The sequence below is a fragment of the Perissodus microlepis genome, chromosome 19 (assembly GCF_051167445.1).
Source record: "Perissodus microlepis isolate ML-2025 ecotype Zambia chromosome 19, ASM5116744v1, whole genome shotgun sequence".
NCBI lineage: Eukaryota > Metazoa > Chordata > Actinopteri > Cichliformes > Cichlidae > Perissodus > Perissodus microlepis.
In genome coordinates this window covers 4,328,730-4,392,780 of record NC_140479.1, presented here as the reverse complement: position 1 = coordinate 4,392,780, position 64,051 = coordinate 4,328,730, and the positions used below count along the sequence as shown (strand labels likewise).

General features: G+C 37.4%; 2 protein-coding genes across 3 annotated transcripts; one reads left to right on the top strand and one right to left on the bottom strand.

Annotated features, from left to right (window-relative positions):
* Nucleotides 1-27,512: 27,512 nt before the first annotated feature.
* LOC146365214 (uncharacterized) lies at nt 27,513-29,689 on the bottom strand. Its single transcript, XM_084915432.1, has 3 exons — nt 29,122-29,689; nt 28,041-28,139; nt 27,513-27,908 (listed from the first exon to the last, which is right to left on the bottom strand). Exons 1-3 carry the CDS (start codon nt 29,500-29,502, stop codon nt 27,585-27,587), a joined length of 804 nt encoding a protein of 267 aa, XP_084771558.1. The 5' UTR covers nt 29,503-29,689; the 3' UTR covers nt 27,513-27,584.
* LOC146365213 (uncharacterized) lies at nt 29,579-34,408 on the top strand. 2 transcript variants are annotated; one of them, XM_084915430.1, is made up of 10 exons: nt 29,579-29,859; nt 29,992-30,098; nt 30,455-30,573; nt 30,676-31,092; nt 31,176-31,401; nt 31,581-31,730; nt 32,431-32,648; nt 32,737-32,890; nt 32,972-33,081; nt 33,667-34,408. In XM_084915430.1, exons 1-10 carry the CDS (start codon nt 29,753-29,755, stop codon nt 33,976-33,978), a joined length of 1,920 nt encoding a protein of 639 aa, XP_084771556.1. In that variant the 5' UTR covers nt 29,579-29,752; the 3' UTR covers nt 33,979-34,408. The 2 variants fall into 2 exon arrangements, with proteins under 2 accessions (XP_084771556.1, XP_084771557.1); XM_084915431.1 differs by lacking the exon at nt 29,579-29,859 and having other exon boundaries at nt 29,899-30,098.
* Nucleotides 34,409-64,051: the final 29,643 nt, after the last annotated feature.

Here is a 64,051-nt window from a genome sequence, read left to right as displayed (position 1 = left end):
TTGATACTAATTACAGAGCAGTTATGCATTTCACTACCTTGAAGAAATACACAAAAGAAATATAAAAATACTTCTGTGACTGAGCCAAGAACCTCTGAATAACACACCCCAGGGAAACACAGGATCTGCAAAATAACTTGTTGGAATAAAGTTAATAATAAATACTTCAAATATATTTCTAAATGCTAACAAAAACTAAAAAGCAACCACCTAAAGCATCTTTATGTTTTTTTTTTCTCATTCCATGACCAAATAATGGGCCCCACTCTACAATTAGCTACATGCAGCATTAAATATAGGAGCAACACTAGACCGAGACCAGTATGCACTGCAGCTGTTTGTGGCTAAAAATGAAGCCTGAAGTGGCCTTAACTTCCTCTCTGTGTGATCCAGTGGATGTTAGAACATTTCTTTTTTGCTTCACGTTTTTTCTTCAGTCCAAGCTATCCCTCAGCACATTATTTGTGCTTTCTACAAAAAATTCCTGAGTCAGACTGACATGTGGCCTCTCACTCTCAGCCAGACTCTTTCATGTTCTGTCAGCCGGATCGATTTTGTGTCAGTGCTGTTGTTATGCTCCCAGGGGAGGTTTAGAAAGGAGTTTGCTAGTTTTGAATACACACCAGCTGACCGTTTACAGTGTTTGCTGGCCACAACAACTGAAAACCTAAAGATCTGTGTTTGTAAGAATATGTGTGTGTGTGAGAGAGAGAGAGGGAAGACAGCGAAACACAACAATGATGGCAAAACAACAGCCTGATAAAGTAATAAAATGAGCAAAATCGTTAGTGGTTAAGGATGAATGTGGCTCATCTCAATCACAACAACCTCGAGTATTTCTGGATAAAAAAATTACAGCGACTGACATGAATTATTGTTGCACTCTATCTAAGAAGCTGGGTTACTGTTGCCATCGTTATGCTTTGTTTATAGTTTGAGTTCAAAGTGAAACTTTTCATTGTTCTACATTGGATTTGCAGACATTAACTAACTCTTTACTCTCTCAGATTCACTGCTTGGAATGGCAATGTAAGTAGATTCTGACCAACTCTATTTTAATTGCATTATCACAAACAAGTTTGGCTGGAAAAAACAAATGTCACATCCATAACTGTCATCTGCTTTTTACAACTTAATTTGTAAACTCATCACAAAATGCGTTGTTTGTTTGGCATCATCATTATTAAACTAGTTAAATGAAGATGCCTAAATATAATCAAACAATGGATAAAAATGAAATGATAGACAGAGACACAAACTCATGATCACCTTAAAGACCAAACCAAACAAATACTTTTAGGAGTTATATTGAACTGTGCCTCACAAACCTTATTAACCTTGTAAATTAATGTTTTAAATATGCAGCATTTTGTGTAATGTTTTCATGCTTGGCTAACCTTAGCTAGCAACAGTTGACTTGTTTACTTCAGTGTTAGCATTCACATTTTCCAATTATTTTTATGACACAGCTGACATACAGCCGCTCATTTTTTTTAGTAAAGTGTATAAGACCTATGCTAGTTAGCATGGATATCAGCTGTTTATTTTTTTCCACTTACAACTCATCACAGAAGAGGTCAGCTCCAAAATAACAGACTGTATATCAACGATGTACTACCTTTTGTTATCTATTTATAATTCCTGATTAAAGGGCTAGCAGGTAAATTTTGCGCTACACATTTAGTTTATCTAGGCATAACCCATAACCAATGAATAGCTTGAAAGGTAAGTACAAATTTCAGTCATCCAAAATTATCTTAGATGAAAAAGGATAAAACACATATTGAACTCAACAAATTTTCCATAGAGATCACAAAAAGTATCATTATTATTGAGTGTATAAAGTACACATTTGATGCACATTGGCTGATATATTAATGCAGCAACATCTCTATCTGTCTATTATGTGTTGTTGAAAGGTAACTCCACATACTTGTTCACTGAACACTTTAAACTTCCTTTAAACCTTACAATATAAAGCATTTTGAGGGGGCTGTTGTTATGATTTGGTCTCGTATAAATAAATATTGAATTGAACTGAACCAGAAATAGTCATTTATAAAAACCAATGGGAACTGCATCTGAGACTGATTTGGGGAGATGACCAGCAGGAAAAGCAGAATGCAAAATTGTGCTTTATGAATTAAAATGTCACTTTTGTTTATTCTTAAGGAAGTATCCATATAGGGAGAAATCAAATAGAAAAAGTCTTGTTCAGTGGGAGAATAATGTTTCCGATCTTGGCCTTTTCTCTCCTCTCTCGCTCAGTTTAAAACAAAGCATTGGCTACTGTCAATCACATGGTAATAGCCAGCGAGGAGAGGCAGCAAGGTCCTTATGACTTCATGAGGCGTCTGCTCACGAGCTGATTGGATGAATTAGTGACCGTAATCGTTAGCGGCCATGCTTCAGACAGACTCTTAATGTCTTTGTATTAGCACTAATGGAATGCAATTTCAGTTCTCCCTCTGCTCTCTATCACCCTGCCCGGCCATGATCCCAGGAGCACTGCTGGACTGTCGTCTAGGTAACTGTAATCACCGTGCCGACGCCCGGTCCCCATTCCTCCTCCTCCTCACATGAACCCCTCAGTGAGACAGAGAGAAAATTAGAGATGGCTCTTAATAAGGATCCTGGTGCTAAAAGAAAATGACCAATACTCTTCGTCAGGCAGGGAAATGATTTGAGCTGCAGCCAGTTTTGTGAAAGAGCAGCAGGGGAGATTAGCTCGATTAAGGCCAAATCAGACCTGCTTCCAATTTGATGAGCGAAGGGAAGATAATAGCTCTCAGATTGGTTTCTCATGCAGCTCCGGCGTTCACTAAGGGAATTAAACCAGTCTTTGTCTCTCTGGCTCTCAGGGTGACTCCGCTCCCCCTACCAGTCAGATGTGAATTAGAAGGCTAATGTAACCTTTTCTCCCGAGAATTACCTTCATATGCAACTAGTTTTCATTAGCGAAATAATTTTTGTGGATTATTTTTTTCGACTTGTACTTATGGCTGCAGAAAATAGTTATTTCCGACTTTGGCTGACAGGCTTCTGTTATCTTCAGAACTCCTGAAGTACAGTTCTGTTTAATTTACATCATTCTAGACGAGTGATATATACAGTGTCACCCTGCAGGTACATAATACAACAGTACTAATGCTTCACTTTCTGTTATCCCTGCCACACATAGATTGTAGGTTTGTATATGCTGACTTTGTATTCTGTCACTTTGGTTGAAAAATAATTTCCACTGTTGTGCCTATAAGGTTACTGTTGCTGTCTGCTCACCTTAAATGGCAGATGGATATCCTTCATGGACTTTCTAGCAAGGTAATGTTTGTGTACAGCTCTCATCCTCCTATCAATTAGAAATGAAACTGAAGGATAAAAAACTTGCTGTGACAGAGACACAAAGTGATGACCACTTGGTCTGCAGATACTGACTTCTACTGAGTTAACAGATCAACAGTGTGATCACTGATAATACTCATAATTAATAACTGTCATGAATGTTTGTGTTTTTTAAAGCATATGGTGATGGTAGTTTTATATATAATGTGGCTGATAACTTATATCATTTGCTAATGAAAAATCAAATTATGTATCATTTGCTTACTTTATTTTAAGGTCCATTCACTGACGGGACCACTGTGGTACGTGAAAAGAGTGTTACCAGTTTTTGCCATTGTACTGCAACCAGATTTCACTGGCATTAAAATGTTACTTTTTCAACTTTGTTGGCTGGGACATGTTCACTTGGAATCATTCTATTAAAAACTTGATTCAACTCTCAGTTCTATATCGTATAAGTACTTGAAGATGATATGAAATCATCTATCAAAAAGGTAAAGCAAAACTGAAAATGAACCTTTCAACATCACAATACTCCTTAACATAATAACAAATGAAAAATGCACTAGGAAATGAGGGACTATTAAAACACAGTCAAACACCATATACAGTGGCTTGCAAAAGTATTCGGCCCCCTTGAACTTTTCCACATTTTGTCACATTACAGCCACAAACATGAATCAGTTTTATTGGAATTCCACGTGAAAGACCAACACAAAGTGGTGTACACGTGAGAAGTGGAGCGAAAATCATACATGATTCCAAACATTTTTTACAAATAAATAACTGAAAAGTGGGGTGTGCGGAATTATTCAGCCCCCTGAGTCAATACTTTGTAGAACCACCTTTTGCTGCAATTAAAGCTGCCAGTCTTTTAGGGTCTGTCTCTACCAGCTTTGTCCTGCTGGAAGGTGAACCTCCGCCCCAGTCTCAAGTCTTTTGCAGACTCCAAGAGGTTTTCTTCCATTGCCCAAGATTGCCCTGTATTTGGCTCCATCCATCTTCCCATCAACTCTGACCAGCTTCCCTGTCCCTGCTGAAGAGAAGCACCCCCAGAGCATGATGCTGCCACCACCATATTTGACAGTGGGGATGGTGTGTTCAGAGTGATGTGCAGTGTTAGTTTTCTGCCACACATAGCATTTTGCATTTTGGCCAAAAAGTTCCATTTTGGTCTCATCTGACCAGAGCACCTTCTTCCACATGTTTGCTGTGTCCCCCACATGGTTTGTGGCAAACTGCAAACAGGACTTCTTATGGTTTTCTGTTAACAATGGCTTTCTTCTTGCCAGTCTTCCATAAAGGCCAACTTTGTGCAGTGCACGACTAATAGTTGTCCTATGGACAGATTCCCCCACCTGAGCTGTAGATCTCTGCAGCTCGTCCAGAGTCACCATGGGCCTCTTGGCTGCATTTCTGATCAGCGCTCTCCTTGTTCGGCCTGTGAGTTTAGGTGGACGGCCTTGTCTTGGTAGGTTTACAGTTGTGCCATACTCCTTCCATTTCAGAATGATCGCTTGAACAGTGCTCTGTGGGATGTTCAAGGCTTGGGAAATCTTTTTGTAGCCTAAGCCTGCTTTAAATTTCTCAATAACTTTATCCCTGGCAATGTCTATGGGCAACTGACTGCACTCAGACCAAAGGGGGCTGAATAATTACGCACACCCCACTTTTCAGTTATTTATTTGTAAAAAATGTTTGGAATCATGTATGATTTTCATACCACTTCTCAAGTGTACACCACTTTGTGTTGGTCTTTCACGTGGAATTCCAATAAAATTGATTCATGTTTGTGGCTGTAATGTGACAAAATGTGGGAAAGTTCAAGGGGGCCGAATACTTTTGCAAGCCACTGTATGAATCCATGACATGTGATTAGAGGCTTTGAAAGAAAACCTTCAAGCATCTTCCTGCTGAAGAAAATTGACATTGAACAGTGGTCAAGAATCTCAGCTAAGTCGATGATGAGGAAAAGTCAATACGTTCTCGATAGAGCAATATCACCTTTGTGTTGATTTTTGTTTCACTTGTGCAAAATTGTATGTATAGATTTATTCATTATACAGATGGAATGTATTTATTATTTGGATAGAAAAGGAGTAAAATATGGACATTGTTTAAAGCACGCATGTACTTCTTAGGGAGCTTGTGTAAAAAAATAATAATTTAGGAGAGGGTGAAACTTCTAGATGTGACTTTTGCAGAGATAATCAGAAAATGGAGATGAGGATGTGATCTGAGAGAACTGCCAACCGAGTGGAGGAGAATAAACAAGATCATCTGTCTACAGCCACGACGCACTTGGCTGCTCTTTTGTATACATCATAGTGTGTGTGTTGAAAATGACTGCAGAGTATTTGATCCCTGCTGTATATAGAGCAGTGATTTCTTTTGCCAGTAAGATATCGTGCAGGGTCAGCTCATATCTTTGTTTCTGTAGCTATCTGGAATGTATGTAATCTGTGGAGGGAAAGAATCTTATAAACCATCTTAACACTAAATGTTGACATTTAAATACCACTGTGTTTGTGACATTGAAATATTAAGATTCATATAAATGGTTTCTGAAGAATGCACTTTAGATCCTCATCTTCTGACTCAACTCATGGAGAGATTGTGGGACGATAAAGACCTGAACTTTCTGGTGACTTTTCTGAGATGAGTTAGTAAGATCTCCTACCTCAATACATACCTTCACACATCAATATACTGTGAGACTATAGGCCCTGGATATGTTATATATAGCAATGATGAGAAAAGGGACCACAAATAAGTGTGTGGTACGTATCCCGTGTCTTATATTGGACACTTTGTTTTTTGTTTGTTTGTTTGTTTTTGTTTTTTGAGCTACCACGCAAATTAATTGTATTATTAACGATCAAGCTACTGAGCAATATATACGGTGGAGGAAATAATTATTTGATCCTTTACAAAGAAATGAACAGTCTCTATTTTTATGGTAAATCCATTTTAATGGAGACTTTCAACAAAAAAAATTACATAAAAGTTTTAAATTGATTTGCATGTCATAAAGTGACATAAGTATTTGTTCCATAAGCAAAGCACGACTTAGTCATCGTGGAGAAACCCAGTTTGGCAAGCACAGCGGTAAGATGCTTTTTGTAGTTAGTCACCCGGTTTCCACACGTCTCAGGAGTGATTTTACCCTCTTCTCTTTACAGAAACTCTAAATCCTTTAGGTTTCTTGCTGCTGCTTGGCAACTAATAGCTTCATCTCACTCCACATATTTTCTATATGCTTTAGGTCTGCAGACTGGCTTGGCCACTCCATAACCGTAATGTATTTTTCTTTAGCCACTCCTTAGTTGTCTTGGCAGTATGTTTTGGGTTATTGTCATCCAAGAAGACCCATCCATGATCCATCTTTAGCGTTCTGGCTAAGGGGAGGAAGGTCTCAACCAAGATTTTAGGGTACTTGGCCCCATCCATTGGCCCTTCAATGCAGTAAAGTCCTCCTGTAGCATTAGGAAAAACAGCTCCAAAACACAATGTTTCCACCTCCGTGCTCGGCTATAGAGATGCTGTCCTTTGGGTTATACTCACCATTTCTCTTCCTCCAGACTCAGCAGAGGAATACAAGTTGATGCAGGTGAACTCTGTTTTAGTTTGTCTGACCACATTTTTCACTCCTTCTCATCAAGCTTCTTGCATATGTCTTAATGCATGCTCAATTGTGCAGGTAAGTAAATCCCAAAAGGGTGAACAGAATCAACCTTTTGGGGCTTCTTGCTCACAGACTTGAAGCCCATTCCAGCCTTGTCCCTCTTTGGTCTTGCCCATGGTGGTGGAAAGGTTGGAATGAAAGAAATAAATTTTATATACAGGTGTGCTTTATATACGAGTTGAGATCGGAAGTATCTATAATTAAGATTGTAATCTGTTTGCCATATGGTCATTGTCAGATTATAATATTATTTTATGCCATGTTAGACCCTTAATTAAAGATGGTGAATTATTATGTAGTTTTAGTTTGCATTATTCTCCTGAATTAGAATAAGGTGATAACTATTGCATTTGTTAAGCTGATTTGCATTACATTAGACTTGAATCCGTAACATCATACAGCCAATCTGTGGGAGCTAGAATTATTGCTGAGTTTTAGGGGATCGAATACTCACTTCACTTAGTGGCATGCAAATAAATTTATAGCTTTCCAATCCATTGTGTGTGTGTGTGTGTGTGTGTGTGTTTGTGTGTGTGTGTGTGTGTGTGTGTGTGTGTGTGTGTGTGCGTGGGTGTGTGTGTTTTTACTTGATACTTGATTGACCCTCTGTGACAAAATGGCTTCCCTTGCAGATAATAGTTCTGCTATTCTCTTACATGCTGTAGATACATCTTGGATTGATTATTGTAACTCTGTCTTTTCTGGATTACCACACAAACTTCTCCATAGACTTCAACTGGTTCAAAATGCAGCTGATTGTGTCATTACCAGAACTCCTTACACAGAACATGTTACTCCTGTTCTTCAACAACTTCTTTGGCACCCAGTAAAAAAGTGCATTAATTAAAGGGTCCTGCTTCTTCCTTGTTATACTTCTTAATTCAAGTCTCTCCGTAGTCTCAGACTTCCATATCCCTTTAATCTTCCCATACCCAGAGATCCTCCTTCTCTGTCTCATAGGTTTTAGAGCTTGCAGCCTAAAACCTGAGCTGAACCCTCAACTTTGGAACTCTCCCTATCTTTAAAGCTGTTCATAAAGCACATCTTTTTAATTGTACAATTTTTCAAACTGTTATTTATTTTCGGAATACAGCGGTTTTGGTATTTAATGACTTGTAAATGTCCTTGAGTGTCCTAAAAGACGCATGGAAATTAAATGTATTTTTATTGTTTTTTTTTTTTGTCAACTTCATTAAAACTACAATAAAAATTTGCAACATTTTCATTTCATTTCATCATTCCTTTGTAATTTAGAAAACTTAGAATTTCAGCAGGGGATCAAATTATTATTTTCCCAACAGAAATACATATATATATATATATATATATATATATATATATATATATATATATATATATATATATATAAGGTCAAACATAAACTAGGCGAAAAGCATCAGATGTGTTGCATCAAAAGCCCAGGAAGAAAGGTGGCAAAAAAAAAAGATAATCATTTTATGAACATCACTGCTCCATCACTGAAGTGTGAGTAGATCTGATATAAATGTAAGTTCATAGTCCTCAAAATTAAAACCACATTACGATGTGCTTTACACATGGCAACAACTTCCTGGCAAGAATAGGTATAATGTTTTGAATTTGATGAATGTTTATAACATGTTTTTCTTTGTTTGTTGTTTTTTTTAATCAATTTATGGCATAAGATGGACCACTTTTAAATTCTTTTAAATATTATATATGATGGTTTAGTGTATCCTCTACTGCAGGAGATAAAAAAGGAAACACTAAAGCCCATTGTCTTAGTTCTTAGAGAATGTGACCAGCTTCTTGTGCCTTCCATGCCGATACTTCACTCAGGAAACTGCACATTGTGTATGCTATATTGTGGTACTTTGTTTTTGTTTTCACATTACAAATAACAGTAAACTTAGAGCCATGTGACAGCAGGGTAAAATCTGAACAAATTCTAAAGTCTGAACAAAGCAAACAGATGCAGAACAAACAAAATAAGGGCATATAATGTGTCAATATTGTTACACGTAGCCAATATATCTGTTTTTATTTAGTTTGGTTCCTGCAGTTGTAATTAGAAAAACACACTGTTGTACCGTTGCAACAGTAAAAAAATAAAAACACAGAGGTTTAAAGTGCCAAATCTCTTCCCTCTTAGAATAATTTAAATGCATATGCACTGAGTTCAGTGAAAATGTGTTGTCGAGATGTTTTTCAAGTTTTTGTTCTATTTTAGGGAGAAGCTGATGAGACAATGATCTCTGGGGGAGCTGGAATCAAAGCTGATGTCAGGGTGTTTCAGTGTTTCTCGGTTTAATTGAAAGTTATGTTAGAAAAAGTAATTTCAGCAGCAAATTTAGACTTTGAAAAGTGTCTGAAGAAAAACAAGTCATTAAAACTCCACCAGCCTCCTATTCTCACTCAATTAGAATGTGTTTGGTGGAAATAAGAATGTAATTACACCAAGAATCCGCTGCCATCAATATTTTCTAAATCCCAGAAGCAATAGTATACATTTATTTGTTACCATTTTTATGTACTACGGAGTATCAGTCATTCTGAAAATAATTAAACGTGAAGTTGGCAATGCGTTTTACAGGAGCTTGGAAAGAAAAGCGTCTGGACTTCTTTAGGTTGCTTGAAGACGTTTCACCTCTCCTCCGAGAAGCTTCTTCAGTTCTAGGGTCAAATGGTGGAGAGTCCCAGATTTAAACCCACGGGAGTATCCCCCCAAAGAGGGACAAAAGGACCCCCTGATGATCCTCTACCTAATCACCAGAGCCAAGGTGTGAAAACGGGTGTGGGTCACAATCAGCCAGGGTTTAGGGTGAGCTCATTGTGCAACCTAGCCCCACCCTATCATGTGATTTCCTGAGGTCAAAGCAAATTGCTTCCCTGAGCAAAGACCATAACATCACTATATTACCAGCTGACAAGGGACGGTGCACCGTGGTCCTAAACACTACGGATTACCACACAAAGACCACTACTCTCCTCAGTGACAACAATACCTACGAAGCCTTAAAGCGAGACCCCACAAGCAGCTACAAAAAGAAAGTTATAGTTTGCCTTCAAGACCTTGAAAAGGACAAAATCACTGACCGCCTTACATATCATCGCCTTTAGCCAGGGGATGCCATACCCTGCATTTACGGACTTCCTAAGATCCACAAAGAAGGTGTTCCACTCAGACCCATTGTCAGTAGCATAAACTCAGCTACCTACAACATTTCGAAACACCTTGCTACCATCCTTGCACCACTTGTGGGGAACACCCCACATCACATCACATCAAGAACTCCACCGACTTCACCGACAAGGCCCAGAAACTTACCCTGGATCCAGATGAAACCATGGTGTCCTTTGATGTAGTCTCTCTCTTCACTTGCATACCCACCACAGAGGCAGTGGAGACTGTCAGAAAACGACTACAAGAAGACAGCCCCTTGGAAGACAGGACCAACTTCACACCCGATCAGATTTGCACACTGTTAGACCTCTGCCTCACCACTACATATTTCAAATACAACGAGGGTTTCTACAGACAAAAACATGGCTGTGCCATGGGCTCCCCCGTGTCACCTATTGTAGCCAACCTTTACATGGAAGAAGTGGAAAGAAAGGCTCTTGGCTCTTTTAAAGGGAGAGTACCCAGCCACCGGTACAGATATGTAGACGACACCTGGGTCAAAATCAAAACACAAGAAGGAGAATCCTTCACTGCGCACATTAACGCCGTGGATAAGAACATCAAGTTCACCAGGGAAGACACAAAGGACGACTGTTTGCCTTTCCTGGACTGCGCTGTGCACATTGAAGAGAATGGCAACCTCAACATTGAAGTTTACCGGAAGCCCACACACACGGACCAGTACCAGTATCAGACCCAGCAACACACTCAGACAAAAACTGGTTCACCCAAAGGACAAAGCTCCAAAACACAAATTTAACAATGTAGTGTATGCTATACAGTGTAGCGAGGAATGCCCAGACCTCTACATTGGAGAGACCAAACAGCCACTTCACAAGCGCATGGCACAACATAGAAGAGCCACCTTCACGGGACAAGACTCAGCAGTTCATCTGCATCTAAAGGACAAAGGTTACTCTTTCGAGGACACCAACGTTCACATTTTGGACAGAGAAGACAGATGGTTTGAAAGAGGAGTGAAAGATATATATAAAGAAACAAATCATAGACAAATCATACATGAAAATGAATGCAAATGAGCTTAAATGCCATTTATGCTTCAAATCAATGGCTGTTTAGTGTCTGGCTCCTGTCAGTAAAGATGAAGCATCAATACAGAACAACAAATTACGTTAATTTATTCATATTTTGACTGGCAGTTTAACGGTTAGCCAGTAGCTTAAAGAAAACACACATACGCACACACACACACACACACACACACACACACACACACACACACACACACACATTTTCTGTATTTGGTACAAAAGAACCAATAAAAGTCTAAAGCTAAATATAGTAGTGTTCCAGCCACATTTGAGTATTAGTATTTACATTATTAGTAATAGTATTAGTAGTAGTATTTTTTTTTTTGTCATTTAGTGCCAAATGAGGTGTAGCATGGTGGTGCAGTTGTTTAAACTATTGCTCTGAGTTTGAACCTTTTGGTCAGCTGCAGTCTTTCTGTGTGGAATTTTCATGTGGGTACTCCCACAGTCCAGAGGCATGAGTGCTGCATTAGTTGGTGAATCTCAGTTATCTGAGTCTGAAGGATTTTCTGTCTCTCTGTGTTAAGCCTGTGATGTACTGGTGACTCGTCTAGGGTGTACCCACTTCTCCCCAAGAGTCTGCTGGGATGCATATCCAGACAAACAGAAACTGAACCTTGACCATGAGCTTGAAGCTTGTTTTGTTCCAGCCTGAGCCTCAGTTTTTTGCTGTATTTATTTCTTTTAAACCATTTTCACTCCTGGGGAAACAGTTTTCTAAAGGCTTTTAAGCTTCCTCTTTGAAAATCTTGAGCAATTGTTTCAGTTTCTTGGATTTGGTTCTACTTTTGTGGTTTAGTGATGCAGGCTTCTCAGTCAGCTTCGCCAGTTTTTTACAACACCTCAAGACAATTGTGTTTTCTTATATGGAGGTCTGCAGACTGCCAATAGTGAGTTGAGACATGTAATTTAGAATTATTAAGATTCACTAGCTTCTTCTGTAAGGTAAGAACGTCTTTGGACCAGGGAAGGGGGAAGGAAGGAAATGTAAACAAAATGAAAACAGAACTCTGGAACTAGACCTGACCTCTACTTTTTCTCCGCCCTGTTCACATGAAACATTCCTTTTCCCGTCTCATGCTGTCTGCTTCTTTCCAGTCTTTTTTTCTCTCTCTTTTTTTCCCTCTTGGTCAGATTAAACAGTCTTGTGACACTTAGATAGGCCTCTGGTTGCAGCAGGTGGAGCTATAAGCGCTGTCACATGTCAGTGGTGGGAGCAGCAGCTGATTGGTCAGTGCAGTAAGCCAAGGCAGCTTTACTGTCATGTTTCCCCACTTCAAACACCTTTTGAACCAGCTGCTTTGACAACCATCAGGCAGCAGCTGATTGGAGCTGACTGAGGCAGGTTCAGACTGGGCCTCCACTCGTCCTCACACTGGACTGCTTTGGTCTAAACAGTAAACATGCTGATGAGGTGATTTGACTTTCTCCATTTCTAAAAATACTAACTGTAGAAAACGTTTTATGTTAAGTTCACTGGAATTAAAACAAATCAAATTAAAGCAACTTTAATATGGAAGTGGCTCTCACATCTTGAGCCTAAACCCTCTCACCATTAGTTACTGTAACTAAATGCCCATTCAGATGGTCTTAATATTACAGGGAAGTGCTAGATGGAATGTTCCCTGGGGTCCTTTGAAATTCAGTGGAACAAGTCAAAGTAACATCAATAAACATGATGTTTTCACTGTTTAAAAAGTTCAGAAGTTCACTGACAATAATTATATTTTATTTTTACTTTTTGCAACATCAAATTAATCTGGCAAAATGTATTTGTGTATTCACAGATATAATTAAAACAGGACCTAATACTAGCCTTTTCGACTGCTCTCAGAATGACATATACATGGGGAGAAATATAAATAAATAAATAAATAAATAAATAATAAATTTTTATTTATATAGCACCTTTCAAGACAGAATCACAAAGTGCTGCACATAAGATTACAAGTCATAAAAAGATTTAAAAAGAGAAAATAAAACAGGCAAAAAATTAACCAAAAGCAGTTTTAAAAAGGTGAGTTTTGAGTTGTTTTTTAAAAACAGCTACTGAGTCCACAGTTCTTAATGCTTGGGGGAGAGAGTTCCACAGTCTCGGGGCCACAGTGACAAAAGCTCTATCCCCCTTAGTCCTCCTCTTAGTATTTTTTATAGCATGTAAGCCCTGCTCAGATGACCTCAAAGACCTGCTAGGGACATAGGGCTGTAGCAGATCAAAGATGTAGGCAGGTGCCAGTCCGTGCACAGCTCTGTAGGTCAAGACAGGATCTTAAAATCAACTCTAAATTTAACAGGAAGCCAGTGTAACTGAGATAATAACGGTGTCACATGTGAGTACTTGGAGGATTTTGTCAAAAGCCTAGCTGCAGCGTTTTGCACAACCTGCAGACGATCCAGAGAACCTTTGCTTAGACACATAAACAGCGAATTACAATAATCCAAGCGTGACGAAATAAATGCATGTATAGCAATCTCGAGTTCAGAGCGAGATAAAACCGGGCTTAGCCTAGCCACATTTCTCAAATGATAAAAATTTCACATGCCCATCCAATGTGAGACTCGAGTCAAAGGTGACACCTAAATTCCTGATAGAGGATTTAACATAAAGTGAGAGAGGACCAAGGGCTTTCACTATCTGCAATAGAAACCTATCAGGGGCGCATACGAGGACTTCGGTTTTCCCCTCGTTGAGTTGGAGGAAATTTGCAGCCATCCAACGTTTGATCAAATCTAAGCAATCATTCAGACGCTGAAGCTTAGATAAATCCTCGGGCATAAAAGAAACGTACAACTGAATGTCATCAGCATAACAGTGATAAGAAATGTCCTCAAAAGAGCCCATTATATGCTGGAGGGGGAGAAGATAAATTAAAAACAATAAAGGCCCCAAAAGAACTAAAGGCTAAAGAACTGATTCTTCTGGTTAAGAAATTAACAACACGAGTGACTAAAATTCATATATTTAGATTAAGATACAAAGATTCATTTTAAAGGGAACTTAAACTTGTTTTTCCCCAAAAGTGGGGAAAAAAATATTACATTCATATTGTGATGGACTTGAAATTTGAAATGTTTAATCATTCCTTGCAGATCTCTTTAAAAAAGTCTTTAAAACACTAAAGTACGGTAGGTAGTAGGTACAATATATTTAGTTAGTTATTATATGCATCACAATAAAGTGGTCACAGAGCAGATGTAGCAGATATCCATTTTGGCCTACATTTGTAAGGTATCTCTGGAAGGAAATGGATCAATAAAATGCATACACTACATGTACAGTTCTTGTACATGTAAATTAATTAACGTAAATTAATTTTAGTATGTAGGCTACACCCACTTGTTTGGATGTTGTTCTGACATCCAAACAATTGTACAAATGTGAAATTACCATGTAGGGATCCACATTATCCACAGCAAGTTTCTGACAAAAACATTGGTTTCCTGGAACAATGTGATTTTAAATTGTTTAATATAATTTGTATCTGCTTATTGATAGCAGGTGACTGCTTCGACAAGGAGTAAGGTTGCTGTAGCACAAAAGAAACTAACTACGCTTAACTAGAACTAAAACAGCACTTGATTTTTATTCTCAGTTGTGTTTGGCTATCCATCACTACCATTTCTTTCCCTCTGCACCTGTGGGCCAACCAGCAAGTGAGATTTCATAGTTTATTTTTTTATTGGTTTTATTTTTTATGACATTCTTTGGAACCAGTTTGTCAACATTTGCTTGTTTACATTTTTTTCAGTGATAGCAAACTAAAATAATAATAATAATAAAAATAATAATAATATGTGTTTTATATGTTAGGTTTCACAGAATAATGGCATATTTTAACATCATTGTACTTTTCCTATTTTAAAAAAAATAAAATAAAGTACAACTTTACTTTATAATCAATTTTGACCTTTTGGCTAATGCATTTTTCCATCATTCTGACATGCTCATGGAGTTTGATAATTCAGCAAAACAGAAGCATGCAAGCAAACATAAAGAAGTGTCATTAAATTAGTTTTTCATGTAAATTATTAAAATAATTTATTATATTATTATTTATTTTTAACTGATCAGTAAGTTTAGTAAATGAGAAGATAGGGATTTGTAATGATATCCGTTTCTAGGTTAAATACTTATGCTATGTGATTACAGTAATTGCATAAAATCAGTAAATTACTTAAAATAGAGAAAACAGTCTAAGGAATTTAAGAAGAAAAACAGAAAAACTGTATAAAAACAGTGATGAAAAATATATTTTCTTAACGTTAAAAATGTTGTAAAAAAAAAAATATATATATATATATATATATATATATATATATATTTTATTAATCCTTTATTTATCCAGGTAAAAAATCTCATTGAGATTAAAAATCTCATTTCCAAGAGAGACCTGGCATCATGGCAACAAAAGTCACATACCACATAGGTATATAACATATCTAAATTTTAGATTTTTTTGTGCCAAACAAAAGTAACACTGTGTCTGTATTGCAAGTATTGCTTGTCAGTGACAATAAGAAAAAACATCTGACACATTTCTGGCTCCTTTCAAATACGTTTCTTAGACTGAAAAAAAGCAAAAAGACTAGTTGCTAATTAAAATGAAAACTTACCATTTCATATTCCTCCACCACGACCACCCTTAACAGTAACCTCACCTCCACCTCCTTGGTCTTCTTCATGAATAAAAAAGATCATTAATCAGTATCTACGGGAGTCAAAATAATGGCAAGATAAATGTTTTAATTTATTTTTCATTTTGTTGTTAAAGTTGCTGAAATAATCTCAACGGGCAGAACTAAACGAGGGACAAGAAGAAGTGCCCATTTTTTTTAGAAGGTATTTAAAATCAATTGCATGTCTGTCATGTAACACTGATGGAGGCTTTCTGCCAAAACATGCAGATTATTCTGCACCAAAAAAGTATTTTTAGATCATCATCATCAGGCTACAGGAGCCAGGATAAATTGATTCTCCCCCTCCTGAGAGGTGAGGCAGCCACACTTTGATTTTTCTTGATCAGATGTCTTTTCCATCATCTCCATCACCGACCTGCAGCCAGCTCTCAGTGTCCCTGATTTGCACTTTGATTCAAGCACCACTGGGTAAAGCAAATTTCATCAAAGTTGTTTCCTGAATAAAAAATGAAGGCGTTTATTTCGCTCTGCAGAGCGTGGCGCCCACAGCTGATGGAGAGGCTCAGGCTGAACCCATGTGAGCAGAAAATGTCACAAACACCAACAAAACCAGCACTGGTTTCGTCCAACCATCCAACCAGCAGGTTTATGGGAATCTGAAATTTGAGAAGAGGATGAAGGTCAGCGAATGAATCAACATACAGTACCTAAGAGTACAGCAGATTCATCCTTTTTTTGGATATTTGTGCTTGATTCCATCTCTTTTCACCATGCTGTTTAAGACCAAAGAGGAACAGACATCAGCAAAGACAAAATATGAATCTTATAGGAACATGTCCCTGTACGTGTATAAATAGTTACTATAAGTGAAGACTTATAGTCCTCACTTTAGAGTCACACTCTCAGAAACAAGGTTTCAGGTACAGGTAAAATCCTTATAAATGTACAAACTAAGGCTAATTACTGGTTGTCAGACTGTGTGGACAACTGTGTGACAACACAGTTGACAAATATTAAATGGTGATTCTACATTAGTCATACAGTAGGTGTAGATATTAGTGGTAAATGACAACGTTACACAAGTACTAGTCCATTCCCAAGTAACAAATCCATATTTATTCCTAGAAAGATGCATTTTGCTACCTTCAGATTCCTCCACTGGTGTAGTGGTTAACACATTTGTTTGGAAAGTGAGCAGGCTCTTTTGGGATTGTGTCAGGAAGGACCTGCTGTAAAATCAAACATGTGGAGCTACCTGCTGTGGCAAGTAAAAGTGGCTTTATTGTCACCAGAAGGCCATTAAGTTACAAAACAGAAGAGTTCAAATAAGTAATCCCAGTAAAGGGTACAATGGAGGTACCTTACAGGGTTTCAACATTCCAAGCTCTTAATTTATCAGTTTTTTAGTGTATAAAAATGTAAGGTGGGTGCTGATGATGTTCTGGAAAAACATTACTGTTGCTGAAAAGTGAACATGTTGTTTCGAAACTGAATGTTTTGGTTCTCATTTTGACTCCAGGAGATTGATATTTAATCTGGCTCTCACTTATCTCAGGTTAAGATTAAGGTCGTGGTTTATAAAGTGTATGAATGTGTGTCTGTTCTATCTTTGTATTGGCAGGTTCAAATCTGCTTGTTTTTGCCTTTAATATGAAAAAAGTGCACAAATCAAAAATTTGTTGCCACAAAACATACTCAGCACAAATATACCTGTGATTCGCTTTCTTCTTCTGTGGTGTCCGGGCCATCTGCAGTATTTACACTACATTGGAAATGAAATTATCCCTTCTGAAACAGAGCTTGATTAAAAGAAGATGAGATTTAAAAAAAAGAAAGAAAGAAAAGAAAAAGAAAAGAAAAGAAAAGAAAAGAAAAGAAAAGAAAAGAAAAGGGGCAAAAACAGAATGATGAGTATTTTCAGGTTGGACTGATCTTTGCCGATCTAAATACTCTCAGCTTCGGGTTTGCGATGTGCAGATTTAAGGCGTGTATTCCCTCAGAAGCATGCATTGCCTTTATTCCCCATCTGTCAGTCTTCGTCACTTTTATTAAACGATTAGTTAAGAAAAGAAAAACACAGTGATTTTACAGCAGGATCTCCAGGAAGCGAGCGGCGGGCTGATTGCGGTGCTGCCCCTCGCCGCTGACGGCCCTCGTCGCCTGAATGCCAGTAATCATTTGTCTGATTTGATATGAAGAAGAATGAACCAAGCCGTGTTGATTAATGCTGATTTGGATGGATGGAGGGATAGCTGGACCCCCTTCTCCCCACCACACTATACCCACCACACCAACACCAGTATCTCCAGCGCTGACGACGACTTGCTGGAATATTATTACACACTGACGCCCTCCAATCAGCTAATGGCTGGTTAGCAGAAAGGAAGGAGGAGGATTGTCAGATATCTGAACTCTGCTGCAGGAACAAAGGCTGTAACCTGAGCACACAGCCAGCCCTGTTTAGATCCAAACAGCCAGAAAACGACAGGAACCAAGAGAAAACTCAGCTGCTGCTCTCTGACAGCCTGCACAGAGCAGTGGTTACAATCGTACAATCTGTGAGTGTGCACATTTATTTTAACTCCTGCACGCGTACGCTACAGTCCTGGAAAAGGGGGTCATGACTTTTGTAGTCAGCTGCAACACAGATGCCTGATTTGGTTAGAAAAAAAATGTATGACCAGTAGAGGGTATTTAGGGTTGGTCCCAGAGTCTACACGTCAAACCATTATCATTTATTTAGTGTTCAAGACACATTTCTAGAAAGTGATAAAATGTCATATTTTAAAGTTAAGTCATCTCCAGCTGCTGTGAGAATAGTGCATGAAATGTGCGCTAGTACAGTGTCACTAACTGGTACACTAGATAATAGAGCTTTCTACTGTGTATTTAATGTTGTAAAATGTTGTATTTTAACCGAAACCAGAACACTTTCCTTTGCATAAGCAATGAAACTGTTTCATTTACAGTAAGTGGTTATTACAGTTACAGTTATTATATGTGTTTGATCTGACTGCAGAAACCAGACTCACTTTTTTCCCTATCACTTTAAAATCTCTCTAAGCAGTAGCATTGTGAAGGTGAAAGCTAACACCAGGTAGCTCACCTGAGTAAACACAAGATGGTGAAGATGAATGTCTGAAGGCTTTCTGTTAAAGGAACTATGAAGATGAAAGAGGGAAAAGAGTATATAAGAATACAATTGAGTAACAGAGTAACTACAGTCTTGCCAGCGCCCTCTAGAGACATCAAGTGTACCAAAGTGTATGTACTGAAAAAAAAATCGATGTTCTGAGGTTAATGATTAGTGATATTAACGACACAAAATTAAGCTTGCATCTTTAAGAGAAGTTGTGTTTTTTGTCTTTCTATTAATGTAGTCTAATCTTTTTAGGAACACCAACACAGAGAAGTTCCCAGTTTGTAGTAGCATTGCTTGTGAACATTACCTAAAATATTCAACATGTTCCATAAACAGGTTGGTTATTTGTAACCACAACTTCATTCTCTAATCTTTGGATGACAGAGTGGTAATCAACTACTCATGCGAGCAAAGTTGTTCAGCAAAGGACACTGCTCATTACTGCTAAACAATGAACAAAGAAAAATACACAAGTTTTAATAATCAACAGTGAGGTACAAACTTCTTGGACATGCTGTACCTCACAGCAAGTCATATTATTTGTCAGGTAATTCTGTTGAAATTGCTCTACAAAGCACCAACAGATGCCACTTTGCCCAGGTGTAGTATACGACTTTGGTTACAGCTGTCTATCCGACATGTGACAATTAACTCCAATGTCAGGATGGATGAAATATAAAGAAAATCTTTAGCACTTGCTTTAAATGTCGGACCTAATCATAGAGGCCAAAAGCATTTTGTATAACAGGCTTTAAAAATGCTTTTTAAAACTATAATTTTAGAGATTTTGATACAAGTCTATGCGAACTGACTCACTTTGGGTTGGGCTCAAATATGAAGGCAAATATGTTGCAAAACACGAGCACCTTTAGACATCGTGTGAGAATTTATAAAGTGCAAAAATATTTCAAATAAAATCCTACAGTGCATGTCATATTTACACGCAGACTGAATGTGTAGTCACAGAATACAAAACAAGAGCTTGTAGAAAAAAATCTAACTTTTGAAACGTTTGCTTTACTTTTCTTCTGAATATGTTCACAAATGTGTAGACTGATTTACCCAAAACAAAAAAAAACCCACACATCCTAATGAGCCCTGCAAACCTGTAATTCAAATTTTCTTTCTTTCGTTTTTTTTTTTTTTTTTAACTATTTGCACATCTCTTTGATTTCAACCTCTCAATTCAGTGACTCCAAATACCAGTGAAAGATGTGTTGCAAAACTCATACTTATAGTTGAGATGTGAGGGATTAATGAGAGGAGAGGGGCCAGGGGCACATGTCAGCCAATCAGAATGCTAAGGTAGGCTTATTTTAAAGCTGATAGGAAAATGGGAATAAGTTGCAGAGAGTAATTGAAGCAGATGCAAGCAGATGTGGAAATTAAGTATGTACAACAAAAACAGTTTTTCCAGTTCTGATGAACTTGAAAGTCAGTATTTGGTATGACCACAATTACTCTTTACCACAGCCTGAATTGTCTTAGAGCTTTTTGGCAGCCTTTTTAATCTATAAAGTTCAAATTTAGATTAATTATTCCATAAGACCTGTTGCCACTGACATTCAGTCTTATGTAATTTTGGGCCAATTTTGGGCTAGCCTATATGGAGCCCACTTGGGTTTTCTGTAGGCAAGCCAACTATGGGCTTGCCCATTTAAAAAAAATGAAAGTCCCTGATGCATCACCTGTTTCTCCAGGTTTCACTCCTATTGTTTTGCTGTTTTCCCCAAGGATGTGCTTTGGTTTTTTTCCTCATGCTACCGCAACAGTCACCGGTTCTATAATCCCTGCAGGACTCGGAGCTCTGAGAAAACCAGTGACAGGATTCTCCCAGACAGACCAAGCTGTTATTAAATAACTGATCTGATCATTAGTGCCAGGAAACTTCTGCAAAAGTGCATCTGAGCTTCAAACAGGCATAAGGTGATTGGCCTAACCACATTTGTTAAATCTAAGGATTGTTGGGATGTGCTGGAGGATGAGAATGGAGGAGGGGGAACGATGTCTACGGGGAGTTCCGCGTGGCTCGGCCTGGCATTGGGAATGTTTGCCTTTACATGGCCAAGGAGGCACAAGCCCAGGTGAGAACAGATTGTGTTACAAGATAATTGAAGGGTCAGTGGATTAAATGTGTGTTAGAGCATCAACAAACAGCCCCAAGTGTTCAGCCACAGCACTTTCACACAGGCACTGGATCCGTTCATCAGCTGTTTGGGTGCAGCTGTGTTGTAACACATGAGAATCAGGTAAACGGTTGGTCATTTGTACAGTTTTACTCAGAGGTGGAAAGTAACGAATTACATTTACTTGCGTTACTGTAATTGAGTAGTTTTTTTGTGTATTTGTACTTTTTAAAGTCATTTTTCAAGTCTGTAATTTTACTTTTACTTAAGTATATTTTTTAAAAAGTATTGTAGTTTGCTACGTTTTCAATCACACCCGTTACTGAGTAAATTAAAATTAAAAAAAAACATTGCGCTTTGGAAATGATGGGTAGTAGAACAAATTGGCGCTAAGGTCACGTTAAAGATGGAGTCTGACATCGGTGTTACGGATCCAGCGAAAAAAGAAGCCCCGTCGAATTCTGCTGACCCTGAACTCGAAGAAACGGATGTGAACCCCTGGCCGTATTTAAGGGACCATTTCGGCTTCAAGTGCAAGAAAGGCAACAGCTTTATTATGCAGTGTAAGCTGTGTTTGCCCAGAGAGACCGAGTTAGCAGCTTTTAAAAATTCCACATCAAACCTGCGCAAGCATGTAGAGGTAAGTTAAATACAACTCGTACCGTTATGGTAGCAAAAAGGCTGTGTTCAAATTAATCACATTAAGTTAAGACATCTGTGAAGAACACAGATAACGTTGGTTGGTACTAGCAACTTGCTGTAATCGGGCACATTGTTGTCCACGCAACTTACATTTTTTTTACTGGGTTGGTAAATTGCTAAAAGAAAATGTGTTTACCTACGTTTTTCCTGTTTGTTAATAATAATAATTTATTTAAAAAAATAGTTAAATTAAAGACAGAAGCGGCTACTTTCTTACTTAACCCACATATGTTCACACTGCAGGCAAAAGAATAACAGAGCGCTCACTTACCTTAGATTAGTCAAAGACAGCTGACTTCTGTTACTTGTTAATTAGCACTTGCAACCTCCCGTTAACTAGCCTGTTACTGTCCAATAAAAAAAAAAACGTGAGGTATATTGGTATAATTTACCAGCAGTAGCTATGTAATGCATTGATGTCTTATTAGGGACGTCAAAAAACTTTCTCTCAAACTTAACACTGGCCTGCCTGCCTCAGCTGCCTTCGAGCGTCTCTTTAGCTGTGCTGGACTACTGTTCACTGCAAAGTGAGCAAGGATGAACTCTACTAACTTTGAAAATCAACTGCTCCTCAAAATTAACAGGAAGTTCAGAGAGTAACACTCTAGGATGGATACAAAGGAACTTTATTCTAGAGGTGCAGTAGGGCAGGGCCAAGTTTAAAAAATTAAAAAACATTTTTAAAGCAGCTGCCGTTCAGTTCAGTACTTGTTCTCTTATTTGACAGTTTAGAACACATTCTCATGTGAAAGAATGATATGGTTTTGTATTGAAAACACTGTGATACCTGACAGTTTGGTTGATTGGTTTGGTGACCATTATCCATTTTCATGTATAGACTTGCAGTTTAACTGCCACTGCACTTTAATTTGTAAAGTTTTTCTTTTCACTAAAAAAGAACTACTTTGAGATTTATATCCCACTGTCTTTTTTTGCACTACTCAGAAGCGGCTGTCCTCCTGCTGACAGAAAAGTAACTATGTAACTTTTACTCTGAGTACATTTTAAATGAGCTACTTTTTACTTTTACTTGAGTACATTTTTAGACAGGTAATTTTACTTGTACTTGAGTAAAATTTCAGCAAAGTAATAGTACTTTTACTTGAGTAAAATATTTTAGTACTCTTTCCACCTCTGGTTTTACTTTACTCAAAGGTATTTTTGTAAGCAAAAAGAGTAACACAAGCGCCTTTTATATGACAGAGATGATTATTTGCAGAGACAGAAAATTTGGCAAACACTTCAGGGCATGTTGTGTGTTCAGTGTTTATGTTGTGTTATCATCCTACAAGATATTTATTTATTTCTAAATAAAATATTATATTAAGTACAAACAAGTTATTTAGGAGCTGTTTATGGTCCATGGTCTGATGAACCATTAATAATAGTGACTAAATACACCATTAAATGTGTGTACATAGAATGAACTGTTTGTTTGTGAGTACGTTAATAGGGGTTTTACTTTTATTTCATCACTCATGGCTAATTCAGGCAGTTCCGAGTTATTAGTTAAGTATTTTGTGTGAGAACCATCTATACATCACGAAGCAATTATAAATGAAATTAAAAGGTCAAGTTTCATCTTCAATACAGAAAAAGCACAAAGTGATACAAAACATGCAAATATTTATTAGAAGATGCAAACACAACTCACTGACATTTTGCAAAAAACTGAAATGTTTGTTGACTAGAGTCTGAGAATGTTGGAGGGGTCTAAGAGAGAAAGAGAAACACTTTGCAGCTGGAGTCACACAGTACTGTAGCCTAAATGTGCTAAAGCTTCTTGAAATAAATAAATAAAATATTTTTTTCACAAAGCAATGAGGAATATTCCATAGAATTTCACAAACAAGTGCAAACATCCCAAAAAACGATATTAATCTGGCATTCCAAGAATAAAATGTCCAGAAAATGGATATTTAGAATTTCTTTAAGAATTCCTCAAGTTTAGTTTGCTGTGGTTTTGGAGAATCCCAAAGCAAATAGCAGTTTCATGAATTTCAAAACTCCAGCCTGTATAGAACAGGGATGATATTCCATAAAAGAAATATCAATATTGGCCACAATAAATATACAATTTCTCAAAATACTACTCTTACACAGTAGGAAATCCATAACCACTATTCTTATTTTTTTGAGCTTTTATGTAATCATTAATTAAGATCATAAAGCCTGAGCAATATATTATTTAAAGATTAAATGTGTGTTTAGCATATCCCTGTATGCTTTGTGTGGTTTTTTTTTAGATGTTTGAGTTCAAAATGTAAATGCTTTCTAAGATATAAGTATTCCTCACTTTGCCTAAAAAAACATGAATTACATTTAAATATATATAAAACCCAGATTAACATACTAACAATCAAATAGCTTATTTTGCAGTTTGCATATGTAGAAATGTACATCTAAATATTTCATTAATCATTTACTTAGGCTTTCTGAATGATACCATAAACCGTTCACAGCTCCTAAGTAGCATCTCAGTTCTTAATGTAATACTTTATTTAGAAATTGTTCATCCATCATTTATAAATCACATTAATTCATTAATTCATTGTTTACTTATCTTTATTAGTGTATAGTTGTTATAAAGTGTTACCCAATTGTTCAAATACTGAAATGCTGAGCCAAAACGAGGCCTTTGAAAGCATCTACTTGAACTCCAGGTGACTGCACATGTGTTATAGAGCAGAGTCAGCCGATGTGTAACACAGGTTGAGTTATCAGAGGAGCGGGGCATCTTCAGGTCAGTGAAACTTGATTAAACTCTCTGTGCTCATCTGTATCATTTGGGGTCGAGCCACAGAGGCACAACGTAAACAATCCCACGACCTCATTTGGACCCTGAGTTGTATTTCTAGAAGGTTTTGGCCCTTGGGGGACAGCGGTGGCCGCATCAGGGGCCAGCGATACCTGTTGGCCCCTCCCCTCTCTTCCTGATTGACAGATGGCCGCTCCGTTAGATGAGAATGATAACTGGCTCTCTGTCCACAGAAGGGATTTCCTCTTGACCCCTGACTCCCAACCCTGACTCTTGACCCCTCTCAGGGGTTGACCAGCCCTTCCCTCCCCTCCTCTCTCTCTCCTTCTCTTCAGCTCTCAGCCCTCCACAGGTGCAGGTCAAGGATACGTGATGAGGAGAGAAGCTTTTTTTATCTAAAGGAGAAAAGACGAGAGGTGTAGAGATATAGATAGTTTGTTTCTTGTTGTTTCTGATGTCATAGAGAGGAGGAGAAGGAGGAAAAAATAACTGAAATCTTTGTGTTTTTTAACACTACAGTCACATTGTAATCCCACCTCCAGGAAATTATGTTTCCATATAGCAATCATAGGACCTGACCATCCATCCACCCAACCATTTTCTTCTGTTTCTTATATTCGGGGTTGTGAGGGGGCCTTGAGCCTGTCCCACACTGCAAATTATCTGGTGCTTGCCATGATTTAAAATCTTATTTTTAGACAGGCCAGATTATTTGCCTTGTTTTAAAAAAGATTTACTTGTTTCTAAGTCTGGATTTTAGATAATAAACTTAAATCGAGAATAACCATATAATTGTGTCTATATTAGTACAGAAATCCAGAAATGGGAAGAAAAACTCTTAAAATAGCCTACATTAGGTCTCTCACCAGATGTCTCTCAAAATATCACTTGTTTCAAGATAGAGTGACAAACTCAATTTGCTTGATTTAGGAAATTCACACAAGGCATCTGTTGAAAATATGATTTATTCAAAATCATGTCTGACTTCAAAGTTGTACATATAAGGGAAAAAAATTAACCACAATTTATGATACAAATCACATTTCAAAGACAGCTGTTTGTCCCAGCATGCCAGCATTATGTGGTACAACATTGGTTTAGGGAACATTTAATGACTGTCAGCTGATATCATCACAAACTACACTAAGCCCATACTTGGTGCAACCATAATCTTAAGGTTGATTTCTATGGGAAATAATATCAGAAAGACTGTATTTTATTGGCACAAACACACTGTCCCTAAAACTAATAGAAAAGTATGAAGTATAATCAATGAGCTCATGGGCTAATTCTGTAGCTTGAGCAACAATGGGCACAGTTACTTCATATGCCAATAAGTCTTCATTTAAATTCAAAGTTTCATAGCGTTGGTACTCAAAAGCAATAAAAGATGAGTCAATCAAAAAGATATCCTTTATCAGTCCAAACACAGGGAAAGTGCCATCCACATCTGCAATAATCATGGACTTCCCAGTAATGTATTTATTGCCATTTAGAACATACCATTTCACTGAGACAACAGACTGCATGACATCTATTCCAAAAAATTCTTTAATTTTTTTCCTAACATATTCATTATTTTTAACAGCTGATACTGGCCCGGATTCCTTTTCTTTCGCAAAAATAGGATGTTCAGTGCCTATTTCATTTTGACAACACTCAAGAAATTGATTGTGGCTTGCTAGGGATTTACAAACATTTTTAAAATTTAACTTAGAAGCCCACTGTTTAAAATAGGAGTGCTTTGCCTCAAAGCGCATGCACATACTCCTTATTAAAGGTCCAAGGGATAAGATTTGACTGGGAAGATGCAACATATAATGTTGCTTAGGTATTATATTGGCTTCGGGAAAAAGTTGCTTGAACTGATACAGGTGTTCTTCAATCATACTTCTCAGTTGCAATACAGTTTGTAAAGAAATAATGGGAGCAAGAACTATTTGAACTATCATAATTAACTTTCTAATAAATACAACATACTCACTCTCCACACCATACAAAAGAAAAAGTAAGATTTTTAAAAGAATTAGCATCTGTCCACAAGACTGTTTCAATTTGTTGTCGTTAGCCGCTAAAGTGCCAAAGCTAATAGGACATGGTTTATCCCGTATTTCAAGAGGTGAGTAAGGAAAATTTTGAATGTCTGAATTAAACTTGTCTAATTCCAATTGTCCTGAAAGAATTAGGTGTTTTAATACAAATTTAACTTCCATTGATGCAACACCTTCAAAAATAACATGCATTATGTCCTGTGGAGTTTGTTTGATCAGGTCAAATGCAGGAACATCAACTAGTCTGCTTCTTCTATTAATTCCATAAGTAGTTTTAAGGGACGCTTTCAATAAATCTGTGCTTGCTTTATCTATTTCAAAACACTGCCTGATATGTTTCTCCAGAGTTCTTTGAACAAACTTCTTCTCCTCAAAAACACTTTGCATATCATCAAAGTTGCATTCACAGTGTCTACATTTGCTATAAGCAAAACCAATCCCTTCTTTAAAGCCAGCAATCTCATGCTGGGCTAGCGTGTCTCCGCAAATGGCTATAACAGCACCAAACAATTCAATTTCACCATTTGACATTTCAATCCTTACACCATTGTAAAGCAGTGATAGATCTTGAAGTATTCTTTTCAGTACAACATCAATACCCCACTGAGAAATGTCATTTGCTTTAGCAATAGCAAGAAGTCGTATTGCAGCTAACTTTGACCTAAATTTTGGATCAATATTTCCTAAAGTATAATAAAACATGACCAATTTGTTTGCAGAAGCATGGGACCCTAAGGGGTTACATATTTCAATTTCATCTGTGTACAGTATTAATTGCAATGCATTTGGCCTCTGAGAAAACAAGGGGTGAGATGTAAAGAGGGACCTGTCTCTAAAATCATAGAAGAATCCCTCTCTGCTTCTTTGTGGTGCAGTGTTCAACATGGTAAAGATTCTCTCATTAGTCATTAACTGCTTTAGACTTTCAATTAATGGTACATAGTAAAAAACTTTTGTTCCTTATGGACATGACCCTTGAAAGACCTTGCTTTACCCAACATATCTTCTGGGATACTACTACTTCGTCTGCGTTGACTGGACAGAACATTTCCCCTATGGCTCTACTCTGTCCATATGCAATGGTGGAGAAAGGATCCATGAATTTATCAAATGTAGCCAAAGCCTCATCTTGAAGCTGAGTGGTTCCCTCGGCATGATCTTCAAACACTGTCTTCATTCTTTCCTTGAGCGTATCCAAAAGAACTGCCTGATACTGTTGCACTCCTGAGATGATATGTTTGACCGTTCTCTGTGAAAACATTTGAAACAAAAGTAACTTATTCTGCATTTATATTAAAAAAAAATTTCTGAATTCCATTATGAACAAGTAAGACATTGATTGCCTTATGTAATGTATTGATCCATTAAGACTATAACATACCTGTGATAAGTGGCACTGTTCTTGAACACTGATAGCAAAAGCTGCAGCAGATCTGGTAACATCGTGTCTGGTAAAGGATGTTGTAGCAACAGCTTCTTCCTTTAGAGCAGAAAAACAAAGTTACTCCAAACTCCTGGCCAATTATAGAAATTCTTACATAACAGGTATAATCAGTTACACCTAATGATTGGTCCATTAAAAAACAAAGTGCATGACAGTGATTAGTGTTACAGTTGTGAACATTCAAAATAATATAAGATAAGATAAGATAATATTCATTCTTTGGAATAAAGAAAAAAGAAATGGAAGAGAAATCAAAGACAAAGAAACAATAAAAAAGGGGTTGTCCATTTTTTTGATGAGGCTAGGGATTGGATTCATGAGAATGAGATTTTATCTTTTTAAATAATGAATTTTTGTTCGCACTTAGATATTAGTTTCTTTACATGTTTGTTGTATTTATTAAATTATTTATGTATTTTTAAATCACGTAATTTAGATTTGCACTTAGAATTTATGTTAGTATTAGTATATGGATATATTTTATTGTATGCATTTATTAATTTATTTAATTTTCAAGAAAATCATTCTTATCCATGTTTTGGCAGTATTTCTGGCCAACAGATTTTTTTTACAGTGCTTCCAAATACTCTGTGTCTTACCTGAAACTGTATTCACCACTTATAATTCCTACGAGATACCCAAATTGCTGTCACATTGAACGATTTAAACGCGCCGAGAGTGTCTTTGATGCAAACTTCACCAGGAGACATGCCAGCCGCAGAGTGTGTGCCTGCTCCGGCTGCAGCATAGCCTTTACTATTTACACTGAACTGCTATTCTGTTTATTTATTTATTTTAATTTCATCCTGGTGATTTAAAATCCAACCATAGTGGAAATCGCTTGTAACAGTTTGAAGAACAATATCTAGCGGTATAATATCGCGAGATCTCGTTAAATTTCTCTTGATTAAAAATGGAGAAAAGGATTAAAAGTAATATAGGACCAAATACGAGGAGTTAGACATGGCTAAATTTGTCACCAGAAGCCACACTACATTTTATTTAGTTCAACACTTACCGTGATTGGGCTGTCAACAACCTGAGGCTCCTGCACTTCAGGCACAGATCCACCAGTTGATATTTCCACGGTGCTGGTTGTTGTTGCAGTACTACAGTTGGCAAAGACTGAAACACCAAAATTTTCCGATCCTAAAGAGTGGGATGTTGAGGGGATCCTCCATCCTCTTGGTGGGCTTCCATTCGTCAAATACAGAGGGTGCGTCCGTTTAATGTGGCGAAAGAATGAGTTAAAAACTCTGAAATCTTGTTCACAGCCATCTATTCCACAGTAAACCCAAAAGTCCTGCCTTCGACCATGAGCTGCATTTATGTGGCTAAGGAGCACCTTCAGAGTTAAAGAAACAAAGATAAAACAGATCATACATCTCCAGAGCGCCATGGTGAACTGTTTTCGCGCTGTAGCAATGCAGCTTTACTTTACCGCTCTCCACTGAAGGCCACAGATGAGAGTGTGGGACCATGGGAAAGGTAGGCAATTTTAAAAATATATGTATCCTTAATTATCCAATTTTTCAGGTTTAAATTACATCAGTTATATTTTTTTAGGCAATAAGTGTTTAAGACTGAATTTATATTTTTATTTTCTTTTTTTTACTTAAATTTTTTTTTAAATATAAATAATTTTCTGCATGCGCATTCTCACGCGGGACAAAATATTTTCCCCTGCTTTGTTAACCATCAGGACCGTTAGGAAGATCAAAATTATTTATCTAAACAAAGCGAACAGTAATTTAAGGTTGGTAACATTAAGTTGATTCGAAAAATACTATGGTACAACCATGTTATTAAGATAAAGTCGTGTTTTGTGAGGGCTGCTAGTTAGCAATCTAGCTAATGTGTTAACTTTAGCTAAATGATCTTATGTAAGCCATAGGATATTTCCAGGTACTGTGAGTGGAGGCTTTGGAACCGAACTAGAGAACTGCTGTCACGGCATGGACAAGTTTGATGATGCCATACTGTCTGTGTTGCAGGGTAAGTCTTATTTTTCAGTTATTTTGTTACGTTAGCTAAGCAGCCTTAGCATCTGTTAGCATCATTTCTGAAACTTGGAGCTAGGATTGTACTCCACTCTGAACTTTATCCACATTATAGCCTTGAGCTGTCTTTGCCAAAATAGACTTGGAACATCATTCTTGAAGACAGCTAAAAATAGTTTTATTGCATTCCCAAATATTTGATAAACTGTTTTAAGTTTGACATTTTATCCTGTTATTATTACTTATTGCTAAAATACATTTATTGACAAAAAATGACCTCAATATGTAATAAGCCACGCCCAGGAAAAGAGAAATAAATATCACTTTTGAAGTTGTTTTTCTCTTTTACAGCTGCGAATATTGATGAGGAAACTTTGAGAAGCTTTACCCGGGATGACCTAAAGGATCTTTTTCCGGGCCATGAAAATTTCTTCCGGAGAAAGAAGATTTGGGATTTTATCAGCCAAAAGGTAAATACACATTATACGACTAAGAAGATGATTACTGTCCATATTGTCTAGCATTAATTTGCCTAATTGTGTATTTTTGTTTATATCCCACAACTGTTATAGTTTAAGAGTACTGACCAAGATGCCAACACTTGCCATCAAAGCGAGAGTAACCCCTTAGGCTTTGATGTGTCACAATGTCAGCCTCAAACTTCCACTCCCATTTCCTACACTGCTGACAAAAAAATGAAAATGCCAGACCCACCAGAGTATGTGGTGTATACAGATTCAGAACTGGACATAGTGCGCAGTCAGTACTTTGCATTGCTCCACAGTGGAAAGGAAAAGGACTGTAAGATGTCGAAGGAGCTCTGTTGCAGACTTGTAAGGAACACAGTCACCAGCATGGTTGCAATCCTCCGTGCTAGTCCCATGGGGAAAGAAGTAACATACCCCTCCAAACTCGAAATGAGAGCAATGTCACAGAAGATTGTCGACTATTACCCCATGTTACGTGATGCTGACACACACATGCCATACGTAAGTCATTCTTTACCCACTACAATATCTAAAATTGAGTGAGGTAATAAAATGATGTACAAATATATATTATTTTACCACAGCTGACCATCTACACCAAACTGTACAAACGACTCCAAAATATGAAGTCTCCAAGGAAGAGGCAGGGCTCCATGCCGCAACGAGGCAGGCCCAGGAAGACTCTTTTCAGCTCAGATGACACAGACAATGGGACTGAAGGTGACCTAAGTGGTGAAGCAAGTGGTTCAAGTGACTATACCATACTTCTTGAGAGCAATGATGACCTCAGCGAGGATAACTCAAATGCAGGTGTGTACTTTGGTCTGCTGTACTAATGACTTTTGGACATCTAAAACTTCAAAGAGACCACCTGCCCTCAGTTTTCTGTTCAGAGTGCATCACAAGATTTATACAGTGTTGAGTATTTTCCTTAACTTTCTAGCTATTCCCTGTTATTACATTCTGTTCAGCTTCTGGTTTTTCCTCAGAGAAAGAATCCCAATTGCCGCTACCCTCCACTGTACCAACTAAGTCAAACAATACTACGCTGGCTTTACCACTATTATCCAAGTCAGCCTCATGCTCTGCACCCAGTGCTGATATAGGTCCTTCAACTGCACCTCCAGATGATGTTGTTGGTAAGTCCACCATCACCCTTATCTACCTCTCAGTCTGACTGTAGTTCCTCTTACAGCTCTTTCCAAAATATGGCTGCAGCAATGAACCCCGTTCTAAGTGTTTATTCCATAAATCATAGTGGTTTGGCATTAACTCAAGTTGGTGTGTAAAATCAACATATGATAGATCCCTCATTCCAGTTTGCCAGTTAGCCATAGTAAGTATTTTAACATTTTGTGTTGTAATGGGTGTTACTCAGTGCTGATTATTTACACATGTAAATCCTCATGCTGGTCACATCTATCATGCCTTATCACAGTGTTTCTGTCATAGATCAAATTACCTAAAAGATTTTTATCAATCAGCTCATAATCACTGTCCACGCTGATGTGAACGATATACACAGTAAACAACCTTTACCTTATTTTCACCACAGTTTTATTCACGGGCATCTTAAACTTTTGTTTTAATATTTGATTCTGTTCAAACTAACAATTAACATAAATCCATGATCATTATAAGAAAAGGACGCAAAGGGAAATGATCAGGACATATAGGGTCAGTTCATTACTCAAACATATTTAACCTAAACATTAATTCTCATAAATATTATACTTAAAAACAACCATGCAAACTTACTAGAAATGACTGATTAGAAAAATCGGAATTTTGTGAAGTCTAGTTACACCATGTCTTACAATTGCTCTTTGCTTTCCCTAGCAGACCATGACAGCCTGAAGATGCAGGCAAGACATTACAAAACCTTGAGCAACATGTACAGGAAACCCAATGCAAAACCCAACCAAAGTGACGTTGCTCAAATTTTGGACCTGGAGTTTGAGGCCAGACGAGCTTTTATTGACGCAGATGTTACAAGGGAAGAAGACAGGCCTAGAAAAATATTTGAAGCATACCCGTGCTTCAAAGACATACGAAATGTAAGTTCAACTACCTTCAGTTACATTCCGTGCTTTCTCTGGATAGGTTTAGTTAGTTCTTGACTAACTGAGCACAACTTTGTCATAGGCGATGGATGAACTGCGTCGCATCATTGGTGGCTCCAACTGCAAATACATAGATCAAATGAAGGGTCGATGGGCAGAGTTTTGTTCGAAGGTGCAGTTCTATGGCATTTGGAAGAAGGTCCTGAAACCTCCTCTCCCCTTGGATGTACGTGGAGGTAAGTGGCCTTTTCATACATTAAATCCATACATCAGATATGTTCAGATTACTTTGTTAAGATACTTTTCTCTGTTCACAGTGGATTTTACTGTCACTCTCTTCAATGCACTTCCATCTCTTTTTCCTTCACCAACTACACCACCAAGGCGGCTGGGAAGTGCCAGTGAGGCTCTCCTTCATATCCTCAAGGTGAGAACAGCTGTTAGCAATACCAGCCACTGTAACTTGTACTCCATTTACTTGTATTATTATTATTATTATTATTATTATTATTATTATTATTATTTTGCTTTTCATGCTTAATAAGAGAGGGTCAAAGTTCAATTCAGCAGGGATTAAATTACTCCTTATTCAGGATTTCTTCATTGTTATTCAAAACCTACTCCAGAGAGGCAGCACAGAGCAAAAGCACATTACAGTTAGGATACAAGTAGAAGCAGTAAAATTATATATTTAAAAAGGCCTTCAAAAACTAGAATATGTAACAAAGTTAAAAGAAACTGTTTTAAAAAACAAATGAGAAAAAAAAGCACAAATAGACATGATAAAAATGCTGCAAACTAGAGAAAATTCATGCTCAGAATTAATACATTTCCAAAATTTCATATTTATGTAAGTCAAATATTTTATATTTATTTCTTCTATTCCAACAGTTTATCAGTTGGAGCATTCAAAACTCTTGATATTGCTTTTTGTGTCTTAAGCTGTTTGGATGCACAGTAACCCTTTCATTTAAAATCTTGAAGAATTTGTCCTTTTTTTGTGCTTTTCTAGCCGGGTGAAGATGCAATGCTATACCTGGAGAAGCGGCCTCTCTCCCCCCCAGTGCTGCTTTTTGATGGGACAACCAGCATTGTTGCTGTAGGAAACATACCAGTGACCACTCTCCCCTTGGAGGATTTCTGGGAAGGAATGTTGGTGTTGATGGCATATTACTACACCTTGCACTTAACATACCCGAAATGTGTTGCAACGGTCCTCTCTGTCATACAAACTGAGGTAATCACTGATGCCATCCATGATCAAGATGCCACTAGTGCATATAAGAAAGCAATAGCTGAGTGGAAGTCATTCTTTGAAAAATAGGTGAATACCAAGCAGGATTTTATCAGGTCATTTGCAGTTTGTTTAGTTTTGTAGTACGTTTGTACAACTTTGTTCCTAATTTGCCCAGCGATGTCCTGAGAAACGGCTTTACTTATAATGCTTTACAAATGAAAGTTGTTGTTTTTTTTTCTTAGTGACACTTTACCTGAGGCATGTAAAGTTTTAAGTCAGTAATGCCATTATTTACAACATTGTGAGACTATGTGACTGTCACAAAAGTTTAAGGCCAAAAATGTAATTTTTTTTTCTCTGTTTAGGCCTTTTAAAGGGTTGATTTAGACTTTTAGGGATTGTGCAGCAGCCCTATATTGTTTAAAAAAGGGTTTTGTTCTCATGAGAGGAATAAATGTTGACATATATCACTCTTGTCATGGCTGTGATTTCAATAGAAGCCAAGGAGTATTCTAGGAAAAAGGTCTGTTTTAAGGTTTTTTTGCTTGGATTTAATATCGATTAGGCTCTATTTTAAGATAAGCCAACCTGAATCAAGAAACAAATTAATCATACTTCACTAATATTGAGTAGTTTTTCATAGTATTAGAACTATTTTTCTCGTTGCAGTGCATTCATTTGCTGCAAGTAAGAATTCAAAACATAAAAAAAGACTGTAATTTAGCATATTTAGCTTACTTTTGGGACTTGATATCAAGTAATTTTATCTTAAATCGAGCTTTTTAAAGCTTATTTTAACCCTGTGTTCTTTTATTTCTGGATTAAAAAATCTTATTTCAAGATTTCTTATTAAGTAAAATAAACTTGCTGCATGGACAGATAATTTCACTTGTTTTCAGTGCTTTTTGTATCAAATGTAGTATTTTTTTCCTAAATATAGACTAGCCATTTTTGCAGTGCAGCTGCTACCCCTGGACAGAGTGGTGGCCTGTACAGGGCTAACCCAGCTACACAGAAAATCTTTCACACTCACATTCACACCCACAGCCAATTTAACCAGTTAACCTAATTACCTGATTAGGTTAATTGGTGATTACCAGTTAACCTAATTACCTGATTAGGTTAATTGGTGATTACCAGTTAACCTAATTACCTGATTAGGTTAATTGGTGATTACCAGTTAACCTAATCCTACTAAGTGCAGATTTTGGACTGTGGAAAGAAGCTGAGATACCCAGAGAGAACCCATACAGACGGGGTAGGACATGCAAACTACACAGAAAAGCCCCAACCCTAAATAGGATTTACTTTTGTTTTTTGTTAATGTTTTTGATATTATTATTAGTGTTGCATCTCATTTTTAGTTGATTATTGATGTTAATGTCACCTGTAAATTGTTTACACATATGGTTGATTAGTTGGGTAATTGCTCGAAGATGTACATTTGCTTTTGCCAGTTGTGTTTTGGCCAAATCACAGGTGTAAAATCTTATTGTTATCGATTTTACCCAGATATTTTTTTTCTTTGTTCCACATGGAGGCTCCCTCTCAGAGTGAACGTGTCCATATATTGCTTATTTTTGAATTTTCTCTGTTTTGTTTTGTTTTTCTGCCTCTGGAACTGAGGCAGGCTTGTGGCCAGCCTCTCTAAACCTGGTTCTGTTATGCTGTTTGATTTTTCCTGTTGAATTCCACAGTGCATTTGTGCTTCTATCCCACCTCTCTCTGCTCTCCAGAGGGGGCAAAAGTACATACTTTCATAACTTAAGTAGAAGTACAGATATCTGGGTTAAAAATAATCCAGTAGAATTTGAAGTACTGAAAGTGAAAAGGTACAGTCTCTAAAAGTGTACTCAAAATAAGAAAGTCTTGAAGGACAATTCTACTTACAGTTTTTTTTTCACAAAAGTAATTGAACCTTGTGCTATGTTAATTATATTTTATTAAAATAATATTAGTACACGAGAATAGAAAAATTATTCAAATTTTAATTCTATTTCTAATAAATGGATAACTAATAAATAATAACTATTTTTTGTTGCATGCATTGTAGAGGGTGACTTCGTCTCCCCTAAACAGTGAAATATGTACATATTGTATATCAACAATATGTTCACAGTTTCAAAAGCTATCATGGTTCATACTGTCTTTATACTACACAGTGTACAGCACAGTACTTGGTGTAGTCCCGATCAAAAGTTTAAGACCACTTGAAAAATAGCAAAAAAAAATCATATTTTACAAGGTTCCAAGTAGAGCTTCAACAGGCAACAAGAAGAAATGGGAGTGAGACAAAAACATTTTTTGAGAATGTAATTTATTGAAAACAATACTTAAAGTGAAACAGGCTGTTTTACAGATGACCAAAAGTTTAGGACCACACCTTCAAAAAAAAAAAAACATTGCAGCATTCTTGATGCAAGCGTTTCCATGAGGTGAGTGGGAACATTTCTCCAAGTGATGAAGACGGCCACACAAAGAGCATCTAGTGTGGAACTGAACTTAAGCTTTTGATCGGGACTGTATAAAGTTGGAATTCAGTGAATGAATCTAAGGACCATCAGCTTAAATACAAATTAATCTCTGATACACTTGATGTAGTTTAAATCTGAGCACCACAGCCACCACATTAATGCAAGCTAACCTGTTTATCCTGCCCACTATTTTCATGTAACATTTGAATAACGCAAAGTTAGTACACTTAGTTTGTTTTGCTGGATTTTTCACAAAATGAAAATACATTATTTATCTGTATGCATCATATATAAATACAACATGTGATTAAAATTATGACATCACATGTAAAATTTGGATCTGCTGATTATCAAGTTTTACTGAGCAGTCCTTACCTTTAAATCTAACCTCCCTTCTTGTCCTGTCTTTATTATTTTTCTCCATCTCTGAGTGAAGTTAGCTCTTTCTTGTTTTTTGTCCCACTGTGAAATTCAGCTGCTGGACCTTTAACTGGCAACAAACTGTGACACAGTTTGTGTGTTTGCTGATGTTTGCTGGGATGACAGATATGACAGATATGTTGAATTTGAAATGACTGGCCACTTAAACCACTGCCTTTTTAAGACATGGTGTAAGCTTTAGGTTCAGATCTACTTCTTTATATGTAATTTGTCCAATTTTTCACATCTCCAAATAAAAACTTCATGCCTCGTAGCTTTTAGGGTGAAATTACACTGATTTGAATTTGAAATTCTAAATCTTCTCCTTTGTGAAGCTAGATTTGTTTAGCCTGTGGCTTAGACAGTGATCTAGTAGATGTTAAGAGGTTGCTCACCACGTGCCACTAAAACAGTTTCAAGACCTCATCATTTGTTCTCTAAGTCTTTGAACCTCTTCTGGAGACATGAGTACCATCCAGCCAATTCAACCAGTCTGAGCTGTCTAGAATGCCAGCTCAACATCTCCAGTGGGTGTTTAATTGGATTGACATTTTAGACCGTTCCTGAAAGGGACAAGTGGACCCAAATCATTATGCTGTTATGCTGTGGTGGCAAATGCCGCCCACAGCATAACAGAGCCGCCACAACGTCTCATAACTAATGGTTTTTTTTATGTTGCAGCATGTATGTATAAATGACTCACTTGAAATATTGGTATTGAAATGGTGACCTGACATCTATAGAGTCAATAGCACCAAGTCATAAACCAATGAAACAGGAAACTATACAGTTCGGGTTCGTTTAATGGTAAATTTGAAAGTAGATTGTCACTATTATTTTGTTTTTACAATATGTTGCTTCTCTGAAAAGTCACCACTTTGCTAGTCTTTGAGATTTTGGCAAGTATTGTTTTACCTGCATTGACCTAGTAGAGCTTACTGAGCGTAAGCCAGTGGCATACTTAGTTTTGGCTGACTTGATTTGTTAAACGAAGTGGTCGTTATAGAGCATGTTTCTACTCTTTCTGAGCAGTCTAGTATTCACACACTCATTAAAGAATTTTTATGCTCTATGCTCAAGCACTAGCTAACATTCACACTTCAATGGATTTGTCAGAGAGAAACTTGGGATGAGTATCTTGCCCAAGGATATTTGGCACGCAGACTGGAGCAGCCAGGGATCGAACTCCCTTCAAATTAGTAGATGACCGGCTCTACCTCCTGATCGTCTTCATTGTGAATTTCAGGTGTCATTGTACACAGTATTATACTTTATATACTATATCACAGTGTCTCTCAGTTTCTCAGCTGCATTCACCTTCACCTCTGGTTTCCAAACACTAGGGTGTGAATGGCTAAAAGAAATTCAGCTTGAAACATCTTTCATCCTTTTATTTTCTTCTAACTTTTGTTTTTATTGTTAGTTGAACTGAGATAACTCAGTTCTCTGATGCTGGAATTATACATGTGCTGTGATTATTATGATTATTTTACTCAAACTGTCCAGTTAATTATTCTAGTTTTTGTAAGTTGATGTCACAGAGTGAACCATACAGGAGACACAGAGTTTCCTGTTGAGTCGACAAGCTTGTTGGCTGGAGAGAAACTCTTTCACCTACGTTATTATTATTCCTGTAATTATTTTTATTATTATAATTATTCTGTGATTTTGAAGAAGCCTGAGTACTCTCATAACAGGCCAACTCCTCAGTCTTGGAATCCAAATTTAAAGCTCCAGCGGCGGTTGTAAATAGGCTCAGGTCCTCCAGCCGGCCCAGTCCGCCGCTTTGGACTCACCTAATAATTATAATAATTCAGGTTGGTGTGTTGTTCTCTCTCTCTTCACACTTTAAAGTGTTTACGGTAATAGTAGCTCTGCCAGGAGTGGACTGACTCTCTCTCTGTATTAATAAGCGCTGCAGTACTCAGCACAGCGCGTGGTAAAGCTTCGCCATGATTACAGTACGCCATCAAGAAAATTAGTTGTTTCCCACACACAGCAAAGCACAGCGAGGGGTTTGCAACATAACAAGTTGCTTTTGTTTACAACGGCTCGCTAGCTGTTTTCATTATGCCGAGACAAGCCCATAGACTCAGAGCCAGCTGCCACAAATCACACGTTCAATTATTCTGCTTTGCTTATGAGCATCCAAATATTTAGTCCACTTACCGTGAACAAAAACAGTAGTAAAGTGATTACAGCCGTGGAGGAGTCGAGTTCTCCTCCGACAGGGAAACAGGAGGAAGAAAGAAAGAGAGGAGTCAGGGATGAAGCAGGAGGAGGAAGAGAGAACCTGGAAGCTGCTGATTTTTCTTTTTTGGATTTATGTGAATGCGGAGGCTTCAGAGTAAAAGTGTCAAAACTACAATATACAAATCCTCCAGAAGGAACGGGACTCTCCCAGGAAGTGGAAATCATGCACACCATCAGCAAGAGGAAGAATACAGGTGGAAAAGTAAGAAACAGCAAAGTAGCAAAGAAGAAGTCTGAAAAGAAGGAACGGATGTGAAGAAAGGAACATAAAAGAGTCACAAAAGTTACAAATGTCACGAGGATGGTTAAAAGTAGAGGAGAGACAGGAACGTACAGAGGGGAAACAGAAAAGGGGAAGTTTAAGGACAGCAAAAGGAGTTCAGACAGTAAAGGCACATACTGAGAAAAACAAAGAAGGAAAGAAGAATTAGGTGGAAAAAGAGAGAAAAAAGTCTGGGATCTCATAAGAATAAGGAATAAAAATAAAGGACAGAGGAACAGAAGAGGAAGGTGAAATTAAAGTAAGAAAGATAAAATGAATTTAGAAAAAAGAGAAATGAAAGTAAAAAAAAATGTAGTGTAAAAAAAGCAAGTACTGAAATAAGTAATAAAGGAATGAGGGACAACAAATTTAAAGAAAAACTTTTTAAAGGTTAACAAAGGAAGGATATAAAGAGTGAAAAGAAAAATGAAGAGGAAAATGGCAAATAAAAGCAGAAAAAAAGATGGAAAAAGTGCTTTTAAAAGAAGGAAGGATGACCAAGAAGGGGGAAGAAACTTAAGGAAGCAAAGACCAAAAGTCAACACAAAATAACTACAAGAAAAAGAAGAAAAAAGAAGGCAATGAAGGAAAATGAGCAGAAACGTGAACAAATAAAAAGAAACAGCTTTCTTCATTGAATAAGTAAGAAATGAAACAAAGAAAATTAAGTAACAAACTAAAGTAAGAAAAAGGAAAACAAACTATTTATTTGAGATGTGAACATCAGCTGACGGGATGAGGTGCTGGAGTGGAAGTGGTAGTTTGATGATTCTGGCAAAGGTTAGAAGTCATGACCTTTGGATCATCCCAAGGCTTTGAAGAGAAAGACGAGCTGGCTGAAGCTGAAAGATGTTCAGATCTTCAGCAGAGTTCAGACTCCCAGTAGGCCTGTGGGAGAGGATTACACACTTTGATAGAAAGACTTTAAATATAAGGTGGACTAATCCTTTAAAGGCTTTAAACTCTGTACTAAGACTTCCTCTGAATCCACTGTGTTGGCCAAGCAAGGGACAGATACCAACCCAGTTTTAGATTCAATTCCCATTCATTAAGAACAAGAGTTTCCTACAGTTATCAAATCGTGTTTCCAATAAGATCTTGTTTCACCACAAGGCTCGAAAACACCATTCGTCACTGGAACTTCAGAGAAGTTTCATACGTTTCCTTAACTCAAACTTCTTCAAAGAAATTTAGAGCCTGCATTGGCTGGCCTTTGGAAAAGCACATGAAAACTGGCTTTGACACACAGTAGAAATTTAATGACTGAAAAGAAAGAATATATGTTTGTTCACTATGCAAATGTTACGGCTCAGTCATGCTAAAGATAAAATAAGACTGCATCTCCAATTTTTATACGGGACTCGACTCTGGTATAAACTGGTATAAAAGTACGGCAACTGAGCGCAAGTTAAATTACCATCTGCAGCAAACATGTCACTATTTGCTGAGGAATTCAAACTTCAACTGACTGGTCCTTATCTTCAAAGGAACCATTTCTAAGGAAATTAAATCACAAGTTCATGGTGACAATAATTATGTTTGTGGTACAGTCTCCAGCCACTGTGTGAGACTGTACCATTACGAAGAAAACTTTGTCCTGTTGAGCCATCCTAAGGCTTATTAGAAGCTTTCTCCCAAATAAGGTAACATGTATATATATCCAATTAATGGTTCTCTCAGCATGGTACTGTTCGAAATCTCTTGTACTCTGGCTGTAATCCAGATTTAAAGCTCCAGCAGTGGCAGTACGTAGACTCAGGTCGTCATAACTATATATATTTAGTCTCATTCTTTCTAACAACTTTCTTTCTAGTAGGGTGATGTTATTATAATTCACCCTCCCAGTTTATGGATGTAGCTTGCTAATTAAAGTTGCGAGCATTAGCTGTTAGCTTAGCACTCTGTTATCTCAAAAAGCCATCCAGGGCAAACTTTTAGCATATTCCTGGTACATGCGACATGGTTAGCATGTAAATACATTTATACACTTATTTAAGTGGTGATAATATGAACTTTCTTATTTGGTAGGACCCAACTGTTACTAAAGAACACAGAGAGTGTGAACATAACTTTGCACTATGCTATTATAGGACAGCTTAGTATAATTTCAAAATTATGTCTCTAGATGTGTGTTGCAATGAACTTATCACAGTAAATGCACAAAGCCAAAAGAAAAAAAAAAAAAAGAAAAAACGTATCCAATATATTTGAACTAAACTTAAATCTTTGTTTGTTTAAGACTGAAATAACTTTTCAAGATAAGAGATAAACTGATGAGAAACAATAGAAAATTGATGTTGAAGAGCTTTGGATTTTTATATATACTGCAACCAAAAACCATACAGAATGAGGGTTGGCAGTTCGTTCTGCCAGGGGTGGCAAAACCAATTAGTATGTATACGTATAACAGAGCTGATGTTGTGTACAGCAACAGCTCACTTCAAATGCCCTGCAAGACACACTGATGAACTTACTGAAGCAGACAAGATAAGATGGAGATACAAGGTACAATTCCTCTAGTTAGAGCTATTTGCATTTATAAATTGTTAGAGCTATTTGCATTTATTAGAGCTGCTTTGTTATATTTTGTATTATATTGTAATATATAACTTAGTTCAATTAGTTGCTGTTCTTACTATCTTGGAGAAACTGTGAACACATCATTTCCTCTGGGATTAAAAAAGAATTCTGGTTTTGATTCTGATGAAAATATGTTCAGCTCAACAGTAACACTACCTGCATATATATATAAGATGACACAATGTCTTGACACTGACAGTTAGTTTATTAGATTTGTGTGATTTTATATCTAAATAAAAAAAAATAATAATTTAAACAACTGCTGTAGAGAAAATGATTTTTTTCTTACTTGCTTAAAACATGAGAAGATAATATAAATGTGTGTTTTTGCAGGGACACTCACAAAACAAACAACAAAAATGAGAAATAGTGTTTGTAACCTCTGAAAAGGCTCACACCTCCACCCACACAAACACACATCAGAAGAGACAACAAAAACCTGTTTACCAGATTATGTTCAGAGTGAGCCACCATGATGGACCTGCAGAAAACCCCTGCACATGACTCATCCAGCCATATCCACAGATGCTGCATTCATGGGACTGACAGCATCATTTAGGAGTGAAAACAGAAAAGGAGAAGAGGTGACAGAGAGGAAGACAAAATAATATTAAAAAGAATATATCAAAAAGTGTTTGGTGGGAGATGGAAAAGCCAAAAAGTGAAGTGAAATCCCCAGAGATGCCACACAGACAGGAGAATAGAAATCTATGAGAGGTTACTGAATTTGAGACAATTTAATTTGCAGTCTAAGACATGTTAATAATCTCGTCTGTCCTTCTGCTCCGGAGGTTAACTCACTTTAACTCACTTTATAGCCTTGAATCGTCAAACCAGCAATGAAGGTATCTCATGTATAGAAAAGTTTAATATATCTTACTCTTATGTGTCACCGTTTTATTTTCTATTGAAAATATATCAGTGAACCAAATTGTTTTTCAAAAACAACATGTAGTCTCTCAAAATGGGAGTAAAACTGGCGTATATTTATAGAAAAAGACCCTTTTGTTCATCTCCTGTCTGGAATTATTAGAGTTTTTCAACATTTGCTGCTTTTATTCAATGTTCTGTTATGTTTTGTGATAGGACACAAACAAATTCAGGAGAAAAAAATATTTTTGAGCACGATTATTTTTAGGAGAAGCTTTTAATTTTGACTCACATGAAGCCTTGTCACGCATAACAATTTCTGGAGAATGAGGGTGCCACACTTGTAGAAATGGTCAGTAACCACTAACCACTGAAATAAATTAAAGTTACTTTAGATGACATTTGAAAATTACAACTCAAATAAGTGCTCAGAGACATTACAAGATGGCTGCCAAGTGGTAAGACTTGCTTCTAGTGGGACTTTCTTCCTTCTTCGCACTAATTTGCTGTGGAAACTGCAGCACCAGTTTTACAAAATTAATGAGCATTAAAAATAACACATTTATTTATTTTTTTTCTTCCACAGTAAAAAAACGAGAAAACTTGAATATCACTAACTTTGACCTTTATTTTTGAATTTTAATTTGTTGTCTGTTATATTGTTATCTAAATGATTATATATTATAATAAAATGATGTATGTAATGTTATATTGACATAAACTTAATGCTTCGTGTCTCTTGCTAGTACATTGGGGGGCACATTCTATGTGGTTTGAAATGTTTTTGATTGGTTGCTTGTTTTGCACTAGTGCCTACATATTTTATTTACTTTTATGTTTCTTGTAGCTGGCTGCCATTCAGCATTTCCACGGTTTTGCTTTTGCTGATTGGGAATGTTTTACACCTCTTTGAAGACAATACAAAGTGTTAACAGTTACATTAAACTTTGTGGAGAGCTGTGGCTTCTCTAACCCTTTTGGTCCCTTGGCATGCATCTGGTAGGCAGGAATCCTTTCATAGCTGTCCTGTAAGGTTCTGACTATAGTCTGAGTGTCGGTTGCGCAACTTTTAGTCCCCTTTCTAAATTGTTTGGTACTCGACAAATAATAGCTATAGTTCTGGGACTTTTTAGGAAAATGCATTTTGTGTATTTATGGACAATCAGATAGTGCTGCAAGATGCTTTTAGCTTCAGGGAACTTGCAGAGCAATGTGACGCTTTAAGTAAAAATGGTCCCCCTAAAAAGTTATGTGAGCATCTTACTGTGATGGCAGCAGCAGTCACCCGTCACCCCCTCCAATTCATCCAACCTTCCCCGTGACCCTCACCCCCCATCCTTCTTCCACCGTCTCCCTCCCACCCTTCCCCATTAGCCGCAGCTATTACAACCTCTGAGAGAGAGAGTCATTACCGCTCCCATCCATGATGATGAAGCTCTCAGCTCGAAACACCGGCAACTTGCTCAGGCTGTGCTTGATTGGCAGGATACAGGGGATGAGGAGGAGGAGGAGCAGTGGAGGTTTGGTATAGGGGGTTTGTGTGATGGGAACTCCACTTGAGATGTGAATTGGCTTTGCCACTCCAATCAGGCCGCTGGATGACAAATGAAGTGTGTCTCTTTCACTCCCTCTCTCTCTCACCCTTCTTCTTCTTCTTTCTACCCCCCCCCCCCCCCCTTCACACTTCTCCTCTCTGTCCGGGTGGAGAAAGAAAAGGGGAGTTCATGTGGGAGCGCTTGACAGCAACACAATCACATTTCTATTCAGCTCCCCCGCCTGCCTATTTTACCTTCTCGGCAGCCCGGCATGCCATGCACGCTAACACATAGTCCAGCCAGCCAATTAGAACGCGGCGCAAAGAATCTGTGAAAGACACAAAAGGTCTTTAGAGGTTTGGACAGGTGTCTCATTTGGCCGCGGGACATAGTTTAGAGGCTTTTTCTATGTCTTTGGTCGATTTTGTGGGCAGAAAGCGAGGAAGGTTATTTGTCGCGCTGTCATTTTTTCCCTCCTTTTTTTGATGCCAGGCTCGTTGTCTGTCTGTCGATCCTTGCAGCCCCCTCCATGGGAATGACGGACAAATCTAAACTGAGGAGAGAAGGGTGTGTGCGTTTGAGGGTCGGAGGTGATTTTGCTCCACGAGTTCAGCTGTGGAAAAAAACAAAAAACAAAAAAATCAAATCTGATTATTTTTCAGGATTTATGTTGGGTCACTTCAGCTTTCTTTGCCGGTGAAAACAAACTCCTCTTTCTTCTGCATACAGTAATTACAGTGGGCTTGGAAAAACAAGAGCGGAGATAATTGGTTTGTTGGTTTGTTTAGCAGGGTTATTATCCAGCAGCTCCATTATGGCTGGCAGCACAGAAATTCCTCATTAGCATACACAAATATATACAGAGAAGATGTGGGAAGAGAGAAAAATGCCCCAGTGTTTAGTACCAAATGCTCAGTCTCTTGCACTCATTCGCATCACACACATGGAATGCACAAAAACATGCAAATAAAATCCATAAAAGAGTGGCGCTGACACTGCCTCCAGCTGTGAGGAGATGCAGGGAGGTGTCAGAGGGGGTAAAGAGGAGAGACAGAGGAGGGGTGCTGTGGCGTGAACTATTTGTTCAGCACACAACGAAGAAACTAGAGGAGAAAGACGGAAAAAAAGAAAGACAGATGTAGCGGTAATTAGCGCAGGGCCCGGCGGCGGTTGCCAGTGGTGGAGATGACAGGAGAGTAACAGCGGAGGCTGACGGTGGCTTTCACCCTCCGCCATCATCATCTTCACCTTCATCATCATCATCAGGGCCTACACAAACCAACAATCGCTGTCAGTCTGTGTCAGAGCGGCATGTCGTCGCAGCACAATGGCTGCTGTCAGTTAGCTCGAGTTCATCTGGATCAACTCAGCTTACTTTGTTTGTTTGGAAGAAGATGAATGTGTTTGTTTGTTGTCATGTGGTTTAGTTTGTCAAAAGTTTGGTTGGTTCTTGTGTTTTTTAGTTCTCTTGAGGATTGTCACCAGACTGGTCCTATTGGGACTAGTTTAATCTGTTTCGAACTGCTTTCTATTGGTTTGGATTGGTCTGGGGTTAACCTGCTCTGGCTTGTTGTAATCTGAACATTACTGGTCTAGTTTCTTATTATCTGGCAAGTTACTGATGCAAAATAACCAACTATGGTTGAAAAGGAGTTTAAATAGTTCAATACCTCGTGCATTTTCTCCGTGTCCTACTTGCAGGTCCCAAGAATGAATTTGCCAGGCTTTTTTACAACCCACTGCATCTGACATCACCTACTGGTTTGTGAAGCTTTATTGTCTTTGCCATTTTGATTCTGGTTGATTCTTTGATACAGATGTGTACAAAATGTTAAAACAAACACAAACAAACAAACAAACAAAACTGTTTGGGTACATCCCACAGGCAGATCTATCATGTCATCTAAATAAAATATGGCCACCAACCGAGCACTTCTTGAGAAGGCTGCACCAAGTGGCCTGCTTTATGATATATATATAAAAAAAACAATGATGTTATTTTGAGCTAAGAGTGAAAATATGTTAAAATGTGTAAAAAGTTTAAATATGTGCCTCAAAAATATTAAACCTGCACATTGAAATGCAATACTTATTCATTGTGTATGTGACAACTGGGGTCTGCAACCCATCTAACTATCGTTAACTATATCCTGTAAGTGACACAAAAGCACATCCATGAGATGACAAAATTCCATTTCTTGATTACTTGTTTATGTTTGGTTTGGGTTGATCTTGTCTAGATTTTGCCTGTCCAGTCTGGTTTGAGTTGTTTGGTCTGAACCATGCTGGTTTGTTTTAGATGGGTGATTTGATCTTGACTGTTCTACTTGTTTGAATTAGTTGGTGTCTTGGTTGTAGAAAGTTTTGAAATGGAATAGATCCATCTGATCAAGTAATAATGGGCCAGATTAAATTCTGTTCCTGCTTCAATCTGGTTTTAATTACACTGGATTATTTTGTTTGTTTGTTTTTGTGTTTGTTTGCTGGTTTTTGTTTTGTTTTTTATAATCTGGTGTGCATGGGTGTGGTAATGAGGCAAAAATCGAACCGACTATCTTGGGAACCTTGTAAGCTTGGAATAAAAATGTTGTTTTTGTTTGCATTTTCTATTTCTAGGTAATTTGTGTCATAATTAAATTGTCTGAATAATTTTGCTGGGTGAATGAACTTTGACTTTTGAAAAATAATGGAGGCCCTCTGATGGCACTGTCACCACTTACAAATGATAGAAAATTATTCAGTCCAACCCTACTCGGGGCCTTTACACCGGCTAATTTCTTCTCTCTAGATGACTCCTAACGTGTCATGTCTTCCCCCAGGAAAGCAAAATTGAGGTATCACAAAAGAAAAAAGTAAAAGGAGAGGGAGAAAAAGCAAACTGAGCAAAGTCTCTTTCAAATAGGAAAGGTGAGCAGAGAACAACAGGTTTAAAGTTTTTTTTAGCTATCAGGTATAATTAAAGACATGGAGCCAATGTCAGATGTGACAGCATGTCTCTCAAAATTAAACTGGTTTTAGCACAACTTAAAACCACAGCAATAAACCACAGCAACCACAAGCAATAAATTGTATCAACAATTTCAGCTTAAAGCTTTAGAAATGTTTGCATACATGACAATAGTAAGGTTGCATTTTTTAACCAGAGGAATTGTAACATTTTTAAACGCCTTATGGTAACTGTTGTTTTTAAGAAAATGAAGAAAATAATTCACTTTTATACAACCAGAAATTTTAGAAAATCATATATTGAAATTGTGAGGAGATCTCAAACTTTGCAAACTTATCAACATATTATGAAATGTGGTATAAGAACAGTTAATTATGGGCTACCTTAATGACCTCTACAGATTGCTGTACGCTGAATTATTTATTAAAAGACATTAAAAATATGGCTCAAAAAGCAAGCAGTTTAACTCAATTCCAAAAAAGTTGTGAAGTAAACAAAAATAATGCAAATTAAAATGCTTGAACTGAGAAAATTAACTTTTTTTCAATTTGATAGCAGGAAAGTGTCTCAAAACAGCAACAAAAGGCTGGAAAAGTTCTAATAAGTTCTAATAATAATGTCTGTAAATCTGTCACCAACTACAATATAATATCATCAAAAAATCTGAGAATCTTAAGAAATTTTTGCTCATAAGGGACAAGGCCCCAAATATGGATGGTGATGGTGAGCATCACCATCCACAGATGCAGGTTAAAACTCCAGCATACAAAGAAGGAGTCAAATATGAATGGAAGTCCCACCAGCACCAAGTGGAAAAAAGGACATTTTTCCTTCTTTTTGGAAACATGGATGCCACATCCTCCCAACTAAGAAGCAAATGTGCCTTCCAGCTTATTATTGGGTTTATGAGATTTGCGAGTCATTACATTGTGTTTTTATTTACACTTTACAGAGCATCTCTACTTTTTTGAAAGATCATATGGACTACAGTCTAGGTTTACACATTTTTCCATGTGTCTCAAACTTATGTCAATAACTATGTTTCATAGATGACGTTGTATCCGTTTGATCATGAGCTGTTTCTGTCTTTCTCCACACTTTGTCTTCCTCATTCTACAAAGTTCATTTTGGCTGTGGAATAAATTTTGCATCCATCATTCTGGTACAAATTTATTTTTCTTTCATCCATGTATTTGTTTGTTTGTTTTTGGGAAAATTGGGAGAATTCTTTTACACGTTTTCTGGCAATTCTGATTATACTCTTTGTGAGTACAATCAGTGGTTTGCACCTTGTTTACCCCCCCTTCCATTAATGAAGGCCTCTGTTGCTCATAAACTTTGACAATAATTTGAATTTATTTATTTAAAAGTGACAGTGCATTTTAACATAGTTCAAGTGCAAGACATGAAACTGATGTACCGCACACAGGTTTATAGCTACTGCTAATTTTCAACAATTGTCCCTTGTTGGGCTTACAATCTAAATAGATACATTTTACAATAAAACATACATTTTCATAAAACCAAATTACATCATAAATACAATTACAATTAATAGACAATAATTTAAAATAAAATTAAAATCATTAGTTAAAATGACTACATCTTTGATTTCCCTTTAACCACACTTTAACCTTCAATGTAAAGGATCTAATGTCTGTAATCAATTTGATATCGGTTGGAAGTGTGTTCCACAGATGGCAGGCCTTTATAGAAAAAGCTGACTGACCGAATGTAGACCTGCGATATAATATCTTGCAGTTGCCGTTCACCTTACTCCTAGTAATACGAATACTATCTTGTCTCTGGATGTATCTATTGAGACACTCTGGGGCCATCCTATTTATACATTTAAAAACTAATTTAAGAAAACACAAATGATTAAAACTCTTAAAACTAAGTAGATTATATTTCTTTAAAATGTGACAGTGATGCCACCGAACAGATTTTTTATCCATTATTTTTAAAGATTGGTTATATAAGGACACCACAGGCTGAATTGTAGATGGTGCTGCTTGGGTCCAAACTGTCATACAGTATGAAACATGAGAGAATATCATAGAATGCATAAATAACTGAGCTGCTGAAGTGGGTATATAGTGCCGAATTAACTTAAAACAATTCAACAACTCTGGGGTTATTCCTACTAACCCCAGAGTGGTCTTGACTTTGCTCTATGTTGCAAAGTGAAGACAAGACAAGATTGTACAATCATCAGTGGTCTTCCAGGCTTTTTAGTGTTGGGACCAGTGCATTTGTTTTTTTGTTTTTTTATAAATCTCTCAGATTGTTGATTTGGCCACTCCTAAAGTTTTTGTTGTCTCTCTGATAGGCTGGTTTGGTTTGTCAGTCTAATGACCTCCCTCTTACATTGGCATTTCTTTGGGTCTCATATTCAGACTTCCTGTGAACAGCTACCAAATCCAAGTTAAATACTTGGAATGATCTTCACATCTGCATCTCCTTAATTTATCATGGAATAACAAGAAAGGAGTCTCAGCTGGCAGCTGTTTGTCCATTACAATTGTCTAAATACTTATAGACTCAACTCTAGTATTATTAGTATTGGCATTATTATTATTTTTTTTTTAAACATATAGCAGTGAAGTGTGTTTTTGTTTTCAGTACAGATGATATTTTATTTATTTCATTATGCCATTAATCTTAAAATTAAAATGGAAAATTAAAGGAGACCTGGTATAATCTTTTCCATTTTCATGCCCTTATTGTTCACAGTTGCAAAAAATCACGAGTTATTTTATACTGACCCTTTATGGAGCTTCTTGGTTCATTCTTAAGCAGTTTTGGGACCTTTCTCTGTTTCTTTAAACTTACTTTCTTCTTCCGATTGGTTGCTCCTCTTAAACCAAAGGTTTGAGTAAGAGATGGGTGAAGTCTTTGTGGTGACAGGAAGGGCTGTTTTATTAACAATATTAGGGATATTTATTTATTCATGACATATAAATCCAGGAGTAGTATGAACTGTTTGAAACCAGCCTTTTATATTAGCCTGGAGCCTGAATGTTTTGCTCACTGGGATTATTTGCACATACACTGACCTCGGGGTATCAAACTTTGATCAAGTTTAATATGAGCATCCATGAACAGTCTAAACATAACATAAGGTAGGAAAAGGAACAATAGTCCCCCTTTAAAGTTTTACTGGAAACCAACAGAACTCCAATTATGAATAATTTCTGTTTCTTGTTTTTTGGCTGTTTTCTCTGTGCCATTGAAAATCAACAGTTTTTTTGGTAGGAAGTAGTTCCTGTGAAATTGGCCTCTGGTGTGTTTTGTGGATTATCCAGGTAAATGAAGTCACAGTTTGTAAAAACAAATTCTTTTTATTTATTTTTTTATGTGTTTTTTGTCAGTACTGAAAAGCACACGTTAAACTCACTGCTCTGCTATCTGATATGCTGCAATGAATTCGTGAATGTCAGAAACAGATACCTTAAAAACTTTGAAAATTCCTCCAAGAATATCAGAAAACAATGCGGCACTAGTTCCCAGACTGGGCACTGAAGGGGTTACAAGACAGTTTTAAAAGGTTATGAGAAGCAAGCATGTTGAGTATTTCTAATCTTCAATTCTATTATGAAATGTCCTTCAAGTCTGTAAATTCAATAAATGCATCAGAATGTATGAATAGAGATGTATTCCACAAAAAGTATATGATTTTATGCTATTTGTTATCTTACTATATTAGTTTTTATTGTGCTACATTGCGAACTTTTTTAATATATTTGTATTTAATTTCCTCTCCTATTTGTTAAGATTGCTGTTTTGCTTTATCTAAAAAGCATGGATATTAAAAGAACTACTAAAAACAATTATTGTAGCATAATACTAACCATGAGTGACTCCCATTGAGTAATCTTTTCTACCTTAAAAAACAAAATTCAGTACAGGACTTGAGACTACAGAACAGAAACAAATTTTTTTACTGAAGTAAAAGTTCAGAGTAACGTGAGAAAATATTTGTCATAACTTAAGTGAACTGAACTTTAATGTGGCTGGTCTTGATTTGTTTAGTTTCTTGTTGTTTAGCTCTAATAGCACGATTTAATCAGGTCGGTGTGGGAGCTGTGAGAGCCTACAAGGCCGACCAGAGGGGGAAGGAAGGGTGGAGGTTGTGGTGTGGAGGGATCGGAGGAGGGTAAAAAAAGGTAATGTGAGAAAGCTGGAGGTGACAGCTATTGTAGGAAGGTGTGAACGACAGAGAGAGAAGAGAAAGATGCGGGGAAGACTGAAAAGTGCTCCCTGTCCTTTGAGGAAGAAGGACCTTTTGACGAGGACCTTCACCTCCTTCTTTCTGCCACCTCCAACCCCACCACCCTTCCTCCTCTCCCCAATCCCCCCAATTAGACAAATATTAACATCAATTAAGGGCCCTCACAGGAACACAGGCTCTATATAATTACCTTAATGGGCGGACGCTTTCTCTCCATCCCTCTCTCTTTCTGTCTCTTTCTTTAGACACTCAATCTCTTAAACAAACTTAGAGGGCCTCAGTGGGAGAGGAGGGGGGAGAGCGTGTTGATGGGCAGTTGGGTAAGGTTGGGGGGATGGAGTGGAGGGGCGTCATTTCCCGTTAGCTTTTGTGGTGCTGGTCTTTCTGAAAAGGCCCCAGCTGAATTGGACCTATTGGCCAACAAACAGAGGAGCTGTTCCCACAGAGCACCAAGAGGGGACAATACAGACCCCCAACCAGGAGGAGGAGAGAACAGGAGGCAGGGGGAGACCGGCATAATTTAGGGAGGACAAGCAGGAGATGACTGAAATAGGAGACCATAAAAGAGGAGAGAAACAACAAACATGTGGAACTGGTGAAAAGTGGACAAAAGATGAGGAAACAGAAGAGAGGGAAAAGAGGAATGTAGGAAGGAAACACGGAGGGCCAAAGAGTAGGGGAGGGCGAAGAAGGAAATAAGGAGGAAAAAACACGAGGTGAAAGGTGGGAAGTGAAAAAGAAATGAGAATCAGAGGAGGTTCAATAAGGCTACAAGGAAGTGAGGAAGAAACCTTAAAAGAGAATATGAGGGAGAAGCAAAGAGACAATGAAAGAGGAAAAGAAGAGAACACAGGGGAAGGGAGGAGGGAATGAGAGACAAGGAAAAACACAAAAAAGGAGAGTAAAAAGGACAGAAAAGAAGGTGTGTAAGAGGAGACATGATTAAAGGTAAAGGATGTGAAAGGAGATCTAAATGGTGTCAGCTCGAGACTCCTATCAAATGGAGAGACCTCCACTTTCTTATTCTCATTCTCTTCCTGTCCTCATTTCAGAGCTCTCTGTCTCTCATTCCTTGAATCCTTCTTCTACTCATACTCACTTTGTGTCCATTTTTATCATCTTTCATCAGTCCTCCACTTTTTCGCATTTTTAAGTAGTTTAAAATGCCTTTTTCTTTAGTGGGATATTTCATAACTTTGTTTTGAAACTTTTTTACTCACTTCTTCCAACAGACATTAGTAAGCTGATTCCTACCAGTAAGGAACAAAAGGTGCTGGACTCCTGCCTGGTCACCCCATCGCTCATCATCCTCTAGAGGGTGGCAGGTGTTCAGGACTATAGTGAAGGCCTAAGGCCCTTGCTGAGTTGCTGGTTGTCAAACTGAAGATCTACAGATGCTTCCTCTGTGAGTGTTGATGGAAAGTTGTGTAAGAGACCAGTAAAATGGTTTACTTATTATTCAGACAAAAGACCCTTTCAGACACAGAGAGCTGGAGAAACTATGACTGAGTACTCATTCCTGTAATATTCCTGCACTCAGGGTGCATTCATAGTTAGGGTATTGTAATCTAAATTCTCAGCAGATCATAAAAAACAGCCAGGTACACCGATGTCCGCTCACTGACTTATGATGAAATTTACATGACTCTTTTCAAGAGGTCTTTAGTCGACCAGCAGATAGTAAAATCGAGGCTTTAATTTTGCATGTTTCAATTTAAAAAATATGGTTTGGGGTCGATCCATCCATCTCTTCTAGGTCAACATTGATGATGATCCCCAACCCCACCCCAGAACATCAACCCTACCTTTTGTAATTAATGACAAAAGTACATTTTTTTGATAAAATGTTGATAGTTTTTGATGTGTGTCAGTTCAAATTGTAAAAAATAAAATAAAATAAAAAGTTACATATTCTGATATATAATATTCTGAATTTTGATACAGTAACCATTAACGTCGCCTCTGACAATGGCTTAGACCTCATGGGGTTACTACTTATCCAAGTAGAAAAAAATCGAATAGAAAGACGCCTCAAGTCGAGAACACACTAAAGGAGATAGGAATGTGGTTATTAAAGTCTGCAATCAAGAGATGTTGTTGTTAATAGAAATACAGTGGGGTTTTAGCAAGTTGAATATTAGTGGTTCCACACAAGATTACACTTGCAAGAGAACATATAAAAGAGTCTGTTCAGTTTTTGAGGAAAAAAAATCTTTGGATGGATGAAAGCTAAGCCCTATACAAATGCAGGCCATTTTACTTGTACCAGAATGACAGGAAGACAAAAGTCTGAAGAATGCTAAAAAACAGATTAGACAGTGCATCACAGTGCAAAAGTTTGATGATCTCAAACCAAGAGACCCGTGTTTTCATCTACGTTTAGCTGACAAAACTGCAGGAAGAGAAAACCACAAACAAGCAGCAACTGAAGACAGCTGCAGTAAAGGCCTGGCAGAACATCTCAAGGGAGGAAATGCAACATTTGGTGTTATTCATGGATTCTAGGCTGCCATTGACTACAAAGGATTTTTGAGCCTCTGAATACAGGGAACATAAAATGCCTCTTATTCCTATTCAGTGAATGCAATACTTTTGTTAAACCCTTTCAATTAAAGTTGGAAGCCTACACTTTCCTCACATCGTCATTGTTTGATTTCATTCTTTGGGTTGATATAGAGGATTTTGTTTTCAAAAGTGTCATTGTCCAGAAACTTATTGACCTTACTGTCTTATTGCCTGGACTTTCCATATTTGAAGTTATTTTACTTAAGGTTTTTTTTTATTATTATTATTTCGAAATCATGTCCTTTCACATTTAATGATTTTTGATGGTTTTACATGCCAGAAAAGGGTTTTTTCCCCCAAGTTTTGGATCTAAAGTTTATATAATTATAATGGTTGTAAGAGTTTGATAGACTGTTTACAACATGGATACATGCTCCATGACATTGCCCATTAGTTTGTGAAGTCTCGTTATGAATCCTTGAGCTTTATATTTTCACCAGCATGCCAGTGTTCTCCTACCTAAAGATGGTTAGATCCGGAGAGTTGTGTCAGAAAGGGCATTCAGCATCAAGTCTTTGCCAAATCAAACATGTGCACCATAAAGACTGAGATTTCAATGCTGGATCCATCAGGGCCCGGGTTAACATTGACCACCTCCAGTGCTATTGGCCATCAGGGTGCCAGTGGAAACTGTGCTACTGTTGGGTAGGTGTGTTAGGAGGCAGCAAGGAAGAAGGAACGGCCGGAGAGTAGAGGTAAGTGTAGGAACTCTAAATGTAGGGATTATGACTACTGAAGGAAGAAAACTGGTTGATATCATGGGGAGAAGGAAAGTAGATATATTGTGTGTGCAGGAGACCAAGTTAGAAGGGAAACATGATCAGGAGCACTGGAGATGGATTCAAGCTGTTCTACTTCAGTGTAGATAGGAAGAGAAATAGAGTAAGGGTAATCTTGAAGGAAGAATACTGAATAGTTGAGTTGGGGAGATGAAGAGAGAGTAGGGATGGGTATCGAAAACCGGTTCTTGTTGAGAACCGGTTCCCACTGTTTCAATTCCTTGGAATTGTTTGCCATTTTTGCAAACGATTCCCTTATCGATTCCAGTCGCCCCGAATGACGTCATCACGTTGCGGAGCGTCATTTACCTGGCAGGAAACACGGCGGCTCAAACGCTCAAAACTTTGGTTTTACTTTACGAGAACGGATGACAACAGGGCAACTTGCAATACTTGAAAAGTAGATATTTCATTTAAGGGAGGAAACACTACGAATAACACGCGATGACCTTAAATGAATGTCGTGTTTTTAATTCTGCTCCGGACTCGTGAATCTCAACCCAGCAGCAGCGGTAACGTTTGCACGTCTTCTCCCGTTAATGCGGCAGGTAAATAATCAACTAACAGTGCATATTATGTTAGCGCGATCTGCCTTATTACAAAACCTGCCATTACTGTGCATTTAGGTGACCATGATGAGAGAGACAGACAGAGTCTGGCTCAGATGCTGGCAGTTCTCGCTGCAGTCTACCAGTAGCGTCTCCTTTCAGGCCAGGATAGACGAATGTCACCGAGCCGTGACTCAGTTTGTGGTCAAAGGCTTGCACCCATTTGCCACAGCAGATGATTTTCAGTAAGTGAATGTGTTTAATTGTAGGCAGGGACATTACTGGATATTCTTGTGTAATTGCTACAGAATAATTTATGTTAAACTTTGTTATTGCTACAGACGAATATTTATTTTATTATTTTACATTTACAATTTTTTTCCCCGGGGACCCCGTGACACCCCATTGAAGAGCCGTAGGCTGGATCTCTTAAGATCTCACTGTTGGGTTTGTAAGGCCATGTTACTCCTAAATTTCTATCTTGTTCAAAGAGAAGATATAAAACAAAGTTCTAAGCTAATCGACCTTAGTGTTCTCCTTTTTTAAAAAGAATCGATAAGAGAATCGATAAAGAATCGAATCGTTAAACAGAATCGAAAATGGAATCGGAATCGTGAAAATCTTATCAATACCCATCCCTAAGAGAGAGTGAGACAGGATTATGGGTTTGAAGCTAGGATTCGAGAGAGAGGAGAGCAGATGAATGAAGAAAATGAAGGAGAGGAGGACAGATGGGTGACAGTTAGTGAGTCAGGAAATACAAATTAGGAGGAAGCAAGGGCAGATGTGAAGAGGTTAAAAGTCGCCCAGATGGCATACCTGTGGAGGTATGGAGATTTATAGACATTCCAGTAGACTTTGACCAGAGTGTTTAACACAGTTCTCGAGAGTAGGAGAGGATGCTTGGGAAATGGTGAATCACACTGGTACAGATTTTGAAGAACATGGGTGATGTGCAGAACTGACTGCAAAATCCCTTAAAGAGGTATAGCATGACGTTATGTGAAAGAGTCCTGACAGGAAACAGGATTTAGGACAATGTACTTTAAGAGTTATTATGAATGTAAAATATCTGCATTTATATGTCACAGCTCTCTCAAATTGAGATTTTTTTCTTAATATAAAAACATTAAAAAAGGATGCTGCTGTCTTTCATTTAACAACTGGGTGCCACAGTTAACAATAAATGCACAAGTTTTCTTTCAAAATATCGTATGGGATTCTCTTGCAAGGAAAAGTAACAAATGAGCCGATGTCAGCAGATCTAATTAATCGAACTGGTCTTATGCAGCAGAAGCAGAATGATTTGAAGAGATTGATGTTCACCAATTTAGCATTTATCCTTCAAAGGTAAAAACAGGGGCATGCTGAACCAGCACTTGTTACATTTTACACTGGCAGTTAAATTCTCAGCTTTAAAATCACAAAAGAAAAGTGCAGAAGGAGGGAATTTTAAAAAGAAAAGTTTTTCTGTGTGTAGTGTAAAGTAAATTGTCAAAAGAAATTGACATTAGCCAGAGAAGTTTGGCTTTTTCTTCTCCCAATCATACCACTGTTTCTCCCCTCATCCCTTTTTGGGGAGATGTAACAACTGTAATCATTGGTTCAGTACAAAAACTCTTTTACTGTGATGAATGTCAAATTTTGCCAGATATAAATAAGGTATTGTTGCAGTCTTAAAATGTTCCAGTTTGTAAAGTGAAAAATTCCCAAAGAGTTGAGCGTCACAGAGCCAACAATGCATGATTTAGACACCAGGTGGAAGAAGGAAAATCATCACCTTCAACAACATTTTGGAAACTGGCATTGTATATATACTGGTACGTTATCATTATAACACATTTAATATGTGTTGCTACGTTACAAACCTTAGTTATCTTGGCTTGTAGCTACATGGCAAAATAGCTGGAATCAAAGCACGATTTTGTGCTTTAGCTTGTGAAAAAACAGCTTTTGAAATGTAACATTGTGATCCTGACTGGGTGACACTGTTGCACTTCAGGCACATATCTAACTGTTACATAGTTACATAGGTAATGCAAACAGCAACTTTATTCGTTTGTTTTAGGTAAACCAGCTTTTGGAACGCGACAGTGTGATCCTGGGTACCATCATTATACCTTGGATACGCAGAAGTCTTTGTGGCTGCGGTTAATGGAAAACAAAGAGAATACAAGCTTCTGCATCTGCTGCTGCACTATAACACAAATTCTTGTAATGAGATATTATTTCATATTAAATGACAAAACTATTGCTAAACTACGCAGTTTAACGCAACTATAAGGTAGAACATGTAGTATATTGTTAAAATGCTACATTTAATATCAAGTCAAAGTTTATGCATTACAAGGTTGTCCACAATGATATGAGATCGAAATAAATAATTCAAAAAGGCAGAAATATTACAATACAGTATGAAAGAGTTAATAAAATAAAGTGTTTAGAGATTTTATTGCAAAAAATGCTCGTATGTATGTATGTATGTATCACAGAGTCATGGCTCTGTGACTGAAAGTGTCTGACACATGTAAATGTGACCTTGAGCTTGTAAGACATTTGTATTCTTGCCATAAATGTTTTTTAAGAAAATGTCATGGAACTCAAGCATCGGTAGCTCCTAAAAATAAAGTGACCATTCTTTGTGTTTATATGGATCAGCCCTTCGTAGTAATACTAGCCTTGTTGTTTACATAGCTTTTTTTCTGTATCGTGACATTCTGTTGATCTTCTCAGGGGTCATTTGGGTGTTGGGTGCTTTTTCAGTTAATGTGTTCTCTTCCTTATCACCTATTAGTCTATCTTTGATTTGGATTTGTGTGAACAAAGACATGGCGACGACTAGCCAAAATGGATTGCGATTCCGGAACTCAGTGGACAAAAACATTTCATCCCCATTAGTTCCAGTCTTTAAAAGTCAGTCAGCCCTTTATCTGGTAATTTTGTGTTTGTTCATGGTGATTTGGCACATTTTGTGTTCATTTTGTATAGCTTTCTGGTCTGTTTCTGTTTCTTTATGGTGATTTTGCACCTCTTATCGATATCCTACATTTTTTGTTCCCTCGTGGACATTTTGTACTCTTTCTGAGGTCATCTTGTGTTCTAGTTTGTTTTTATTTTGCAACTCTTTCTGGTCACTTTTTCACTTTGTTAGAAATTTTGAATCCCAATTTGTGTTGCAAATCAGTTCAGATTGTGTCCCCTTGAGCTTTTGGATTTGGCCAGTACACCTGTTTAGCAATCTATCAATCTCCTCTGCAAAAACTTTAATGGGAATCTCGACTTTGACTTAATTCACACACAAGTTTTGCAAAGAAGTAAACACGTTTCGGCTTTCAGCATGTTGTCGCACTGTACTGAAATAAATGGACTTCACTAGCAGGTTGGAAGGTAACAGAAAGAAAGATTTTCAATCTAAAAAGCTTTGGATAATGGTGCAAAAATAAACACTGAGATGGTCCTTTAAAGAACAAAGCTAGCTATTGCTGCAGTGTGGCAATTCAAAACTGCAAAATGACAGTGAGAGCCCCCAGAAGAGAAATAGTATGAGTGTGCAGCTGAAAACAAGGTGACATTTGTTAGAGATTGTCTGATTGACGGCAATGAGTTTATTGTTGAGCAGCCAGTTGGACACACGGCTCTCACTAAAAACTTGGCTCACACAGAGACAGCTGTATTGGAAAATGCAGCTTGTGCCAACTGTGTTAATATCTGTGTTCTCTGTGGAGTTTCATTGAAGACGTGTTTGTGTGAATTTGTGCCCTACACCCCCGTCTGTAGGCGCACTCTGAGCCTTTCTGCTCCAAACAGCATCCAAACTCGCAGGCGGCTCGCTGCTGCTGAGGTGTAACACTGAGAACCAGAATAATCACGTCAACTGTTTCCTTTTATTGTAGCTGTTCAGAGTCTCCGTGTTGAAATGTGTGGTGCAGAAACAGAGCCAGCAACTCCAAAAAATCCCTTTGTAGAGATTTGGGAAAACAAGGAGTCACACAAAACCAGCCTCTATCAGCTTTCCAGCATGTCGGATTTTTTACTTCTTTTAATTTAATTGAATTTTTTTTTTAATACGTGAAACATTCTAAAAATTTGTTCTCAATATGAGTGAAAGCAAACACAGGCAACCTGGAAGGACTATTCTGTGGCAGACACTGCAGAACACGCCAGTAATATACACGGCTTTATTAAACACTTAAATCATTTAAAAAAAGACTCAACAATTAGTCTCTCTCAGAGGTCAAAGTTAAATTAGCAAGCTGCTTCATAAAAGTCTTTAAAATAGTGTTCAGATAAAACACAAAATTTTGATGGGACACTGTTATTTTGAGTCTTTTCATTCAAAGTTAAGCAGGAGCCCCCCTCTTTCAATAAAAAGGAAAAATCCTTTTACTTTTTTTAAATTTAAATGTTATTTTGGAATTCCAGATGTATTTTATTTTATCATATGTCATCATTTTATTTCCACACTCATGTTATTATTCCATATTTATGGAATTGCCTATCCCACAGTGTGTACAATACAATACTTTGATCACCTTTATTTTTTGTGTTTATTCTTTGTTTGCTTGTTTCCTTTAAACATACTATATAAATACATTTCATATAGGAATGTTTCATAGATATATGTGTGAATTTTTAAGTTTGTTCTGGCTGCTTTCTTCAACTAGTCCAACTGTCAGTGGATTGTACATTAACATTAACATAGTCCATAGATTTATTTGATTGTGTTACTGATATTACCTGAAACATAATCAAGAAATATTATTGGTAAGAAAATTAGTCAAAATCAGGTCTTTGTGATTGTGCACCTATTTACAATGATTAAATCATTTATCTGTTTACTGGGCTGTGTATGCACACACTGTTGCTTAAACTATGTGTGTGATTGCTTCACACAAAGTCAGGTTTGAATATTCTTTTTTACCTCAAGTTATTTTTTACCCCTTTCAGAACTATACACAGAAAGGACAAAAGCTCACACACACACACACACACACACACACACACACACACACACGATAAGAAGAAGAAGAAGAAGAACAAGAAGAAGAACAAGAAGAAGAAGAAGAAGAAGAAGAACAATAATGGTGTTTTTTCATTATTTACAGGGTTCCAACGATGGAAAGATAAAATACAACAGAAAACAAAAAGGTTCCAAAAATGTACATACAATAGTGACCACACCTTTATAGCTCAGTTATTTCTAAAATCACTAAATTATTTATATTATTAATTATAATGATTATTGTTATCTTATTAATATTAAGAGAAATTCACACTGGCATGCTGGATGTTATGCTTGCACTGTTTTCTTGGTATGTGTTTTTTTTCCCAACTACAGTCAGTTATAAATTCTGATGTTGCAACGAGAAATCAGGTCATTTTGTTCACAAAGTAAGAAGATTCAGTTCAGATTAGTTGGTCTCCACACCACCATAGTGGACTTTGACTGAAACCTTCAATGCCACTGAAGTACACTTTAAGCTTGAACTAAAATGGTTTAACAAAAGTATTTCTTGTTTAGAAATTGTCATTTTTTTTCTATATAGCCCCACATCTGAAGGGGGCTCAAAAAGGGTCAAAATTAACTGGAATATTCACTTACAAGTAGTTTAATAACAAGATGAGGACTTTCTCCTCATTAGTCTGAGACAAATTAAGCAGATAAAAGATTTGTAGTTGATATCAAGTGTTGAACCTGGTTTTGGTTTTTCACTGTAACTCTCAATATGAGATAAAAAGAGATACAAGTGAGGTGGACCATTATTAGGAAGAAAAAACTGAACAAAAACTTTAGTGGCCAAATCGACAATCTGGTTCAAGAATAGTCTCAAGAAGACAGACTGTTAAAGTCTACAATTGAGAGGCACTTTCATTAGTGTAAAAGCAGAGAGTTTACAAAAAGGTGCAAACTGTAAGACTCAGCAACAGGAACAGATTAGACTTTCAAAATAATCTAACAGAGCTTGCACACTTTTGTCAAAATGTTTTGTGGACAGATGACACCAACATCAACTTGAACAAAAATGATTGAAAGAGATTATGGAAAAGAAAAAGAAACATCCAGTATAGCACATTTTATGGCATGGCATGAATGACTGCCAATGAAGCTGGTTTAGAAGTGTTTATTGATGATACGACTGTTGATAGAAGAAGTAGGACATATTATGAGGTGTATGTGGAAATGCACTCTGCTCAGATTCAGCCCGGTGCTGTAAATCTGACGAGATAGCGTTTCACACTGCAAATGGAAAAGAATCAAAGTATGCCAAAGATTTTCTGAAGGCAGAGCACCGTTTTCAGTTATTGAAACTAAAGGCACAGAGACCTACAAACAGCAACATAAAGCTGCTGCAGTAAAACAACATTTGATTAATTCAGTGGGTTCCAGACTTCAGGCAGTCACTGATTTCAAATGCTACTTTTTACATTAAAGTAACATTTTCCTTAAAAAAAAAAAAAAGAGCATTCTATACTTTGGCTTTCACATCATTTAATGTAACAACCCAAAGAAAAGGTGTAGATTTGCTACCTGCTACTCAACTAAAATCCCACTGGAGAAAAAAAATAAAAACAGACTAAAACTTGACTAAAACTGAAAACACGTTCACAGACTCCGATCAAATTGGTGCAATGGAATAATCTCCTTATGAATCAATTATGTTGTGTTTCTAAGGTGACTGCATCATGCTATAACAGCTGGGTGGTTTTCGAATGCATTTTCATTATGGTTGAAGAGAAAGAAATCTTTCCTACTTCCTCTCTGACACTTTAAATGCCTGAATGGTTATTATTTATGAGACAGGCGACTGCACGAATGTTAAACTCTAGTCAGCGAGGTTAGGTGAGCTTGGGTTATGCACTCGTGCAACCTGCTGATACCCACAATTCAAAAAAGCCAAATTACTCCGGTGTTACACTGTAAATCTCGGCAGCAAATTTGCGCCTTTTATTTTTCCGCCACCGAAGGTGATGATTTAAGCTGTCATGTTGCCGAGCAGTTTAACAATGGTTTTATAATAATATTTCAGAAAACTCAAAAAACATCCTGGACTGGACCTGTAAAGTGCCTCAGTGTTTGTGCCTTTTGTGTGTGGCTCAGTAAAGGTAATGATTTAATCTGACATATTTCGGAGCAGCAGAATAATAATATTTCAGCATGGTCTTTCTTAATAGTGGGGGAGAACAAAAGGCTGCAGGCCATTCATCCAGCTGATGGCTTACTTTGACACCGGCTGCTCCTGACTCGGCAGGGCTCCGTAGAAAGAATCGGGGGGTTTAGATGTGCTGGTGCACAAATGTACTGACAGGGAAATACAAGCTGGTCCAGGTGCTTGTTAAGGTCACAGGTTTGATTCTTTCGGTACAGCAGTTTGTGTTCAAGAAATGTCCAGTCTCTGTCAGCTCTTTGCCAAAGACCTGTTGCACATCTTGCAAGGTCACAACTTAAAATTATTCATTCACTGGACAGAACAAATGTGTTCAGTACATTTCTTGACATTAAACCATTGAAAATATTGGAAAGTCTGGCATTAAGAAATGGTTATAAAGTGTCTGAGATTATTAGGATTCATCCCTTTGGAATCCAGTCTACCCAGAAAATATTAATGAAAACAACTTACAGTGACTCTGGAATTTCATCTGCAGACTCTGTCAGCGCCAACTAATCCGGACTAGAACTGATTCAGACTGGTACCCACCAGCTGATCCACATATGAACAAGCCAGCTGGAACAAATTTCCCAAGAGGGCAACATCAGCAGCCTAAGAGTATACTCACTCTAAGCACAGTAAAAAATTAACCCTATGATGCCCTTTGTATCATATTTGATATATGAGTTTCTGAGACCTCTATCTCATCAACATTATCATTCATTGTCATAATTTCAAAATGTTATGGACAAAACTCTTTTTTTGTGTAAAATTAACATTGTTGTTAACAAAAAGTTGCCAAAAATGCCAAATGTACCAAATGTGATACAAAAAATATATAATAAAAATATATCATACACAACATGATATAGCAAAAAGAAATTTGTGGTTTTTGTTATAAGGGTTAATAAATATCTTAGTTCCAAAAAAATCTGAATTTTCTGGCTATTTTTTGATGGGTTGGGTCTTACAGGAAAGTAGTTATCGCTAAAGCGGAAAGGGTTTTTCACCCACTCCTGCCATGCTCCCGTGCAGTCCTCCAAAATCCCAACTGCATGTCGCCAATGATGTATGCATCTGTCTATTGCTGACATGCTGAAAACTGTGCCGGAAAAGGGGAAGAAGCAAGAGCGGAGTTCACTGGGATTGAACGAACTATGAAAAAGAATTAAAAGACAGTGGCTCCAGTGTACATTTTTAAGAGTTTCAACACTCGGTTTCACTTCAGCTCTTTTTATGATCTATGAACTATGATCTGCGGCTGGCTGATGGACCGTAAAAGTGGACCAAAGACTGGTTGTATTATATACTTTGCATACTGCCACCATCGACAACTCACATTATCTTGGGGGACAAGGATTATCCATGAGCATGTTTTTTTCTGTCAGACAACAGCTGTTGGTGTGGAGGTTCTACTCGTCAATCCAATGTTTGTTCCCAGTAACTACCCTCAAGGATGGCTCATCCCAGGCCTGTTAAGGGAGAGCCTTGCAGTTTTTGCTGTTCATGTTCCATGGTGCATGCCTTCAGTGGATCAACAACATG

Bases quoted from the DNA above. Each gene is read 5' to 3' on its own strand.
- LOC146365214 (XM_084915432.1), bottom strand. From the start codon at position 29,502: ATGGCGCTCTGGAGATGTATGATCTGTTTTATCTTTGTTTCTTTAACT. The intron at 28,140-29,121 runs GTAAGTGTTGAA...TCTGCTCTAAAG, and splicing joins TTGTTGACAGCCCAATCACG to GAAGAAGCTGTTGCTACAAC. The intron at 27,909-28,040 runs GTATGTTATAGT...ATGTTTTCACAG, and splicing joins AACAGTGCCACTTATCACAG to AGAACGGTCAAACATATCAT.
- LOC146365213 (XM_084915430.1), top strand. From the start codon at position 29,753: ATGCGCATTCTCACGCGGGACAAAATATTTTCCCCTGCTTTGTTAACC. The intron at 30,574-30,675 runs GTAAATACACAT...CAACTGTTATAG, and splicing joins GGGATTTTATCAGCCAAAAG to TTTAAGAGTACTGACCAAGA. The intron at 33,082-33,666 runs GTGAGAACAGCT...GTGCTTTTCTAG, and splicing joins CTCTCCTTCATATCCTCAAG to CCGGGTGAAGATGCAATGCT.